General features: G+C 43.6%; 1 pseudogene; it reads left to right on the top strand.

The window, feature by feature from the left end:
* Positions 1-22,354: 22,354 nt before the first annotated feature.
* LOC149469236 (uncharacterized) lies at positions 22,355-55,629 on the top strand (annotated as a pseudogene).
* Positions 55,630-72,089: the final 16,460 nt, after the last annotated feature.

The following is a 72,089-nucleotide window of genomic DNA, read 5'->3' as shown; positions in this document are numbered from 1 at the left end:
TATCTGCAGAGAGCTCCGCTATTTCTGACAGTTCTCTGACAGTTCCTTCACATTTACAGCGGTTGAAACATTGTATCTATTTCCAAATAAAAACATCTGTATCCTAAATGGAAACAAATAGATACAATGTTTCAACCGCTGTACATGTGAAGGAACTGTCAGAGAACTGTCAGAAATAGCGGAGCTCTCTGCAGGGACACTTTTGCCGGCTGATCGGGAAAAATCCGATTCGCGCACCCGAAGTATGCTAATATTCGGATTCGCCGCGAATCAAATTTTTCCTGAAATTCGAAACGAATTCCACTTCGCCTGGTTCGATTCGCTCATCTCTATTCACATTAATAATTAAAATATTAATTCTAGCATCAATTTATATTATTCTTGACTAAGTATGAAAGGTATTTTAATATCATAATTTGCTGACGTGTGCAATTATTTTTATCTTATAGTGTCACCATTTTTATATTACGTGTTCCATTCAATCATACAAAATATGCTAATCTGTAAGAACATCTTCTAAAGGGCATCACCGTTAAATGACAGTTGAACTTACTGAAGTCTGCTCATAGCAAAATTTTAATGCCTGGTCTTCTTCTCCTCTGCATATGTTGCAAGCACCTCTTTATTATGTGCTGCAGAAATTTTCTCAAAAAAGATCCAAAAGGGAGTTTTGTTAGGGAAAATGCAGCCATTGATCTGTATCTTAAAATAAAACTACATACTCTATTATCTTTCAAAGACCGAAAAACGTATTAATCTTAATATATAACTGTGGCAATATCACAAAAAGTATATTATAGAAAAGAAGGACCTTACAAAGCTTTTTCTTGGCATTAGAGGAAACACGTTTTCTTCTGATCTGATGAAAAGTTGACTGTACAAAAGAGGTGAAAGAGATTTTAATAACCAAATTGATGCTCTGAAATGATTGCCATTTGAAAAATTAACAGTTTTCATTAAAATTGTTTGTAATTCTGATCATTCTGGTTAGTGATATTGCAGCTTTTACACACAGCTCATAGCAATTGAAAGGCCCACCAACCACAATATATAATTCCTCTTCACTGATAACATCTCTTGGTAATGTTAGTCTGCAGAAACAATTTTTCATAATGATGAAAATTAGGTCAGTTAGTTGATTGCATATAACAGTCATTTGGAATTGTTTTTGTTCACAAAACAACCAACAGTCTATCGAGCTTCTCAAAACTTGATTAGGTTAAACAAAAAATTCATCACACAGTCACTGAGATAACCTTCAATGTTTTGAAAAGCAGATTCAGATGTTTGCAGAAGACCTGATGTAATTTTATGTACTTTTAAACTAAAATGTAACTGGAACTATATCTTTAATTTCAGAGATTATATGAATGCAAGTAGATATACACTATATTGCCAAAAGTATTGGGAAGCCTGCCTTTACACACCCATTAACTTTAATGTCATCCCAGTCTTAAGGATCAATATTGAGTTGGCCCACCATTTGTAGCTATGACAGCTTCAACTCTTCTGGGAAGGCTGTCCACAAGGTTTAAGAGTGTGTCCATGGGAATGTTTGACCATTCTTCCAGAAGCGCACTTGTGAGGTCAGGCACTGATGTCGAATAAGAAGGCCTGTCTTGCAGTCTTCGCTCTAATTCATCCCAAAGGTGTTCGGGTTGAGGTCAGGACTCTGTGCAGGACAGTCAAGTTCCTCCACCCCAAACTTGCTCATCCGTGTCTTTATGGACCTTGTCTTGTGCACTGGTGCGCAGTCATGTTGTAAAAGGAAGGGGCCATCCCCAAACTGTTCCTACAAAGTTGTAAGCATGAAATTGTCCAAAATGTCTTGGTATGCTGATGCCTTAAGAGTTCCCTTCACTGGAACTAAGGGGCCAAGCCCAACCCCTGCAAAACAACCCCACACCATAATCCCCCCCTCCACCAAACTTTATACTTGGCACAATGCAGTCAGGCAAGTCCTGTTCTCCTGGCAACTGCCAAACCCAGACACGCCCATTGGATTGCCATTCAGAGAAGCATGATTGGTCACTCCGGAGAACACATCTCCACTGCTCTAAAGTCCAGTGAGGGTGTGCTTTACACCACTGCATCCAACGCTTTGCATTGCACTTGGTGACGTAAGGCTTGGATGCAGCTGCTCAGCCATGGAAACCCATTCCATGAAGCTTTCTATGCACTATTGTGCTAATCTCAAAGCCACATGAAGTTTGGAGGTTTTTAGCTATTGACTCTGTAGACAGTTGGTGACTTCTGCGCTCTGACCCCGCTCTGTCATTTTACGTGACCTACCACTTTGTGGCTGAGTTGTTGTTGTTCCCAGTTGCTTCCACTTTGTTATAACACCACTAACAGTTGACTGTGGAATATTTAGTAGCAAGGAAATTTCATGGATGGACTTATTGCACAGGTGGCAACCTATCACGGTACCGCACTTCAATTCACTAAGCTCCTGAAAGTGACCCATTCTTTCACAAATGTTTGTAGAAGCAGTCTGCATGCCTAGGTGCTTGATTTTATACATCTGTGGCCATGGAGGTGATTGGAACACCTGAATCCAATGATTTGGAGGGGTGCCCCAATACTTTTGGCAATATAGTGTATGTCAGAAATAATGAGTTGATCATCAGGATCATTGACTTATGTTGATTTACAAATACATTAGGCACACAATGTCATTCATGTAGGTTAAAGCTGAATTGCAGAAACAAATCAAAATCACTCCCTAGCAGAGCATCCTCACACAAGTTAGACTTCCATATTATTACTTTTAAAAAGTTGGTTTCAATAACCTCACAGTGGGTAGATTTACTTAAACTGGTGCACTCAGAATCTGGTGCAGCTGTGCATTGTAGCCTATTAGCTTCTAACTTCAGCTTATTAAATTAAGCCTTGGAAATAAAACCTGGAAGCTGATTGGTTTCTATGCACAACTGCACCAGATTTTGCACTCTCCAGGCTTAGTAAATAACCCCCCAGTGAGCCAGACCTGTGATGCCTTGCTTTTAACATTTTCTTTTAACATTTTCTGTGACTGATGAAGGTTATAGTAGAAAATCTTCCTCAGCAAAATTATCACTAACGTGATGCAAAACTACTGCTGGGTATTCAGTGAACATATTGGATGCTTCTTTAAATGACCATTTCCAATTTTTTTAATTTAATCAACAGAAGGGCAAGGATTGTGACCAACAGCCTATTCCACATGCATAGACTGTAACATTAAATTTAATTGCCTTTTTTATGGTGTCACCCACCAGATGGCTACACAAAGATAACTTATCTGAAAAATTAGAAGCAGGCTATGAAAATTGTGGAACCAACCATAGATTAATGTAATAGTGACATAGAAAAAATACAAGGACCTAACAATTGCGTACACTGTAGATCATCTGTATAAGTTATCACACATAAATGTTTACACTAGAAGTAACCATTAATAAGCCAATAATCCAGGAAAATGCTTTTCTTTATTCCAGATGCAATGAAATTGTACGTGGAACACAAGCTCACAGGTTTTGTTTCAGTTTCAAACACTCTTGCTTTTAGAGTGAAGAGGTGTTGGAACCTATGCCAAATTTGTATTGCTCTCTCACCCTTGGGTGGATTTCTCTTCATTTTTTGTCCTGTGGCCACTACCACCAGAGAGAGATGTTAACCTAACCTTACTAAAATTTTGAAAGAGTGTCTTTATTGCTGATTGTGCTGCTGTTGAAGCACTGGCTTCCTGTTCCACTAACGGGAATCATCATGTCATAGGTATTTCATTTATAGGTCACACCAGATACATAACCTAAGACTGATTGGGCCCTGATTAGTAATATAGTATTCCAGACATCCATGATAGTAAAAGCTTCAATATGAGCACTTGTTTTGAGAGATAAGTAAATATATTGTCGCATTTGAAAGCACATATGTTAATTAAAAGAAATGTCACTATATGTCCGTCATATCAAATCTTTGTGTGGGTAGGAAATTAAATGTCACAACATTAGTGTCCTACAGAACAAGATTGGTGCTTGTATTTATAGAATGTCAAATGATACGTGACCAGGTAAAATAATCAAATAAGACTTTATCTGTGGCCCTCTCCAATTTAGTTTTTACATAGATTACCAGGGCCTTCTTTTTTATTACTTCATCTCTGAGTTCCACCAATTGCCACCATTTTGCTACCAAATATATGATAATTCCACCACCTGGTCTAATATTAGGGGAATATATAAAACCATTATTTCTTCCTTCCTCTTCCTTTACTTTTCACATCATTTCCTATTGTAAACCCTTTTTCATTATACATTGAGGTACTGATAATATAAGCATAGAAACATTGGTATCAGTGTAGAGCAGTTAGAATGATAAATATGCTGCTGGTTTGGTCACTGTAGTTAAAGCGCATTGTTTATTGCTCTTAGAAGCAGAAAATGGAAAGTTGATTTGGTTTAGAAAAGGATAATCTTTTCTCTGTTCTCTAACATATAGGACTCTTGCTCACAGTTGCTAAATTCAGAAACTGGGACAAAAGAGGCACCTTCACCAACACATTTTATGTTCCAGGTTTACAGGTACTGCTGTCTGCCCTCCATAAAAGGGTACACCTTGTTCCCCACTTTTTAGTCATGTACAGTTATCAGGTGTCAGGTGGTACAGCAGCAATGAGTATACTGTCTGGCTCATATTTCTTGTCAAATACAGCTTTTAGACAGAAATGTACACATACTTACACACATACATAAAAATATATGCTGCTTCTAATACAATTATTATTGATGGGTGGAGTGGTGCCCTGCAAGTATCACCCAGCTCAATAAAAGTCAATTTTAAAATACAAAAGTCAACTTATAAGTTGACTGAGCTGGGTGGAAAATTCTCAAGCAAACAGTAACTGTATCCTATAAGATTCAGTCACTGTTCTACAGTGCCATTGTATTTAGGCAGCTGTGGGTGCCACAGCTGCTTGAATGCAATAGCCATAGCAATTTCTTCATCCATGTTGCTAGCTTGGATAAGAGGAGTGACTGATTTTCTCCTGTTCAGCCCACAGACTGAATGAGAAAAAGTTGAGCCATGCATGGTGGCCTTTACTTTTCATGAGTTTAGAGCAGGAAGATGACTGCTGATTAGTTACAATAGGTTAGAGTGCCATACCTATTGCAAAGAATGTAGTCTGGATTCAGTTCCGAAGAGGGTAATCCTGTTTCTGTTTCCTAATAACATGGGATCTGTCTTGTCCACCATTGGTAAATTTAGAAACTTTGCACCTATTGGATTTAGGAAGAGGAATCCCCATATAATATATTTTATAGGGCTGACCATACCCATCCCAAACTCTAAGCTTCCTGTTGCAAACCAAAAAAGCTAAGCCACTGCCTCTGAATTAATAGAAGCATGGTTCGTCATCCATGTGTTCCTTCACTTGACTATTGGGTTGCCTATCAGGTCTGCGGCTGAATGGTCAACTGAAGGAGCATGGACGGCAGGCTGACAAGGCAGCTACTAATTTGTACTTAGTGGCTTAGTGTTGACAGCTTGCAAAAAGAAGTTCTGTCACTGGTAAAATTCCTATGTAACAAACTTTGCAACAGATTCAAAATAAATTATTTGCCCCGTCAATATGGTATGCTTTTTTTATATACCCTTTTTTATACACGTTTCTTACATGCAGAGTGTCATTCTCAGAAGATGAGGACATCTTGTGGCAAAATGACAGCCTAGTACAACAATCTGTTCACATACAGATACCCCAGAAGGTAATAAAGAACTCTCCTTACACTGGAACTTTAATTATCACATACAGGTCTTTAGGAACATTTCTGTGCAACAATGCAAGTCCTTTATTCTGGGAGGAATTTGTTAACTGCACTTGCAGGCAAATTCCAGCATCAGCGAAAAATGTATCACTCACTGTTCTCAGAGACATCTGTCCATCTGTGACCAGTTTCATGAGAAAAAATGACTAGTGGTGTGGGATTTTTGTTTGATCTCATGGATATTAATTTCCCAAGATACGGCAAAGTGCAAGCATTTCTCTAACACACATGCTTAATTAATACAAATGTATATTTCTATATAACAATTTGTTGTGTGGAGTGTTGTAGACCCTGGCATCCAGGCCACATGCCTCAAGTTTTCTCTATCGAGTGTCCTTTCCAATAATTGTTGCAGTCATTCAAGAATAATCTTCACACAATTTTCAAATACACTGTCTATATGAATTGTTATCTTTTACTTTGTTATCTTTTTATTGTCATAAGCATCACTTTGCAAGTTTATGCAGGGCCTATAGTCTATTACATTTTGTAAGCCCAAACAAAGAATAATTTATAAAATTCTTAGACTTATCAGTTCAGTGTTTTGAGTCTTTTGATTATTATATTATATATTATAACTGTTATTATCATTATAAACACTGTAAATCTATCCAAATAAATTTTATAAAAATAACGCAGCCTAAGCTTTTGTGGGTTTATTTGACTTAGAAGTGATCTGAATGCTCAAATAAAAATTATAGAAATCACATCAGATTGAACAGAACAGACGCTACTTGACTATATTACACTGTTCTTCGCTCTGCGGTATCTTCTGAGTCTTAAATTGGCCGATGTACTTAAAAATGATGGCTGGAAAAAATTAAAAGAGATAAAGTGTGAAACTTTTCACTTGCTTAACAGCTTTTTCAAAATGCAAACATCTATGAAGATAAAACACTATGTGAGTCTAAACTCATACCAGTAGATAGATATGTGGAGAACAAAAAAATTCATTTTGTTTTGTATGTGATTAATTTGTTATGTTACTAATTTTGTTTTGTCGTAAATAGAAAATGCAGCACATAACGTGTGTGTGTATATATATATATATATATATATATATATATACACACACACAAATACACTGAATATGCCTTTACATGACTTAACAGTGACAGTGTTATGTAAAACAATAATCCACAAATTCACTGAACGAGCACTTACAAACCTTAAAAGTGATAGTGTAATATATATATATATATATATATATATATATATGTCTGTGGGTGTGATTTTGCAGTTCTGCCTCACCTGTCAATCACCAGTCCTGGGGAGTGTTTTCCTGCTGGCATCCGGCAATCGCCGTGTATCACCGACGTGGGAGAGACCTGTGTGTAAACAATACAGATCTCTCCCCTGTCAGCTCCTGTACATTGCTTTGTATTGTTCTACATAGCAGAGCAATGTGCTTACACAGTAAAGCACACACACAGTACACAGTAAAACAGCACACAGTTAACCCTTTGATCTCCCCAGATGTTAACCTCTTCCTGCCCAGTGTTATTAGCGCAGTTTCAGTGCTCTTTATTAGCACTGATCACTGTATTGGTGTCACTGGGGATGTCAGTGACAGTCAGTCCCCCCCCCCCCCAGTGTCAGAATGCCAGCCGCAGTCCTGCAGTCTCGCTATAAGCCTCTGATCACAACCATTAATAGTATACAAAAGAAATTCCAGTATCTATATGGCCATTTGTAAATGCTATAACTTTCACATAAACCAATTATTTACACGTATTGTTATTTTTTTTTTTAGAAAAGACATGTAGCAGAATACATTTTGTCCTAAATTTATAACGTAATTTGCTTTATTTAAATTTTTTTTACTGGACATGTTTAATAGAAAAAGTCAAAAATATACTTTTTTCTCAAAATTGTCGATCTTTTGTTTTTTTATAGCGCAAAAAATAAAAAACCGCAGAGGTGAGCAAATACCACCAAAAGAAAGCTGTATTTGTGGGGAAAAAGGACACAAATTTCATTTGGTTGCAGCGTTGCATGACAGCGCTGGTCAGGAAGGGGGGTAAATCCTCTGTAGGGTAAGTGGTTAATGTTCAAGATTCAGCCTATGCAGAATTTTGATTTTGGCACATACTCCTTACTGAGTTCAAATCGGGAAATGTTTGTATTTACTGTATCTGTTGTTGTGAATGTTGCATATGCCAACTAACTTTTCTGATCTGGTCTGCAAGACTTCTCTGCATGTTGCCATAAGAGAAGAAGCTAATGACTGCTATCAGGCTGGATGTAATCAGTGGCTTGGAGGGTGGTTTTGACACTGACTGGCCAAGTAATTGTGTTGTATTAACTTTAAATGAATTTCTGTTATACTTTTTGTGCAAAATATATTTCTGTTTTTTAACATCTCTAGTAATGACTCCAAGCCCAATCCAGCATAGTCATACATCTTTCTTTTCACAGAGAATGGCTCTCCTGATGTATTTTGCAAGCTTTTTTTTATTTAGAAACGGTATATTCTCTCGATGGCAAGGTATCATATGTGATTGTTTCTAAATCGTGCTTCCTGTTTCTCAAACTATACATATAATTTTCTTTTCATATATATACTGTATATATATATATATATGTGTGTGTGTGCCTAGAGTAAACATCATCACAGTCATCCTCCTTGCTAGCATAGATGCAAGCTATAAGCATGATCTGCCTCTTGCAGGGTGGACAGGATTTATTTTTATCCTACATCTCAACTACAAGCAGTAACAAACGACTAAGAATAATAAGTAGTAAGGCATATTCTATGTTTTTTTTACAAGCAAGGCTGTGTACTCTTTAGGTAGGTCAAAACATATTTAATCAAACATCACCACCCAAAGCATTATTTTGTTAAACAAGGTTTGCAGCTGTTGCTTCTAGCACTGTGAGAGAAACAATCTTTTTATGAACAAGACCCAGTACTATACCTTGTTTAATTTGCTGTCTTAAATGTGAGGCAGTAAGGGTAGGATATCTTTGTTTTGTGGTTACAGCAATTGTATACCAGTAGGCATGAGGTTCGAATTTGTAGCAACACAGGGTTAGCTGCAAATACTGGCCACTTACCAAGTGAGCAAACTAAATGGCCTGTTCATCGACATGCCAAACTAAACCAGCTCTGCAACAAGTAATTCATCATGACAGTTTTCTACTTAGGGCCCTTGGTGATTGATAGGATGCGGACAGCATCTGCATCCTAGTAACCACTGAGGTATCCTTTGTGAATGAGCAACCAGGGATATTATGTACTCATTTATGCAGGGGAAAGGACTGTATAGAAGGGGGCTCTCTCATCATAAAGGGGGCTTCCAAATTCTGATAGATCCCACCTCCAAAGACTCCCATATCCACCCAGACAGGGATGTGGGGAAGGGACTCCTATCCTCATCAACATGGGAACATGGTGTCTTGCCAGGCATTCCCGAAACTAGATAAAAAGTAATGTTTTCTAAGGGATCGGACAGAGAGATGTCCAGCATCTCAGGTGACACAGTCAGATGGGCTTCTGTCACATGCAACAGTTCAGATCCAGATCTTGACATGATCAGAGGAAGCATTGTATCCATTGGTGGAGAAGCATTCATTCCAACAGTAGACATGAAGTAGGCTAATGCTATTACAGTATACTACAGCAATCACATAGTTATATAAAGGAAATAATTTGTTTGGGCAGTTTAGCCCAAACAAACTATTCAAAGTCATTGTAAAGCTGGGATTCCACTTTAAAGAAAAAATGGAATGGTGGGTTTATAGATTTGTTGCCATTACTCGCTTCCTCTATAGAGTTTTTAAGTAAAACTGATTTGAAAAAAAAAAAAGGTGAACATTCTGATAAAGATAGATGCCTGCCTGTATGTAGATCTTTTCACAACCAATTTTAATTCTTTTTTAATAATTCCAGTATCTTAGTTAAAACATTTCAAGAGAGGAACAATGGCCTTTTCCAACATATTTATAACATTTTAAAGGCAGAATTGTTCTTGTCTCTCTTGGACCTCTATCACCAAGCCCTTTAAAGGAAACATGTTAGAGGGATGGTGCTAGGGGATCATGTGCTGAAGCTTGTTGGTAGATTAAAATTATGCTCATGACGACATCACTGCTATTCAGCTTTTCCTTTTAATTATAATAAGATATGTGTGGAGGAAAAGTGAACTCCAAACCAGCACGTATTTCCAGCATATGAAGGGACTGCTTGGAGGGTTGAAGTTGTGCAGTTTTCTTTGACTCTACAAACTGTTAGTGTGTCATCAGTATCTGTTTCTTCTGTTTATAAGAAAGGTTTATGTTGCCTTTAATGATGGGATGTAAGTGGAATTCATTCTGTAAGTATAAACATGAATGTACAATCTCCAAATGTTTTAAAAAAGGTGAATAGTTAAAAAACTTGGAAAGAGCTTTTTCTTAAAATCTTCTGTGCTAGTGAAACTTTGAAGCATAGTGTCTTTGCTGTCAACCTACCCAGACAGTAAGATAGGGTGTTTGGTAAATAATGGTTTTTACTTAATTACTGTAATTACTTTTATGGACTGAATAAACAGAGTGGTATTAAATATATAAAATATTAAAAATAATAATCATGTAATGATAGTGATGGGGGTTTTATAATAGAATATATTGAGAACCCTAAGTTACCACTTAGATGATGCTATGTACTTCAAGGTCCTCATTAAGGCCATTTAGTACCATAGACCCAAATTTATAGATCCAAAAGGTTTCCCTTTTACATAGGAGGGCTAACCTCTCATTATCAGTAAGGGTTCCTTTAGAAATGTGTTCTATGGCCATTACTTCTAGGACACTAAAATTCTTGTTGTGATGGCAAAGAAAATGCCTTGGGACACTGTGTTTGTCTCATCCATCTTTTATGAGCCTTCTATGTTCTCCAAGGCGTTTACGTAGAGGACATATTGTGCGGCCCACATATATCAGTTTACAGGGACATGTGAGCACATAAACCACATGATCTGTGGCACAAGTAATACAATGGCGAATGTCATAAGAGATCCCTTTAGAATCAATAATTTGTGATTTACCATGGGTGATAAATTGGTATGTCTAGCAATCTTTCTTTTTACATTTGTAAATACCAACTCTGTTATCAAAAAAAGAACAAATGTCCTGTTTATTCTGAGAGGACGTGGAGAGTTTACTGGGAGCTAGAATGTTTTTGAGTGTACGGGCTTTTCTGAATGTGACCTAGGGAGCAGATGGAAGACTAGGTGCCAAACAGGGATCAGCTCGCAAAATGTGCTAATGTTTTTGTATAATCTTGGTAATCTTGCGATATGCCATATTATAACAAGTTACAAACCTAATAGAGTTTGACTTGTCATGGGCACGTATTTTTGTAGTGGCGATGTTTTTGCCATGTTTGGTGAAAGCCTCATTAATGAGTGTAGAGGGGTATCCTTTTTCACAGAATTTGGCAGACAATTCGGTGCCCAATTCCTTATAATCATTGGATTTAGTACAATTTCTTTTCAGTCGTTGGAATTGGCCACTCGGAATGTTATTTTTCCACGCAGGGTGGTGACAGCTTGAATAGTGAAGATATGAGTTACCAATGGTGGGTTTGGTGTGATTTGTGGTATGAATAGTGTCACCTTCAAATGATAAAACTAAGTCTAAAACAATAATACTAATAGGATCAAACATGTGAGTGAATGATAAACCAAACATGTTAGAATTACAATGCACTACGAAAGGTAAAAATGTGTCAAGAGCACCATCCCAGAATAAAATAATGTCATCAATATACCTTCCAAAGAAGACAATATGTCGGGCAAAGGGGTTGTTTGACCATATAAATTCTTTCTCCCAGAGGCTCATAGTTAGATTAGTGCAGTGTTTCTCAACTCCAGTCCTCATGGACCCCCAACAGGTCATGTTTTCAGGATTTCCCTCAGATGAAACAGCTGTGGTAATTACTAAGGCAGTGAAACTGACCAAATCACTGACCAAATCACCTGTGCAAAATAATGGAAATCCTGAAAACATGACCTGTTGGGGGTCCATGAGGACTGGAATTGAGAAACACTGGATTAGTGTAACAAGGAGCAAAATTTTCCCCCATGGCCGTGCCGTTTATTTGCAAGTAAAACTGATTTAAAAAGGTAAAATATGTTGTAAACAGAATTCTGTGCAATCAATAATAAAACCAGCCTGAATGGAGTTCATGTGGGCATCTGATGATAAAAAGTTCTGAAGGGCATACAAACCTACTCTGTGGGGGATGGACGTGTAGAGTGACGACACATCCAGTGAAGCCGAATGGAATCCTGATTGCTCTATATTTACTTAAAACATTTATAATGTGACTAGAGTCCCTGATGAAAGATGGCAATTCCATGACTATTGGTTGAAGGAAAAAGTCAATGTATTTAGACAGGCCATTAATAAAACTATTTGTGCTGGCTACTATGGGACGCCCAGGTGGATTGGTAATGGACTTATGGATCTTGGGAAGGTGATAAAAATAAGGTGTACTACACACTGTAGGAAATAAAAATGATGTTTCTCTTTTATTGATTACTCCGTTGTTGAAAGCAGTGTCAATCAATATTTTAAGTGCTTTCTGGTACTCAGGTAAAGGGTCTTCTTTCAGTTTCTGATACATGCTAGAGTCAAACAGGAGACGGATGGATTCTTTTATGTAGTCTGAGGTGTATTGTATTACTAGGCTACCACCCTTGTTCGCTTATCTGATAGTAAGATTTTTGTTGAGTTCCAAATTTTTCAGGGCTTTTAGTTCTGAGTTTGTCAGGTTTTGGCTGTTTGCCGTAACATCTCATAGAGTCAATAGATCTCTATAGACCACTTGGTAGAAAGTTTCAATGTAGGGCCCTTTTGATTGTACTGCAAAAAATGTGGATTTTGGTCTAAAATGAGTATGTGTAATGTCAGGGCCAAGAGAATTGGGGGGATCTTGAAATGTTGAAAATGGCTCTCAGACCATAGTTCCTCTAAAATTTTAATAAGTTCTGTATCATCATCTTGAATGGAAGAATTTATGGGTGGAGTGTGTAGTACAGTGGATGGTTGGGGATCATTCGAAAAATGGTGTTTTATAGTAAGAGATCGAATAAACCGATTTAGATCCTGAAATAATTTAAATTTATTCGGGCCTATAGCTGGTGAAAAGCTTAAGCCCTTTTGAAGTAAGGATATTTTATTGTGCTGTGAAATTTGGTTGTTCTATTCTCTCTTTCTTTTTTAGCCTGATGTCTTTTTCCGCTTCGTCTGCCTCGTCTAGTTTTCGTTTTTCTTTTGGGGTCCCTATTGGGAGAGTCTCTAAAAAAACATCTAAGTCTTTGGAGAGCGGGCTATGTCGATTATGAGTAGGTTTGGAAAAAAGATTACCTGATGGATCTGTGTTGTTCTGAGTAGTAAAAGGTATGTCAAGGGGCTAGGAGGAGGGTATGTTGGTTTCTATCTCTATAGTAGGGAGAAGGGTGGTGGAAAGATTCACTGAATTAGCAGAGACTAAATGAGGAGGTGTAGTGGGTTTCTGTTGAGCAATTGATGTGGACAGGTTGTCAGGCATGTGGTGAGATGTCTGAACTAATGAATGTAATTTATTTATTTATTTAATTTATTTATTTATACTGTATTATATATATATTTATATACAGGTATATTTATATATAATGATAAATATATTTTATATATCCAGTATTATATTTTATACATGCCAGTTTGGATTATATTATTATATTATTTTGGTTGGTTTGGATTATTTTGTCTTGAATCCTGGTGACTCAGTATCAGTGTGTCTTTTCCTATGCTTGATGTTTTACTACACTTGTAAAGTAATACAGAATCTTATTAGTTTAATGATTTATTATGACTATTAAACCATTTATAAAGACCATGGGCAACTAAAGTTCAGTTTTGTTTTTGCTGTTTATTTATTGCATATTTGTTTTTTCGGCTATAACCCCATGAAATGGAATGGAAGCAGAAGCATGTTCAATGCTTCTGCATTGCATCTGTTTCTGCTTTCTCCTCCCCCCCCCTTTTTTTTATTTTGAATAGCAGTTGTTGTCTATGTTGTCCATCAATGGTCTTGACATGCAGCTCTAGGTACCTTTTAAAAGAAGAACAGATGAACCATTAACACACAGTTGATAGAAGACCTCTCAATCAGCTCTGCTCCCTCCTTCCTCATAAGAGCCTTATAGTTGTCTGGTTAAGGTCTCTTCCCATGGATAAAAAGACTTGTTTTTTTGTAAGTGTAATTATTACAGCAGCAAAATTGCTTAAAGCATGGGAATCTATATAATAATTTATACCAGAAACATCAACAGTATAAAAGAAAAGAATGATATAATACATATAAATGCAAGTGTGATAAAAATGCCACGTGAAAACCTTCATGAGTTGATTTATTTTTTTTTTTAAATCACAAATACTCTCCAGTGGTAAAATCAGAACACACAATTGTTTAGTGAACTGAACCTTAAGCGTAAAAAAAAGATATCTATCAAAATATGTTACTTTTACTAGCAGCTAGATCCAACATAACTAGAAATTGGAAAAACTCACAAACACTTAACCCTTCTGAGACTATACAGATTCTAAAATTAAACTTTGAATATGAACGTCTCTTGGCTATAAGAAACAACAAGGTTTCTAGATTCATGTAACAATGGAAGCCCTGGTTAAGTTTATAAATGTGATACATGATCCTTATTTTTCTCTCGTAGCAACGTACTCTGCTGGAAACGTTCACTGTAAGTGACGCTGTAACTTTTATTTTTGACCTTAGCTCCTCATTTATTTACAGAGTCACTGAACTCTTCAACAAGTTCCAATATTCCTATTATTAATAAAGGAAAGGTTCATTACTTCATATATTATTGGGTTCTATAGTTTCTAGCTTGTATAAGCACTGTATGGTAAATGATTCTAGAATTGTCAGCTATGGTCAGGCTTATAAAACAAGTTGCTGTTTAATTCAAATACTGCATACATATACAGAGTATTTCTAAAACATATATCTTGCTGTGCACAAAACAGTAACATTGGCAATGGAATACCTCAGGCAATTAACATGTTTTGGTTTTGCAATTCTGAAGCAATGTGCATCTTAAAAGGAAAATTGTATTCTTTACATTCAGATATGTACAGTATGTAAGTAAGATCAGGGTCGTGTGTGTATATAATCCTAATAATTAGTTTTAAAGCACAACTGCATTTTCACTACTTAAAAACAGTATGCATTTGTACTTTTTCTGGAAACCTATGAATATTGCTGGTGAAGCATCCTGCTTTTTGCTTACACCAAACGTTGCTGTAAGCTATCTGCTCCTGGCCACCGATAGATGGCACTGATTGAACTTTAAAGACCTTCTATGTACTGAGATGAATGAGCACTCAATCCTTCGGGAGGAGCACAGTGGGAAGTACTCACAAATAGGACTTTTCTTTTGAAAAGTAACCCATAATATCAGCATTTTTCAAATAGTACTGGGACAAATAGAAAAGTCCTGATTTGCTTTGATGTTTATGAAATTTACTTTTAGTCATAGTATTTTCTTAGATATTTATGACTGTGATTGAAGATATATTTGCTTATTATTAATGCAATACACTTTGTATCCTTTTCTTCTGTCTTTGCAAGTACGTGAGTCAAGTTGTACCTGATTAAGGTGTCCTTTTATGAAACTGAGATCAGCGGCAATCCTAAGGATCTTTGCTGATCTCAGATCATTAGTGGTTTAGGAAACAGATGATCAGCAAAGAACATGTTCTCCGCTGATCATTTCAGCACACAGAGAATCTGTCAGAAATGGCCAGTGTATGAAGGAGCGATGTCAGCTTTTCACTGGCGATCTATGTGAAAATTCTCTCTCCAGATTCTCCAGCCCAGAGGTGGAGAATCGGGGGATCTGCAAATGAGGCAGCGGTAATTTACCGCTGCTTAGTAAACTGTGTGTTTGACTGATCTCTTACTGTAATCTCGCGAGATTACAGTAACAGCAGACATTTGCTAGAGTTCAAAGCGTTTATAGATCCCTTCTCTCCTCATTAGGAGAAACAATGTACATCGCTTCATGAACAGGCATTCAGAGGAGAACTGTCTGAGAATGCCAGAGAACTGAGCAGCAGTCATTTTCCGCTGCATGATAAAAGGACACCTAAAAACAAAATATTCAAAACCATAAGGGTTAGCATTATACTGTAAATTTAGGCTTTTTGTAAACATTAATGCAATATCTGTGTCAGGAATGGACTCAGCACTGGTGGTGGGACTCACCTGCCGTGTGGGCTGCAGTACCAGAGCTGACCAGCGGGTGCTCTCAGCAGCCAGAAGCTCACACGTGCAATCAGCCAAACCTGGGGCTGATTGCAGAAACGTGTATTTAAGGCATGACCAGGCCTGTGCTCTGGGCCTTGGTGTATGTTTTCCCATGAGCCTCTGTACCTGGTATCTTGTGTTCCTGCTTCGTTGCTGACCCGGCTTGATCCTGACCTCTGCTGACCGTCTCCTGTTGAACCCCTGGCTTGCCTGACCATCCTTCTGCCTGATCCCCTGTACCGCACTGCCCGTGAGTTACTGAACCCGGTTTGTGACCTTGACCATTCTCTGCCTGCTCCTTTGGTACCTTGCTGCCTGCACATTGCTGACTTGGCCCGTCTGACCACGCTAACTACTCTGCCATCCATCCATCCTGCATGGATCCAGCCGTACCTGCACATACCTCTGGCGGATCCCTCTACCACTAGCAGGTGTACTCAGGGGCCGCGACCTGGTTCCTGTCTGCTCCATGTCCATCCTCACCATCAGGGGCCCTGGTGAATAAGCAGACTGGGACTTAGACTCCGCGCCCTGGGGAATCCTGTCCTGGGGACCACTAGAGGTACCACCAAACGGTCATTACAGAACCCTACGGCCGGCCTGACCGTTCCACCTCTCCAGCCCTGACTACGCCTGTGTTCCTGCACCTACTAAGATTAGTGGAAGGTTGGTTTGTTCACTGTGCGTTTATATATATATATCTGGGTGGCTAATAATAAACTGTATTATTATACTATACCTGAAACCTGCGTTTCCCTGTGTCAGTCCACACCTTTCTGGTCATTCCTAGATTCCTGACAATCTGGAAGTGAGCATGCAGGATGTAGTAGCTTTTGAGTTTGATTGAAAATGTACTTCTAATTTAAAGATTGCTATAGATTTTAAAGCAGGGTTTATGTTTGGGCATGAGTCAGTGAGAACAAGGGGTTTTTTTTTTCGGCAGTCTTATAAACATGTATGCTGAGATCATCCAAGAATGCATTACAGTAACTGAGAGTACACAGGACCTTTTTAGGTCTTGCTTACCTCAGAAGAACACAATATTGAATGCCTCAAAATATTCAACAAGGCTTAAGAGTTTACAGCCTCGGCTTTTATCAAAAGGCAATTACTGTATTTAACATAACATATTTATTTTCCCTGCGAGACAAAGAAAGTGTACATTGCAGCCATTATCAGACAAGCTATCAGATTGTAAATGAGCATCTCAAGTTCAAAGAACATCGGGCTAAATGTGTCCATTCTTAACACATGTAAATGTGAAATCAATATTTTGCAATTAAGATCCAAGTTAAAAAAAAACACTGATTGGGTTTACTTGATAAATCTAGCTAGCATGTATAAAGGTACACTAGCTAATATATCTGCAAACATATATACTTGCCAAGGCTACTCCATCTTTTCTTTTTTTGATTTGTGCTCTTTAATGCCAACATATGTATAATTGATCATATGTGTTATAGCTGTTGCAGTTAATGTGACTCAGTAATACAAGAAATGTAAAGCCCAGTCCTTCATAATACACTTCTGATAAAGCAATAGGGACATCACTTAAATGATACGTTCACCTTTGGGGGTATATTACAGGTTATACTTATACTTGGGGTCAGGGGCGGACTGACAACTCATGGGGACCCCGGTTAATAGGGGATCATGGGGCCCCTGTGTCCTTGCCCAAACTCAAAAAAGCCTATGAAAAAGGTACCAGGGGCATCTCATGGGGCCCCCTACTGACCCCGGGCCCTCGGGCAGTGCCCGAGTTTCCAAATGGTCAGTCCGCCCCTGCTTGGGTTATAACGTGCAACATGCTCCAGCAGTCCTCCCTCCAATCTTCCCCCTGAGACAGCGAGGGGGGGTTCTCCCCACACCCACTGTTACAATTTAAAAATAACAGCTTTGCAGGACTTCATAGGCCTGTAGCTCTAAAAAAACTGCAAGGGTGTTGGTGAACACTCTTGCAGTTAATTGATCTTCCTGCTCTTCGGTAACTGTCTGCCCATACCGGCAGTACAGGCAAACAACCATACTGAGAGTCTGCAGGAGCCTGGCATTGATCTACTGATCATGAGTGCAATGCTTTTCAGGCTCAGGGCTGCAAGAAAAAATAATAAATGCACATTTTTTCCTGCAGAAATATGTGGATTATATTATTTTTCCCAAAAAGTGAACTTATTCTTTTAAAAATACCAGCGTGGCAACCTGAAATAGCTGGTAGTAAGCTACAAGATGGAAAGCAAGCGCCTTTCTCTATTTAGCAGTGGTGTAACTATATTTGACAGGGCTGCATAGCAAAATCATTAAAGGCCCCCTTTGTTCATCAACCTCTATTTAATAATCCATCGCCCTACTGTCATTTTAAATTAAATCCCTATACCACATTCTGACAGGAGTGGTTGAAGAGTATGTATGTTCATTTCATCTAAAATTATTTGTTAAATGCTGCTGCTGTTTGGGTCAATTACTAGGCAGACAAAATATACTGGATTCTACTTTACACCAAATGTTTTGCTCTGGATACAGATATGGAAGATATAGAATTTGACCCTATGAAATCTATTTCTGTATGTGGGTAATTTTAATTTTGCTTTAAGGGAAAGAGAAGTACATTTTCACTACTTGCTAATAAAGTTGCTAATACATATAAATGTGTATAAATGAGTGTGTTCTATCAGCTGTTGTGAAAATATCTAAATTCCTTATTGTAAAAAGAGACATTAGAACATTTTCATCCAATTCTAGAGATTTTGGCTGAACTGGATAATTATTAGAGTGTCTATGAGGTATTTGCAACCTCTGCAGATACTCTTTGCACAGCCTGGGAAATGTTTGGGGTAAAAGTACTGCAATAACTTTTTGTCAATAAATTACTGCATACTAAAGAAATTGTAAGGAATTATGTTTGTATAAACTTTTCTTTAGTTTGTTTTCACTTCTTTTAATGCTGGCTGTGCTTTAAAGATTTCTGTGATTTGATAAAAAGTAACATCTAGTTATTGTGTTTGTTAGAGGTTGTGTGTACCCTGTGTCTTCCTCAGCTTCATGAACTAGGCATGTATTCTACGCAGCTGAAAAGGCAGATTACATACTGCAGTTGCATGCCTTGGCTATAGACCCATGCTCCAGGCATCTTGTAAGGGAAACCAATTCCTGAATCACATATATGACTCAGCACAGAGGAACGTTTCTCAATGTTAAACGTTTGCCTACTTTTAAAGGCTGAATAGTCGATATTGGTGGATATTTACATCTGAGCAAGCTCTAAACAAGCTCTAAACAATGTAATTTTATATCATATTGTTATAAACTAATGATTTCATTGAAACAACTATCTTGTTGCAACAGCACCTGTAAGTAATTAAATCAATGCTCAACAAAAATGTGAATATGTTTGTAAACTGTATCTTATATACTGCTAAGTGTATGTCTTCTTTAAACACGACAAATGGAAATGCGATATTTGGTCACTGTGGGTTTTGGTCATTGTGTCTAAGCAAACAATTACTGAATGCTGTACAGTGTATTCTCTCTGGGGTTTCCTGTGAATACAGGTTCTGAACTTGCTGGGAACAAAGATTCACTACATAGTCAAGGGTAGCTTTATCCTTGCTCATATACAGATACAAATCGATACAAATGGCAAAGAAGCACAGCGGTGAACAAGCAACTGGCTTGCCCTGCTGGCATTTACAATATTACTTTAATATCAGAAAATAAAAAATAGGCAAAAGAATGAAATGAACTCTAATCTTAAAATGTATAAACATAGAGCACCAGGCAGCACACTCTATATTTCAGCATTATAATTTTATATACACATCACTGCTTGACAATATGTTTTGCATCTCATATCATTTTTAAACATTACTCTTCTATAAGTATCACAGTCGGGCAGCCTCCTATCATCCCTGAGATTTATAGCTTTAATATGATTGTGTGCACCGCTGAATTTTATAGTTGATGCAGCATGAGTCATGATAATTGGATTATTGCTGTCCCTATTATAGATAACATGTCTCTAACTCGTGTTTCGGGCCTCAGAGGTCAAAAGAAAAAAGGGAATTAAGATTAACTCTTTCAAATGCAAAGAAATATTTAGATGTTGACAAAATCTAGATAATAATGAGTGGATTAGTCCTTTTTTTAAGTGCTTATATTTGAGACTTTCATCAACATAATGTTTAAAATGCAACTATTTGTTGAAGTATATTTGGAGTTGAAAAATTGCTAGTAGACATAGTTTTGGTTAAAAAAAAAAAGCTAATTTTGCCATCTTTAAAATGCTGAAGAACTAAGTGCCATTTGTATAATGCCAAGGAGTTGAGTCTTGCCTATGATAATGCAACTCTATGGAACCTGAGCAGGAATTGCACTGGCTGCCTAGTGGTCAAAAAGGAAGATTTTGAACGTGGGAGATTTGTGGGAGTGGTGTTGGAGAAGATAGCAACTGTGGAGAGTGGCAACAGATAGCACGACCTGAAGAAGGACTAAAAGAGGACAAACTCCAAAAAGGTTTACCATAATGTGCAGGTGATCTGCACCCCCTGTCTCTCAGTCTCCGCTTTTCAGTGTGTATTGGTTATCACTTTTATGATTGGATGCTCCTTTAGTTCCAGATGTCGGATAAAGTACATGACACTGGACAGGATAGTGGGGCTAAAAAAAATAGAGGGGTACCCAGAGTTAATTGTTATTTACATCCCACCCTTACCTCCACCCTAATTGGTTAAAATAGTGTGTTCCATATAATTAATTCTAAATCTTAATATTAAAAAAATTCTGTATTTTTTTGCTAGAAAATTACTTAAAACCTCCAAACATTATATTTGTTTTAAGCAGCGGCCCTAGAAAATAAAATGGTGGGTTTTGCCATTTTTATGTTACACAGCATTTGCGCAGCTGTTTGTCAAACACAGTGTTTTTGGGATAAAATACACTTTAATGAATTTTTTTTTTGTAATAACAATTTTATTGGTTTTCATGCAAGTACAAACAGTACAGAAAAAGAGTATATGGGAAAGAAAATAAACATAACAGAGATATACATCGATGGCAAAACTACAAAGGGTCAGGATCAGTTGAATCATATAATAACAGTGTGGAAATTATCAGGGCCTTTTATTTTAGGTCGGCATAGAGGAAGTGAAGGAATCCCACGGGCACCAAATCATCTCAAACACAGCAAACGAACAACCATGTAATGCAGTCAAATATTCCATCTGTCTTACATCAGCAATAATTTTGTACAAAGTCTGCAATGAAGGGGGAGTAGAAGATAACCAACACATAGGAATGCTTCTCCTGGCTGCGGTCAGAACATGTACAGCAAGTTTTCTGGATGGTTTAGGTAGACCCGGGAATGGTAAACCCAGCAAAAAATGTAATGGGTCAAGTGGGAGAGAGATATGTAACAACGATTGCAACAAGGAGCGGACCTCTTCCCAAAAAGGAATAATGGAGCTGCATGTCCAAAAAATATGATAGAGAGAACCCAGGTCTCTACTACAGCGCCAGCAGACAGGAGAAGCACTCGGATTATAAGCATGGAGAACTTCAGGTGTTTTGTACCATAACATCATGATCTTGTATATATTTTCCTTAAAAAACACACAGACAGAAGATCTAGATGCATTTTCCCAAATTTTCTTCCACGTTAATAAATCAATATCACATTGTACAAATTGAGACCACCTACGCATGTAGAGGTGAGTGTCATTGGCTAAAGGGGGGGCATCCATAAGAAGCTTATGAATATTAGAGATAATACCCCTTTGATGGGGACCCTGAATACATAAACGTTCGAAGGGAGTAGGCTTCCCCAGAATCAATAAGGGTGATAAGGTAGAAAAAAAATGGCGTATTTGAAGGTAAATATAAAAATGTTGGGGAGGTAAAAGAGCTTTTTTCTGAAGATCCGGGAATGAGCATAACTTACGAGTCACCGGGTGAATCAAGTGACGCAGTTGAAAAAGGTCAGCTACTGCCCAGAGGGACATCCGGGATATGGCCATATTGTCTGGAAGGTTAGGATTATAGAGAATATTTGTCAGTGGGGAGCAGTCAGAGGCCAGTGAAAATTTAGCCTTACATTTCTGCCAAACAGTCATAGAAAAGTGCATGGGACCAAGGAATAGGTGGCGGAAGGATGAGACATCCACTGCTGAGGTCGACCAAAGGAGGGAGCATGGATGAGTTGGGGACAGTTGCAAGGATTCGATCTCAGTCCAAGTGTTGGGAGGATGATGGGTAGACCATGACAAGAGAAAACGAAGGTGAGTTGCATAATAGTATGTTATTATATCCGGCGCCCCCAATCCCCCCCTAGTGCGCGGAGAGAGCAAAACAGAACGTGCAATCCTGTGCCGCTTGTTATGCCAAATGAAATGCAAGAAAGATTTTTGAAGGGAGTGCAGTTTGGACATAGGAACGGGGATGGGGAGGGTTGCAAACAAATATAAGAGTTTTGGTAACACGGTCATTTTTAATACGTTAATGCGTCCGAGAAAAGAGATGGGCAGGGCATCCCAGTGTTTCAGAGAGCGAGAAATTTCTATAAATAGTGGAGGGAAATTGGCTTCATATATGGATTGGTAAGAGGAAGTAAGATTAGTACCTAAATATTTTAAAGAATGGGTGCACCACCGGTAGGGAAAGGCTTCCTGAAGTGAAGATAAAACGGCAGGTGGGACATGTATTGGGAGTGCCTCAGTTTTGGACGTGTTGACTTTGTAGCCTGATATAGCCCCAAATTGTTTCAGGGTCTTATGCAAAATTGGTAAGGAGGTATGGGGACACGTAAGTGTAAGGAGGATGTCATCAGCAAACAACGATAATTTGTACTCATGGGAATGGGATTGTATCCCGCGAATATCTGGATTCGACCTGATGGCGATAGCTAGTGGTTCCAGACAAAGAATGAACAGCAAAGGAGAGAGTGGGCAACCCTGACGTGTGCCATTTGACATCCGAAAGGGGAGTGAAAGAAAAGAAGCTAATCTGACCTGCGAAAAGGGGGACGAATAAAGGGCCTTCAAGGCTGCTACAAATGGGCCCCTAAAACCAAATTTCTCCAAGACCCTGAACATGTAAGGCCAACTTAAACGGTCGAAAGCTTTTTGAGCATCTAAGCTCAATAACACAGTAGGGGTGGAGGATCGATTAACCAAGTCAATCAGATCAATGGATCTCCTGGTGTTATCTGCAGCATGTCTGGCAGGTACAAAGCCCACTTGGTCCCTATGTATGAGTTTGGAAATAATTCTGGACAATCGATTGGCCAAAATTTTAGTGAAAATCTTGTAGTCGGAATTGAGTAGGGCAATGGGGCGGTAGTTGTCCACAATAGAATGATCTTTATCGGGTTTAGGGATAACCGAGATATATGCCCGGGAGAAATCAGTCTGGGGTGTGATCCCCTTGAAAAGATCTCGATAAAAAGAGAGGAGATGAGGGGCCAGGATACCAATAAAGGATTTATAGTAGGAGTAAGGCAGTCCGTCCGGACCCGGGGCTTTACGAGAGGGGAGATGTTTAATTGTGTCCAATAATTCCTCTAGCGTAATATCAGCATTAAGGGTAGCAATGTCTGAGGATGATAGTCTCGGAAGTGACAGGGGGTCAAAAAAACGATCAAACGATGACTGTGTGAGGGGTGGATGAAGATCTGGGGACAGAAAATTATACAGTTTCTCATAAAATGAGCCAAAAAGGGTTGCCATGACCCGGGGGTCATAGGTAGGGTTTCCATTTGGTTGCATTAAAAGATCAGGTAACGCAGAACACGACTGAGCTTTGAGTCGATTGACCAACATATGATGGGGCTTGTTAGAAAATTCGTAAAATTTCTGCTTAATCCACAAGAGGGATTGTGCAGTCTTATTGGAGTCGAGAACTTTAATTCGGTCCCGTAGAGATGTTACCCTCCGGAGTCCAGAAATGGACGGCTTGGCCAACAACCGTCGCTCCGCCAAAACCAGTTGATGTATGAGAGAGGCTCTAGCACTCGCCAAAGACTTTTTTAAACGAGAACCCATAGAAATACAGAGTCCTCGAAAGACTGCCTTGTGGGCCTCCCACAGAGTTGAGGAAGAGCTTACGGAGCCAACATTGTGGGCAAAATAGGTGTCAAGTCCCTGGGACAACTCATCTCTAAGATGATCTGTGGAAAGAAAAGTCTCATTAAGGCGCCAATGACATGGTTTGAGAATGACCGGAGGAAATAAAAGGTTTAAAGTCAGAGAGGCATGGTCAGACCGAGTGATGGGATTGATTTCGGAAGAAACCAGGAGCGGAAGCAGTGGGGCAGAGATAAAAAAGTGATCTAGGCGGGAGAAACTACGGTGAGGGGTGGAGTAGAAAGTGAATTGTTTATGGAGGGGATGTTTAATCCGCCAAGCGTCAAAGAGACGATGTTCCCTTATCAATCTACGAAAAGATTTTGAAGAGGAGCATTGCCGCTTCGAGGGGGTGGACTCAAAAAGGGACTTCCTGTCTTTATGGGGGGAAAAAATCAAATTGAAATCCCCTCCAACAATCACCTGCGAAGTGGAGATGGAATCTAGGTTAGCGAGTGTTTGGGAAAGGAATTGCAATTGACCCGTATTTGGGGCGTATAAATTCAACAAAACAAGGGGAGTGTCACCAAGCATACAGTTCAAAATAATGAAGCGACCCTGGTGGTCAACCTTGGAGGAAACAACCCGAAGGGAGCAGTGTGACCCAATCAAAATTGCCACCCCGGCCTTCCCGGAGGGATCAAAGGCTGAATAAGCTTGGGAAAAAAATCTCGAGGCAAAACGAAAAGAGCCAGTTGATTTGAAATGGGTCTCTTGTACAAAAATAATGTCTGCTCCTGAGGATCGAAATTCCCTCAAAGCCATCCACCGTTTTTGAATGGAGTTAAGGCCCTTGACATTGTATGACAAAAACCTCAAAGCCATTATAAAATAACAACGATTGAAGTACTTGTAGTAGAATGAAAAATGATTGAAATACCATTGATGTAGAAGAATAAAACACAAAAATCATAAAACAATCAGATAACACAAAAAAAAGAAAAACATAATAAAAAACAGATATCCACAAGGATATAAACTTGGGAACATCAACTAAGCCCAAGTCGTCTAGGCCAGTGGCTAGACAAAATCGGGGGCAGCACGACATCCGACTCAACAGGGGGGTCACCCAACCCGGCCAGAAGAAACAAAAGCAAAAAGAGCACCCAGCAAGGGTTTGGCCAGTCAGGAGAACAAAACCGGTATAGAACCCATGTATAGAGCAGGGGAGAGGGATCAACACCATATTCACCACAGATGATCACCCCAGAGAATCATCAGGCAGGCGGATCTCCTGGTCGAGAGGAACGTGGACGTTGCGGGGTGCGCAAGAGTCTCTTCCGATCTCTGCGGACCGGTGTCCAGATCTTGTTGGGAGTGATGGAGGGACGAGAAGGAGTAGGAGGCAATGAGGACACATCATCCGACAGAGGAGGAAGACCCAGCTGTTTCAGAAAAAAGTCCGCCTCATGAAGATCCCGGAGAACAACTTGGGTATTATCCTTAGAGACAACCAGCTTGAAGGGAAACCCCCAACGATACAGGACTCGGTGTTGCTGGAGGTGTGTGGTGATCGGCTTCAGAGCACGCCGTTTGGCAAGAGTAAGCGGAGAAAGGTCGCAGAAGAGCTGGAGTCTGTCACCTTTGAATTCCAAAGAAGATGTTTGTCGAGCCGCTAATAGTAAGGCTTCTTTACTTTGAAAGTAGTGTAAGCGTACTATAACGTCTCGTGGTCTGGTGCCCTCAACAGGTTTAGGGCCCAGAGAGCGATGAGCCCTATCCATTCGCCAATCTGTCTCTGGAACCTTTGGTGCAGTTGCGGTGAAGAAGGACAGTAGGTGGCGGTGTAGTTGTGCGTCATTGATAGATTCGGACATACCGCGAATACGGATATTTTGGCGCCGTTCCCTGTTTTCCAGGTCCTCTTGTTGGAGCTGCATCTGGGACATGGAGTGTTTCAGATATGCGTTATCTTCCTCAAGGACATGAACGTATTGCACCAATTCATCAAATTTGTTTTCCAATTTATCCGTGCGGTCTCCAATTTGGGTTATTTCCCCTCTGAGATCTATAGCCAATTTACCAACTTCAGCGGCAATAGAGGCGGTAATGTTGCGCAAAAAGACCTGCAGCTTATCGTCCAATGCGGAGACTGTGAGTGCAGATGATGTAGCCTGCTGAGAATTTTGGCTGGGGGCTGGAAGATACCCTGGTGTAGGGTGGTTCATGTCCCCTCCTTCTGTGGCTTGTGAGTCAGAATCCTCCATATGAGGAGGAATCAGAGCAGAGGCTGTCAGTTGCTCTGATTTGGAGCAAGGTGCAGTACCTTCTGCGGCCACTGGGGGTCCGGGATCGCTCCTCGGACTCCTGTCACAACTTGAGGCCGGGGATTGCGGCCTAGAGAGAAACCGCCGAAGCGGCGAGGGCCGCGGGTCCTGTGGGCGCGGGGAGGGGGGCTTCCAGCGCCCTATTTTCCCCATGGACACCTCACCTTAATGCCGTGCCGGGTGCTTTGACTATGTGACTCACCCGAAGCGGCGGGATCGCCGTGGAGCGGAGCGGGTGAGTCACTATTTGGCCGGGGATGAGCGGAGCTCAGCAAGCAGCGTCCACCATCATCCCTGGTCACGCATGCGCCCTCTTTAATGAATTTTAATGTACAAAATCACAATTTAATACCCAATTATTTTGTAAGATATAAAATATGATGTTATGCTGAGCATATAGGGACCTAACATGTAATTCTTTAAAATTGTGCACACTTGTGGAATGGTGCCACACGGTACTTACAAATCTCCATAGGCAATGCTTTAAAAGCCTCTACAGGTTACCAGTTTAGAGCTACAAAGGAGGTATAGTGCCAGAATTATTGCTCTCACTATCTGCAGTGATACCTCAAATGTGTAGTGCAAACACTGATTGCATATGGTTGCATGACCCATATATGGGTTCACCTTTGCATGCAAGCACAGGGGGATAGAGGCACTTTAAAAACGTTTTTTATTTTATTTATTTATTTATTTATTTATTTTTACACTGTTTCTTACATTTGTTTTCAGCACTTTTATGGCTATCACAAGGAAAGTAAACATCCCTTGTGATAGCAATAATCAGTTACAGGTCTTCTTTACTGAGACATCTGGTGTCTATTAGATCTGTCCTCTGTCCTTGACTGCTTCGGTTCAAACCTGCATCAGTTCAATATGAAACTTTCCCAAGCCAGTAAACAAATGACTAAAACTGGAAAATGACAAAATAGCCATTGTTTCCGGTTTGGTATACCATAGAGAAGATTGGGGACGTTCCAGTCCTTGATCATCTCTGTGTTAAGCCCAGACAAGCACCAGAGGGCAGTGGGAGGAGCGACTCCCATCCACCACCTGTAAAAGCAATCCAGAGGCTAAATAACTGCTAGAATTGCTGTGACATGAAATCTGGTCCCTGGCTGAAAAAAACAATACCGGGATGATGCCTTTAGCTGCTATATCCATTTAGACCTGGTGACGTACATGTACAGTATGTTACCAGCTCTTCAAGTGGTTAATGAAGTCTGGGGTAATAAAGTTGAATTCCATTGAAAAAGATATTACACTGCTGAAGTATACAGTATGCATGTTTAACCGCTTCACAACTGTCCTATAGCAGATATATTTCTACAGGGCAGCACAGGTGTGCAAAATCACGTATATATACACGATTTTGCATTTCTGGGTAGTCATTCACTGCCGTAGGTGTCAATCACTGGGTCTCGGCCAGTGATTACTTGCCTGGCCCAGTGATTGCCGAGCATCTCTGACAGGGAGGAGAACTGTTCATAAACAAAACAGTTCTCCTCTGAGTCAGCTCGTGCACACTGCTTTGGATGGCTGTGCACACATTTCGAATACAAGGCATTCGAATAGATTAGAATAGAGTAAAAAATAATAGAACAGAAAAAAATAGAAAATAAGAGATTATAATATAATAAAATAGAATATAAAAAAAATAATAAAATAGAATAGCATAAAATAGAAAGAAAATAACTATCTTCTGAAATTTTAATTTGAATGCCGATTCGAATTTGAATGCCGATTCAAATTTTCCGAATTCAGTCACATTGCATTTGGATACAATCAAACCAAAATTGAAAACAAAATGGATTCTGAAAATAAATTAAACGAATTAACCACATTTATTTAAATATTGAATCATAACAAAACACATTTTTTCGTTCTGCACATATCTAGCTGATGTCATTGGTTGGTAAAGAGGACATCAGGCACATGCACAACATCCTTGTTTGACTCTAAAATGTCAGGACAGTACAAATGCCCTCTTTTTTTGCATACTGTCATCAAAGTAGTGACACTGTACTACTCTGGGGAGGAGATCAGGATTTTTTTACACTGTTGTTGCTTAAAATAATAGTTAACTATCCTAAGTGGATTGCACCAAGACAGGCTGGAGGCAGGCTACCTCACCTGTTATTAAACATTTTTTATGGTAATGCACTAGGCCTGTGTGCCCTCTGTTTTTTCTTTCCTCATTCAGTATATTTGGATTCCCCCAATCTATTTGAGGGCAGCAAGGTGTGCATGTTCCAGGACATTCTTAATGTGGTTGTAGCCTGCATCGAGTCCATCCCCAAGTGCAGGAGCATTTGTGTTTGCTGGTTCATTTTACCTCACCTGGCACCTGCTGCCATGCGGCCTCAGGTAGGTCGACCTGAGGACCTGAAGTTAGAGAGAATAAACCTGATCCTACAGTATGCTGACTGAGGGGAGCTATCTGCCAAAGATCTGTCTGGTATCACTGGAGAGAGCCTCTTGGAATATTGGAAGAAGGCAACCAAAATGTTCCTTAGACTTCTGAGTACAGACACTAAAAGATCTTGGGGACTCTGTATGCTTTGCTACCCCTCTAGTGCTTGATAGTCGGCATGGGTCTGAGAAAGAGGGAACACTGTTCTGAAGAGCTTGTCCAACTGTTGCTACTGCAAAGGACTTTGCTCAGTTCTATCATTTCTGGCCTACCACAGTCTACCGTAACAAACCTACTTGAGGAGCTCAGCCCTGCAACTACTAATATTGATAAAGGGACATTTCTCTTTGGATTGTAACAAGTATCCTAGGAGTGAGCAGTCTGCTATTTGCTTTCAGTCAAGACTTCAACAGTGCTCAACTAAGAGATCAGCTAGATTTTTAGGGACTGGATTAGCGTAAGGCCAATGTGGTGCCTATATTTAAAAAAGGGTTAAAATCTTTACCAAGTAATTATAGACCTGTTAGTTTAACTTCTATAGTTAGGAAGATATTGGAGAGTTTATTAAAAGACCACATAGATGAGCTCTTGCTGCAGAAAAATATTTTAAACAACAGATAGCATGAATTCATAAAAGACAGAAGTTGTCACACAAATCTGATTTCTTTTTATGAGGAGGTGAGCAAAACCTTGGACAGAGGGGTAGCGGTGGACGTGGTATACTTGGATTTTGCAAAAGCATTTGACACAGTTCCCCACACATGGCTAATGTGTAAGGTAAAGTCTACAGGCTTGGAAAAATCTGTATGTAAATGGATAGAAAACTGGCTAAAAGATCATATTCAGAGAGTAGTGGTTAATTATTCATACTCTGAATGGTCTAGGGCAGGGGTAGGCAACCTGCGGCTCTCCAGCTGTTGCAGGACTACAAGTTCCATCATGCCTCTGCAAGTCATAGCTGTAACTGTCAGTTTTGTAATGTTGCAATGCCTCATAAACTGTTGTGGAACTAAATGTAGTTCCACAACAGTTAGAGAGCCACAGGTTTCCTACCCCTGGTCTAGAGTTTTTAGTGGTGTACCCCAAGGTTCAGTGTTGGGACCCTTACTTTTTAATATATTTATAAACTATATAGGGTCTGGGATTAAAAATACCATTTCAGTGTTTGCAGATAACACCAAGCTGTGCAGTGGAATAACGTCCTTACAGGATGTCTCCAATTTACAACCTCAATGCACTGTTTAATTGAGCCACTATGTGGCAAATGAGGTTTAATGTTGATAAATGTGATGCATTTGGGGGCTAAGAATATGCATGCATCATACATACTAGGGGGGTATAACTGGGGGAATCAATGGTGGAGAAGGATCTTGGAGTTCTGGTAGATCACAAGCATAATAATGGCATGCAATGCCAAGCTGCAGTTTCTAAAGCAAGCAAAATCCTCTCTTGTATTAAAAGAGGTATAGACTCCTGAGAAAGAGAGATATCATTTTACCCCTGTACAAATCATTAAGAATACCTCACCTGGAATATGCAGTTCAGTTTTGGGCACCAATTCACAAAAAGAACACTGTGGAACTGGAGAAAGTACAGAGAAGGGCAACCAAACTGATAAGAGGCATGGAGGAGATCAGCTATGAGGAAAGATTAGAGGAACTTAATTTATTGTCTCTTGAGAAGAGGAGATTAAGGGGGGATATGATCAACATGTATAAATACATAAGTGGTTCATATAGTATACTCGATGTAGAGTTATTCGCCTTGAGGTTATCGCAGAGGACAAGGGGGCATTCTTTATGTCTAGAGCAGGGGTAGGCAACCTGCGGCTCTCTAGCTGTTGTGGAACTACATTTCCCATGAGGCATTGCAACATTACAAAACTGACAGTTACAGCTATGACTTGCAGAGGCATGATGGAACTTGTAGTCCTGCAACAGCTGGAGAGCCGCAGGTTACCTACCCCTGGTCTAGAGGAAAAGAAATTTAATCTCCAAATACGGAAAGGTTTCTTCACAGCAAGAGCTGTGAAAATGTGGAATAGACTCCCTCAAGAGTTGGTTCTGACCAACTCAGTGGATTGCTTTAAAAAAGGCCTGGATTCTTTCTTGGATACACAGAATATAACTGGATACTAACATTTACAGGTAAAGTTGATCCAGGGAATATCCGATTGCCTCTCAGGTGATCAGGAAGGAATTTGTGCAGGAACAAATTGGATCATGCTTTGTTGGGTTTTTTTGCCATCCTCTGGATCAACTGTGGGTGTAGGATTATAATTTTTTTTTTTAATGATTGAACTGGATGGTCTTTTGTCTTTTTTCAGCCACACTATTAAACTATGTCCTCAGTGTGAATAGTTCTAATTTTTGAGTATCCTACTACAATTCCCTATCCCTATCCCAAGTTCTACAATAAACTCCAATGAACAAACATCCCCTAGACTAGTCATTGAATACAACAAGCGGAAGTGTGTGTGTGTATTTGCTTGAAGAAATACACTGTGCAAAATAAGGGGAAGCGCTACATGCAGTTATTTGTATGTAAAAATTATATATATATTGGTTGTATATCTTTTTATTCTTTTTCTTATGCAGATACTTCTACTACCCTTGCAGGAAAAGAACTGTAGGCGGGCAATTAGTGGTTAATGATCACCAGGTCAAGCAAGAGTATAGAGATTTTCAAAATCTTTGTTAATTTAACCACTTGTCCTCCAGAGGATGTTGTTGGGAAATCACTTTAACCCCCCCCCCCCCCACCCCCCAAGCATTTCTAATTGTGGAAAGGCAGATGATGCATGTAGCATTTGCTTCCTGATATCCATCTGCCCTTCACTCAAGCATCAGAAAGATTAACCAGGCCATTTTTTGCGATACAGCGCTGAATTACATTAACTGACAATTGCGTGGTCATGCAACGCTGCACCCAAATGAAATTTATGTCCTTTTTTTCCCACAAATAGAGCTTTCTTTCTTGCTATTTTATCGCCTGTGTGGTTTTTATTAAACATGTCCGGTAACAAAATTAAAAAAAATCAAATTTTGTCATAAATGTAGGCCAAAATGTATTCTGCTACATGTCTTTGCTAAAAAAAAGTTATAGTGTTCATAAATGGCAATATTTATACTGGAATTTTTTTTTTTTAATTCTAGCAATGGCAGCGATCAGTGACTTATAGTGGGACTGTGGAGGGCATTCTGACATCCCCAGTGACACCAATACAGTGATCAGTGCTAATAAAAAGCACTGACACTGTACTAATGGCACTGGGCAGGAAGGGGTTAACTTGTGGGGCAATCAAAGGGTTAACTGTGTGCTGTGTGATGTTTTGCTGTGTGCTGTGTATGTTTTACTATGGGGGCTATGTGTGTGTTTAATTGTAAGCACACTGCTTTGTATGGCTCTGCTATGTGTGTGCAGGAGCTGATGGGAGAGATCTTTATTGTTTACATACAGGTCTCTCCCCTGTCGGAAATCCTCAGAGATCACCGGGTGCCAGCAGGAAATCACTGGCCAGGACCCGGTGATTGACCGCCGAGGCCGCAAATGGCAGCACAGGTAGGGCGCAAGTGCGCCCCCTACCCAGATCTGCAAAATCACATATATATAAATATGTCATTTTGTGCACCCATGCTGTCCTGTAGCAGTATTTCTGCTATAGGGTGGCACAGAGGCAGTTAATGACAAAATAATGTTACATATCATTGTAGTTTTAAAGCTTTAAAAGTGAACTTTTTTAATGCTATTTTAGTATGCAATAAAATTAGTGACCATTAGTGGTGAAATTTCAGCAAACATCAAAATTAAGTTTGCTTAACTCACTCTGCTAATCTCTACTGGAGAAGTTCTGCTTTAAGGCTTTGTCCCCCGCACCCCGTTAAGGCTCCATTCACATCTGAGTGTAGCAATTTTGCATTTTTTTCTTGTGCATTTTATGCGCGTTTGTGTGCGTTTGTGTGCGTTTTGTTCAAGTGTTTTCTGGGGTTTTTTTACGTTTGGCTTTTTATATTAGCCAATGGAGAAAATTGTCATTTGTGACATCATGTGTTGCCATGTGTACCTGTTTTTCCTCTTCCGAAGTCAATTTCATTTCTTTCCTGTTTAAGTCAGCATTCCAGCCTTGCTTTGTTCTCTGTAAGCATGGATAACGAAATGATGTGCTTCATGGCAACAGCTGCTGTAACTTCATATTTTTTTCATGAATAAAAGAGAAAGAGGAGGAGACGCAGATACTTGGTCCATCCTGTCATTTCTGAGTGAGAACAGAGGGGTCAGTTTTGATTCCTGTACAATGACTTACGTTCACATGAGGAAACATTTTTTGTGTATATACAGATGTCAACTAAAAGGTAAGGTAATTTGCGCAAGCTGAGTTTTGAAGCTTTTTGGCTACTATGCCCATGTCTGCAAGATTCTGAGCGCACCAGCTAAATCTCTCTCTATGTAAATGTTGTTTAGTCATAACAGCTCCCACTATCTAATAGTAAGATTTTTGTATATGTAAAAATCAAACACAAAAACGTGTCAGGTAATTACATTTTTTTCCTTTTTATTTTATTTTTTTTAGTAAATGAGCTGCAAAAGCTCAATTTTATGCAACAGAGTTGTGGTCACAACAAATATTTTTAAGTATAAATAAAGTTTTCTATAAAAACAACTTTTTTAAAGTAGCAAAAACTACTTTTTTTTTTACAATTGTGGCTGCACCCCCTAGTGGCAAGCACACATGCAACTTGAGGGATGACAATGTACACAATGATTTTAACCTAATGTGGAACATTTTAGATACACATACATCACCGGTAGAGATGAGCGAAGAAATGAAAAATTCGATTCGACTGATTCGGCGAATTCGTGGACAATATTCGATTCGAGTCGAATAAATTCGCTGTGAATTTAACTTAAAAAAGGGTGTTTCTAGGCTTCAGAGAGACTTAATATTAGTGCAGAACACTGTACCTTTAATTTAAATGCCCTTGGAGTCTGCTGGGGAAGAGAAATAATACTGTCTGTCAGTATGACATGCAGATGAGTGCCGTCGATCTTAGAATCACTGCACACTTCACTCCTTTGGCCAGTCACGGGGCCAAAACCAGTGTTTGGAGCCACAGTGTGGCGGTGGAGGCAGCAGCAATGGGAGGCCATACAGCAACCTATGACAAAATGGAAACCAGCAGGAGCGTGAGGAGACCTGAAAGTGGCACATGGCAGAGTGGGAGCAATGGGAGGCGGTACAGGGACCCAGGTCACACTATGGGCCCAGCAGCAGCGTGACCAGGCGGTACGGGGGCCCATGGCCGATATGGGGCTTGGTGGCACCTATGGAAGGCCTGTAATCTGCCAGCAACCTATGACAAAATGGACAACCGCAGGAGTGTGAGGAGATTTCAAAGTGGCACATGGCAGAGTGGAAGCAATGGAAGGCCGTACAGGGACCCAGGTCACACTGTGGGACCAGCATCAGCGTGAACAGGCGGTACGGGGGCCCATGGCCGATTTGACCTCATTCATCCCATAGTCCTGCCGACTCACGAATAGCGTGGCCTCCTCAAAGGGCCTGAGCAAGCGCAGGTGTCACACATGAGCTGCCAATGGCTGACATCTAAGTTACACAGGGAGTACCTTTATCCGCTTTTAACATCAGGAAATCTGTGATGGCCTTTAGCTGTTCGTAAAGGCGGTCTAACATATGTAGGGTTGAATTCCACCTTGTTGCAACGTCACAGCATGAGGAGTCGGTACGGGGGCCCATGGCAGATTACATGTCTGGCAGCAGCTATGTGAGGCCCGTAATCTGCCTGCACCCTATGTCAAAAAATTTAACACACCAGCAGTGTGAAGAGACCTGAAAGTGGCACATGGCAGCAGAGTGTGGCGATGGAGACAGCAGCAATGGGAGGCCGTACAGGGACCCATGAGAGACTCTGGACTTGGCAGCAGCATGAGGAGGCGGTATATAGGGGCCCATGGCAGATTAGGGGCCTGGCAGCAGCTATGTGAGGCCCGTAATCTGCCTGCACCCTATGTCAAAAAATGTAACACACCAGCAGTGTGTGAGGAGACCTGAAAGTGGCACATGGCAGAGTGTGGCGATGGAGACAGCAGCAATGGGAGGCCGTACAGGGACCCATGAGAGACTCTGGACCTGGCAGCAGCATGAGGAGGCGGTATATAGGGGCCTATGGCAGATTAGGGGCCTGGCAGCAGCTATAGGAGGCCCATAATCTGCCAGCACCCTATGTCAAAAAATTCTACACACCAGCAGTGTGAGGAGACCTGAAAGTGGCACATGGCAGCAGAGTGTGGCGATGGAGACAGCAGCAATGGGAGGCCGTACAGGGACCCATGACAGACTCTAGACTTGGCAGCAGCATGAGGAGGCGGTATATAGGGGCCCATGGCAGATTAGGGGCCTGGCAGCAGCTATGTGAGGCCCGTAATCTGCCTGCACCCTATGTCAAAAAATTTAACACACCAGCAGTGTGAAGAGACCTGAAAGTGGCACATGGCAGCAGAGTGTGGCGATGGAGACAGCAGCAATGGGAGGCCATACAGGGACCCATGACAGACTCTGGACTTGGCAGCAGCATGAGGAGGCGGTATATAGGGGCCCATGGCAGATTAGGGGCCTGGCAGCAGCTATGTGAGGCCCGTAATCTGCCTGCACCCTATGTCAAAAAATGTAACACACCAGCAGTGTGTGAGGAGACCTGAAAGTGGCACATGGCAGAGTGTGGCGATGGAGACAGCAGCAATGGGAGGCCGTACAGGGACCCATGAGAGACTCTGGACCTGGCAGCAGCATGAGGAAGCGGTATATAGGGGCCTATGGCAGATTAGGGGCCTGGCAGCAGCTATAGGAGGCCCATAATCTGCCAGCACCCTATGTCAAAAAATTCTACACACCAGCAGTGTGTGAGGAGACCTGAAAGTGGCACATGGCAGAGTGTGGCGATGGAGACAGCAGCAATGGGAGGCCGTACAGGGACCCATGAGAGACTCTGGACCTGGCAGCAGCATGAGGAGGCGGTATATAGGGGCCTATGGCAGATTAGGGGCCTGGCAGCAGCTATAGGAGGCCCATAATCTGCCAGCACCCTATGTCAAAAAATTCTACACACCAGCAGTGTGAGGAGACCTGAAAGTGGCACATGGCAGCAGAGTGTGGCGATGGAGACAGCAGCAATGGGAGGCCGTACAGGGACCCATGACAGACTCTAGACTTGGCAGCAGCATGAGGAGGCGGTATATAGGGGCCCATGGCAGATTAGGGGCCTGGCAGGAGCTATGTGAGGCCCGTAATCTGCCTGCACCCTATGTCAAAAAATTTAACACACCAGCAGTGTGAAGAGACCTGAAAGTGGCACATGGCAGCAGAGTGTGGCGATGGAGACAGCAGCAATGGGAGGCCATACAGGGACCCATGACAGACTCTGGACTTGGCAGCAGCATGAGGAGGCGGTATATAGGGGCCCATGGCAGATTAGGGGCCTGGCAGCAGCTATGTGAGGCCCGTAATCTGCCTGCACCCTATGTCAAAAAATTTAACACACCAGCAGTGTGAAGAGACCTGAAAGTGGCACATGGCAGCAGAGTGTGGCGATGGAGACAGCAGCAATGGGAGGCCGTACAGGGACCCATGAGAGACTCTGGACTTGGCAGCAGCATGAGGAGGCGGTATATAGGGGCCCATGGCAGATTAGGGGCCTGGCAGCAGCTATGTGAGGCCCGTAATCTGCCTGCACCCTATGTCAAAAAATTTAACACACCAGCAGTGTGAAGAGACCTGAAAGTGGCACATGGCAGCAGAGTGTGGCGATGGAGACAGCAGCAATGGGAGGCCATACAGGGACCCATGACAGACTCTGGACTTGGCAGCAGCATGAGGAGGCGGTATATAGGGGCCCATGGCAGATTAGGGGCCTGGCAGCAGCTATGTGAGGCCCGTAATCTGCCTGCACCCTATGTCAAAAAATTTAACACACCAGCAGTGTGAAGAGACCTGAAAGTGGCACATGGCAGCAGAGTGTGGCGATGGAGACAGCAGCAATGGGAGGCCGTACAGGGACCCATGAGAGACTCTGGACTTGGCAGCAGCATGAGGAGGCGGTATATAGGGGCCCATGGCAGATTAGGGGCCTGGCAGCAGCTATGTGAGGCCCGTAATCTGCCTGCACCCTATGTCAAAAAATGTAACACACCAGCAGTGTGTGAGGAGACCTGAAAGTGGCACATGGCAGAGTGTGGCGATGGAGACAGCAGCAATGGGAGGCCGTACAGGGACCCATGAGAGACTCTGGACCTGGCAGCAGCATGAGGAGGCGGTATATAGGGGCCTATGGCAGATTAGGGGCCTGGCAGCAGCTATAGGAGGCCCATAATCTGCCAGCACCCTATGTCAAAAAATTCTACACACCAGCAGTGTGAGGAGACCTGAAAGTGGCACATGGCAGCAGAGTGTGGCGATGGAGACAGCAGCAATGGGAGGCCGTACAGGGACCCATGACAGACTCTAGACTTGGCAGCAGCATGAGGAGGCGGTATATAGGGGCCCATGGCAGATTAGGGGCCTGGCAGGAGCTATGTGAGGCCCGTAATCTGCCTGCACCCTATGTCAAAAAATTTAACACACCAGCAGTGTGAAGAGACCTGAAAGTGGCACATGGCAGCAGAGTGTGGCGATGGAGACAGCAGCAATGGGAGGCCATACAGGGACCCATGACAGACTCTGGACTTGGCAGCAGCATGAGGAGGCGGTATATAGGGGCCCATGGCAGATTAGGGGCCTGGCAGCAGCTATGTGAGGCCCGTAATCTGCCTGCACCCTATGTCAAAAAATGTAACACACCAGCAGTGTGTGAGGAGACCTGAAAGTGGCACATGGCAGAGTGGGAGCAATGGGAGGCGGTACAGGGACCCAGGTCACACTATGGGCCCAGCAGCAGCGTGACCAGGCGGTACGGGGGCCCATGGCCGATATGGGGCTTGGTGGCACCTATGGAAGGCCTGTAATCTGCCAGCAACCTATGACAAAATGGACAACCGCAGGAGTGTGAGGAGATTTCAAAGTGGCACATGGCAGAGTGGAAGCAATGGAAGGCCGTACAGGGACCCAGGTCACACTGTGGGACCAGCATCAGCGTGAACAGGCGGTACGGGGGCCCATGGCCGATTTGACCTCATTCATCCCATAGTCCTGCCGACTCACGAATAGCGTGGCCTCCTCAAAGGGCCTGAGCAAGCGCAGGTGTCACACATGAGCTGCCAATGGCTGACATCTAAGTTACACAGGGAGTACCTTTATCCGCTTTTAACATCAGGAAATCTGTGATGGCCTTTAGCTGTTCGTAAAGGCGGTCTAACATATGTAGGGTTGAATTCCACCTTGTTGCAACGTCACAGCATGAGGAGTCGGTACGGGGGCCCATGGCAGATTACATGTCTGGCAGCAGCTATGTGAGGCCCGTAATCTGCCTGCACCCTATGTCAAAAAATTTAACACACCAGCAGTGTGAAGAGACCTGAAAGTGGCACATGGCAGCAGAGTGTGGCGATGGAGACAGCAGCAATGGGAGGCCGTACAGGGACCCATGAGAGACTCTGGACTTGGCAGCAGCATGAGGAGGCGGTATATAGGGGCCCATGGCAGATTAGGGGCCTGGCAGCAGCTATGTGAGGCCCGTAATCTGCCTGCACCCTATGTCAAAAAATGTAACACACCAGCAGTGTGTGAGGAGACCTGAAAGTGGCACATGGCAGAGTGTGGCGATGGAGACAGCAGCAATGGGAGGCCGTACAGGGACCCATGAGAGACTCTGGACCTGGCAGCAGCATGAGGAGGCGGTATATAGGGGCCTATGGCAGATTAGGGGCCTGGCAGCAGCTATAGGAGGCCCATAATCTGCCAGCACCCTATGTCAAAAAATTCTACACACCAGCAGTGTGAGGAGACCTGAAAGTGGCACATGGCAGCAGAGTGTGGCGATGGAGACAGCAGCAATGGGAGGCCGTACAGGGACCCATGACAGACTCTAGACTTGGCAGCAGCATGAGGAGGCGGTATATAGGGGCCCATGGCAGATTAGGGGCCTGGCAGCAGCTATGTGAGGCCCGTAATCTGCCTGCACCCTATGTCAAAAAATTTAACACACCAGCAGTGTGAAGAGACCTGAAAGTGGCACATGGCAGCAGAGTGTGGCGATGGAGACAGCAGCAATGGGAGGCCATACAGGGACCCATGACAGACTCTGGACTTGGCAGCAGCATGAGGAGGCGGTATATAGGGGCCCATGGCAGATTAGGGGCCTGGCAGCAGCTATGTGAGGCCCGTAATCTGCCTGCACCCTATGTCAAAAAATGTAACACACCAGCAGTGTGTGAGGAGACCTGAAAGTGGCACATGGCAGAGTGTGGCGATGGAGACAGCAGCAATGGGAGGCCGTACAGGGACCCATGAGAGACTCTGGACCTGGCAGCAGCATGAGGAAGCGGTATATAGGGGCCTATGGCAGATTAGGGGCCTGGCAGCAGCTATAGGAGGCCCATAATCTGCCAGCACCCTATGTCAAAAAATTCTACACACCAGCAGTGTGTGAGGAGACCTGAAAGTGGCACATGGCAGAGTGTGGCGATGGAGACAGCAGCAATGGGAGGCCGTACAGGGACCCATGAGAGACTCTGGACCTGGCAGCAGCATGAGGAGGCGGTATATAGGGGCCTATGGCAGATTAGGGGCCTGGCAGCAGCTATAGGAGGCCCATAATCTGCCAGCACCCTATGTCAAAAAATTCTACACACCAGCAGTGTGAGGAGACCTGAAAGTGGCACATGGCAGCAGAGTGTGGCGATGGAGACAGCAGCAATGGGAGGCCGTACAGGGACCCATGAGAGACTCTGGACTTGGCAGCAGCATGAGGAGGCGGTATATAGGGGCCTATGGCAGATTAGGGGCCTGGCAGCAGCTATAGGAGGCCCATAATCTGCCAGCACCCTATGTCAAAAAATTCTACACACCAGCAGTGTGAGGAGACCTGAAAGTGGCACATGGCAGCAGAGTGTGGCGATGGAGACAGCAGCAATGGGAGGCCGTACAGGGACCCATGAGAGACTCTGGACTTGGCAGCAGCATGAGGAGGCGGTATATAGGGGCCCATGGCAGATTAGGGGCCTGGCAGCAGCTATGTGAGGCCCGTAATCTGCCTGCACCCTATGTCAAAAAATTTAACACACCAGCAGTGTGAAGAGACCTGAAAGTGGCACATGGCAGCAGAGTGTGGCGATGGAGACAGCAGCAATGGGAGGCCGTACAGGGACCCATGAGAGACTCTGGACTTGGCAGCAGCATGAGGAGGCGGTATATAGGGGCCCATGGCAGATTAGGGGCCTGGCAGCAGCTATGTGAGGCCCGTAATCTGCCTGCACCCTATGTCAAAAAATTTAACACACCAGCAGTGTGAAGAGACCTGAAAGTGGCACATGGCAGCAGAGTGTGGCGATGGAGACAGCAGCAATGGGAGGCCGTACAGGGACCCATGAGAGACTCTGGACTTGGCAGCAGCATGAGGAGGCGGTATATAGGGGCCCATGGCAGATTAGGGGCCTGGCAGCAGCTATGTGAGGCCCGTAATCTGCCTGCACCCTATGTCAAAAAATTTAACACACCAGCAGTGTGAAGAGACCTGAAAGTGGCACATGGCAGCAGAGTGTGGCGATGGAGACAGCAGCAATGGGAGGCCGTACAGGGACCCATGACAGACTCTAGACTTGGCAGCAGCATGAGGAGGCGGTATATAGGGGCCCATGGCAGATTAGGGGCCTGGCAGCAGCTATGTGAGGCCCGTAATCTGCCTGCACCCTATGTCAAAAAATTTAACACACCAGCAGTGTGAAGAGACCTGAAAGTGGCACATGGCAGCAGAGTGTGGCGATGGAGACAGCAGCAATGGGAGGCCATACAGGGACCCATGACAGACTCTGGACTTGGCAGCAGCATGAGGAGGCGGTATATAGGGGCCCATGGCAGATTAGGGGCCTGGCAGCAGCTATGTGAGGCCCGTAATCTGCCTGCACCCTATGTCAAAAAATTTAACACACCAGCAGTGTGAAGAGACCTGAAAGTGGCACATGGCAGCAGAGTGTGGCGATGGAGACAGCAGCAATGGGAGGCCGTACAGGGACCCATGAGAGACTCTGGACTTGGCAGCAGCATGAGGAGGCGGTATATAGGGGCCCATGGCAGATTAGGGGCCTGGCAGCAGCTATGTGAGGCCCGTAATCTGCCTGCACCCTATGTCAAAAAATTTAACACACCAGCAGTGTGAAGAGACCTGAAAGTGGCACATGGCAGCAGAGTGTGGCGATGGAGACAGCAGCAATGGGAGGCCGTACAGGGACCCATGACAGACTCTAGACTTGGCAGCAGCATGAGGAGGCGGTATATAGGGGCCCATGGCAGATTAGGGGCCTGGCAGCAGCTATGTGAGGCCCGTAATCTGCCTGCACCCTATGTCAAAAAATTTAACACACCAGCAGTGTGAAGAGACCTGAAAGTGGCACATGGCAGCAGAGTGTGGCGATGGAGACAGCAGCAATGGGAGGCCATACAGGGACCCATGACAGACTCTGGACTTGGCAGCAGCATGAGGAGGCGGTATATAGGGGCCCATGGCAGATTAGGGGCCTGGCAGCAGCTATGTGAGGCCCGTAATCTGCCTGCACCCTATGTCAAAAAATTTAACACACCAGCAGTGTGAAGAGACCTGAAAGTGGCACATGGCAGCAGAGTGTGGCGATGGAGACAGCAGCAATGGGAGGCCGTACAGGGACCCATGAGAGACTCTGGACTTGGCAGCAGCATGAGGAGGCGGTATATAGGGGCCCATGGCAGATTAGGGGCCTGGCAGCAGCTATGTGAGGCCCGTAATCTGCCTGCACCCTATGTCAAAAAATGTAACACACCAGCAGTGTGTGAGGAGACCTGAAAGTGGCACATGTTTGAGGCATGATTCATGGCGGATTTAGTCAGTTGTGTCAGGAACTGGTGGTTTGAAATCCAGACTAATCCACGCCTGATTCATTTTCACAAACGTGAGTCTCTCCACACTTTGGGTGGACAGTCGTGTCCTCCGCGGAGTTACAATACCTCCTGCCGCACTAAACACGCGCTCCGATGCCACGCTACTGGCCGGGCATGACAGCCTTTCAAGGGCAAATTCAGCTAGTTGGGGCCAAAGGTCAAGTTTCGTTGCCCAGTAGTCAAGGGGATTGTCTACCTCGGTTGGCAGGGTGCTGTCCAAGTAGGCCCAAGCCTGTTGTTTGAGCTCCTGCTCCAGGTCCACCTGATGCTGCTGCTGCTGCTGCGGCTGGTTAGTAGTTTCCTCACTGCGCTGGTGAAGAAAGCTACTCATCATCGACTGCAGACTGAGGCAGCCGCTGCTGGTGGAGCTGCCACTGCTCCTACCACCCCACCCCTCCCCTGCTGCCATGGCAGCGGAACGCGAGCGCACAGGGCCCACAGTGTCTGAGGATGGACGTTGGCGCACAAAGGCAGAGACCAACTGACTACATAGGTGGTTTTTATAGTACGTAATTTTGGCCTCCCTCTCAGCAGGTGTGAAAAAGGCCACCATTTTGGACCGGTAGCGAGGGTCCAACAAGGTGGACAGCCAAAAGTCATCCCTCTGTCTGATGGTTATTATTCGGCTGTCGCTACGCAAGCAACCGAGCATGCTATGGGCCATTTGTGCCAAGGAATGCGAGGGACTCCCTGCCTCCATCTCCACAGCATACTGCCACGGTGCGTCTGGGTCCTCTGTCTCCTCCTCCTCCTCCTCTACCAGATGCTCCTGCTCCTCCACTCCTGTCCGCTGAGTGGAAAAACCACCCATTTCACTCAATAATTCCTGAGCACAAATGTCCTCCTCTACCTCCTCCTCTTCTTCCTGTCCTGCCCCCACAGGGGTCATGTGGCGTTGAGATCTGTGCGCCACGTCTACCGCACCCTGACCAGCCATTGTTAACAGCATTTGTTCCAGGACGTGCAACAGAGGAATGACGTCGTTCATCCCATAGTCCTGCCGACTCACGAATAGCGTGGCCTCCTCAAAGGGCCTGAGCAAGCGGCAGGTGTCACGCATGAGCTGCCAATGGCTGACATCTAAGTTACACAGGGGAGTACCTTTATCCGCTTGTAACATCAGGAAATCGGTGATGGCCTTTCGCTGCTCGTAAAGGCGGTCTAACATGTGTAGGGTTGAATTCCACCTTGTTGCAACGTCGCAGATCAGGCGATGCTGTGGAATTCCGTTCTGACGCTGCAGCTCAATGAGGGTGTTCTTTGCGGTGTAGGAATGGCTGAAATGCATGCACAGTTTACGTGACATTTTAAGGATGTCTTGCAGTGGGATGGTGGATTTTAGGAACCGCTTGACAACCAGATTGAACACGTGAGCCATGCATGGCGCATGGCACAACCTTCCTTGACGCAGAGCAGACACCATGTTCTTTCCGTTGTCAGTCAACATGGTTCCGATTTTTAGTTTGCGCGGAGACAGCCATCTGTCGATTTCTCTGTTCATTACACTCAGCAGTTCCTCCCCTGTGTGACTACGTTCGCCAAGGCATACCAGGTGCAGCACAGCGTGACACCGTTGCGCCCTGCACATGTGATATGCCGGTCGGGTAATGGGACTTGGCACGGGGGTGGCGGCTGAGGACACGGCGGAAAAAGAGGTGGTAGAGGCGGACATGCTTGCTGGACCAAGGACGTGCAAACGTGGAGGCAAAAGCGTCGTGACCTGTCCAAGTTGCTGGTGCGGCTGTGCCGGCACCACGTTCACCCAGTGGGCCGTAAATGACATGTACTGTCCCTGACCGTAGTTACAGCTCCACACGTCGGCGCTGCCGTGCACTTTGGCAGAGACCGACATGCTCAAAGACTGGCCCACCATCTCTTCTACATGTGAATGCAGGGCTGGCACTGCCTTTTGGGCAAAGAAATGACGGCTTGGCACTCTCCACCGCGGCGCGGCACAAGCCATCATTTCTCGGAAAGGTGCTGAGTCCACCAGTTGGAAAGGGAGGGACTGCAGCACCAGCAACTTGGACAGGAGGACGTTCAGCTTTTGCACCGTCGGGTGCGTGCTCGCAAACTGTTGTCTCTTGGATACGGATTCCAAGAAAGACTGTTGACGGAATCCGAGAAGAGGAGTAGCAGGAGAAGGAGCATCTGAACGAGCGGAAGATGCCAATGAGCGACAACTCCCCTCAGCAGAGGTGTTGGAGCCTTGACTGGCTGATAGAGGGCGATTGACGACGTCGGGTGACGGAGCAAGTAACGGAGCGGGTGATGGAGCGGGGGCTGGGGCAGGCAGAACCGCCGTATGTTTATCACGGTTTTCCCAGGCCACCGAATGGTGACGCTGCATATGCTGACGCAACGCTGTAGTCCCAACATGGGCCCCCTGGCCACGCTTGCATTTCTGGCCACATAGTCGACATACGGCTACGTTTACTTCCTCGGGCGGCTTGAGGAAAAATTGCCACACCACCGAGTAGGAAACTTTGCCCCCGCTACTCTTCACTGGCTGACTGCTACTTCCTCCGTGCGCAACGGCACCACTACTGGCCGTGGTGGTAGGCTGCAGTGGAGCTGGTGCTCTACTCCGTGGACGTTTGGCTCCACTGACACTGATGCGACCCTGCTGCTGTCTCCTGGGCAACCCACCGACTGTTTTGCTCGCTGCCAAGCTGCCACCCTCTTCTCCTGATGATGCGGAAGAAATTGCCTGATGACGACGAGGCTGCCAAGTGCGATCAACCTCCTCATCATCAAGTAGGGTCTCCGCCTCACTACTAGCCCCCTCGGCTGCGTCTGGGTCAGGAGACAGACCTGTCTCTAGACCGGCTACCGAGCCACTCTCCTCGCCAGTACTTGTTCGCTTGGCTGCTGAAAAGGCCGATGTCTCCCCCCGTTCCTGACCGCCCTCTGTTAGCTCTTCCTCACTGTACAGTGGGGCTGAGCCCACAGCATGCGATACTTCGCTTGGTGAGGGAACAGCAAAGGACAGGGGCAGGTAGAGGACACGTGATTTCAGTGGGCTTGGTCCCGGGCCATGCCAACTAACGGTTGTGTCTGACGTACCCACCGACCGTTGGCTGTAGGTGTCAGAGGTGACCTGGGAAGAGGAAGACGACCGAGCCAACCAATCAATGACGGCAGGGTTGTCGGTGGAGACACGACCGCTGGATGACACCGGGAGCACTGGCCTCTGGCTGCGAATACTGCTGCCTCGACCCCTTCCTCTGCTGCCACGTCTGCTCGCTCCTAAAACATTGCCTCCTCTGCCACTCCTCTGCATGTTGTCTGACATACTATTTAATTCAACGATTAGGTGTCCCTGAGTAACAATTCTCTGGCACTCAGTAACAATTCTGTCTGTCCCTGAGTATGAATTCTGTGGCCCTGAGTAACAATTCTGTGTCTGTGCGAGTAACAATTCTGTGTCTGTGCAAGTAACAATTTTGTGTCTGTGCGAGTAACAAATCTCTGGCACTCAGTAACAATTCTGTCTGTCCCTGAGTAACAATTCTCTGGCACTCAGTAACAATTCTGTCTGTCCCTGAGTAACAATTCTCTGGCACTCAGTAACAATTCTGTCTGTCCCTGAGTAACAATTCTCTGGCACTCAGTAACAATTCTGTCTGTCCCTGAGTAACAATTCTCTGGCACTCAGTAACAATTCTGTCTGTCCCTGAGTATGAATTCTGTGGCCCTGAGTAACAATTCTGTGTCTGTGCGAGTAACAATTCTGTGTCTGTGCAAGTAACAATTTTGTGTCTGTGCGAGTAACAAATCTCTGGCACTCAGTAACAATTCTGTCTGTCCCTGAGTAACAATTCTCTGGCACTCAGTAACAATTCTGTCTGTCCCTGAGTAACAATTCTCTGGCACTCAGTAACAATTCTGTCTGTCCCTGAGTATGAATTCTGTGGCCCTGAGTAACAATTCTGTGTCTGTGCGAGTAACAATTCTGTGTCTGTGCAAGTAACAATTTTGTGTCTGTGCGAGTAACAATTCTCTGGCACTCAGTAACAATTCTGTCTGTCCCTGAGTAACAATTCTCTGGCACTCTAACAATTCTGTCTGTCCCTGAGTAACAATTCTCTGGCACTCAGTAACAATTCTGTCTGTCCCTGAGTAACAATTCTCTGGCACTCAGTAACAATTCTGTCTGTCCCTGAGTAACAATTCTCTGGCACTCAGTAACAATTCTGTCTGTCCCTGAGTAACAATTCTCTGGCACTCAGTAACAATTCTGTCTGTCCCTGAGTAACAATTCTCTGGCACTCAGTAACAATTCTGTCTGTCCCTGAGTATGAATTCTGTGGCCCTGAGTAACAATTCTGTGTCTGTGCGAGTAACAATTCTGTGTCTGTGCAAGTAACAATTTTGTGTCTGTGCGAGTAACAATTCTCTGGCACTCAGTAACAATTCTGTCTGTCCCTGAGTAACAATTCTCTGGCACTCAGTAACAATTCTGTCTGTCCCTGAGTAACAATTCTCTGGCACTCAGTAACAATTCTGTCTGTCCCTGAGTATGAATTCTGTGGCCCTGAGTAACAATTCTGTGTCTGTGCGAGTAACAATTCTGTGTCTGTGCAAGTAACAATTTTGTGTCTGTGCGAGTAACAATTCTCTGGCACTCAGTAACAATTCTGTCTGTCCCTGAGTAACAATTCTCTGGCACTCAGTAACAATTCTGTCTGTCCCTGAGTAACAATTCTCTGGCACTCAGTAACAATTCTGTCTGTCCCTGAGTAACAATTCTCTGGCACTCAGTAACAATTCTGTCTGTCCCTGAGTAACAATTCTCTGGCACTCAGTAACAATTCTGTCTGTCCCTGAGTATGAATTCTGTGGCCCTGAGTAACAATTCTGTGTCTGTGCGAGTAACAATTCTGTGTCTGTGCAAGTAACAATTTTGTGTCTGTGCGAGTAACAAATCTCTGGCACTCAGTAACAATTCTGTCTGTCCCTGAGTAACAATTCTCTGGCACTCAGTAACAATTCTGTCTGTCCCTGAGTAACAATTCTCTGGCACTCAGTAACAATTCTGTCTGTCCCTGAGTATGAATTCTGTGGCCCTGAGTAACAATTCTGTGTCTGTGCGAGTAACAATTCTGTGTCTGTGCAAGTAACAATTTTGTGTCTGTGCGAGTAACAAATCTCTGGCACTCAGTAACAATTCTGTCTGTCCCTGAGTAACAATTCTCTGGCACTCAGTAACAATTCTGTCTGTCCCTGAGTAACAATTCTCTGGCACTCAGTAACAATTCTGTCTGTCCCTGAGTATGAATTCTGTGGCCCTGAGTAACAATTCTGTGTCTGTGCGAGTAACAATTCTGTGTCTGTGCAAGTAACAATTTTGTGTCTGTGCGAGTAACAATTCTCTGGCACTCAGTAACAATTCTGTCTGTCCCTGAGTAACAATTCTCTGGCACTCTAACAATTCTGTCTGTCCCTGAGTAACAATTCTCTGGCACTCAGTAACAATTCTGTCTGTCCCTGAGTAACAATTCTCTGGCACTCAGTAACAATTCTGTCTGTCCCTGAGTATGAATTCTGTGGCCCTGAGTAACAATTCTGTGTCTGTGCGAGTAACAATTCTGTGTCTGTGCAAGTAACAATTTTGTGTCTGTGCGAGTAACAATTCTCTGGCACTCAGTAACAATTCTGTCTGTCCCTGAGTAACAATTCTCTGGCACTCAGTAACAATTCTGTCTGTCCCTGAGTAACAATTCTCTGGCACTCAGTAACAATTCTGTCTGTCCCTGAGTATGAATTCTGTGGCCCTGAGTAACAATTCTGTGTCTGTGCGAGTAACAATTCTGTGTCTGTGCAAGTAACAATTTTGTGTCTGTGCGAGTAACAATTCTCTGGCACTCAGTAACAATTCTGTCTGTCCCTGAGTAACAATTCTCTGGCACTCAGTAACAATTCTGTCTGTCCCTGAGTAACAATTCTCTGGCACTCAGTAACAATTCTGTCTATCCCTGAGTATGAATTCTGTGGCCCTGAGTAACAATTCTGTGTCTGTGCGAGTAACAATTCTGTGTCTGTGCAAGTAACAATTTTGTGTCTGTGCGAGTAACAATTCTCTGGCACTCAGTAACAATTCTGTCTGTCCCTGAGTAACAATTCTCTGGCACTCAGTAACAATTCTGTCTGTCCCTGAGTAACAATTCTCTGGCACTCAGTAACAATTCTGTCTGTCCCTGAGTATGAATTCTGTGGCCCTGAGTAACAATTCTGTGTCTGTGCGAGTAACAATTCTGTGTCTGTGCAAGTAACAATTTTGTGTCTGTGCGAGTAACAATTCTCTGGCACTCAGTAACAATTCTGTCTGTCCCTGAGTAACAATTCTCTGGCACTCAGTAACAATTCTGTCTGTCCCTGAGTAACAATTCTCTGGCACTCAGTAACAATTCTGTCTATCCCTGAGTATGAATTCTGTGGCCCTGAGTAACAATTCTGTGTCTGTGCGAGTAACAATTCTGTGTCTGTGCAAGTAACAATTTTGTGTCTGTGCGAGTAACAATTCTCTGGCACTCAGTAACAATTCTGTCTGTCCCTGAGTAACAATTCTCTGGCACTCAGTAACAATTCTGTCTGTCCCTGAGTAACAATTCTCTGGCACTCAGTAACAATTCTGTCTGTCCCTGAGTAACAATTCTCTGGCACTCAGTAACAATTCTGTCTGTCCCTGAGTAACAATTCTCTGGCACTCAGTAACAATTCTGTCTGTCCCTGAGTAACAATTCTGTCTGTCCCTGAGAATGAATTCTGTGGCCCTAAGAATTCTCTGGCACTCAGTAACAATTCTGTCTGTCCCTGAGTAACAATTCTCTGGCACTCAGTAACAATTCTGTCTGTCCCTGAGTAAAAATTCTGTGGCCCTAATAACGTTTCTGTGGCCCTAAGTAACAATTCTCTGGCACTGAGTAACAATTCTGTCTGTCCCTGAGTATGAATTCTGTGGCCCTAACTAGCGTTTCTTTGTCCCTAAATAACGATTCTGTGGCCCTCATTAACAAGTCTGTGTCCCTGAGTAATGGTTCTCTGTCCCTAAGTAACTTCTCTCTGTCCCCAATTCTCGTTTCTGTGGCCCTAACTCTGTCCCTGTCCCTAGTACAGAGCGGTCTGCCTCTGTTCAATGACTGCAGGCAAATGAAGATTTCCAAAATGGCCGCTATATATACCTCGACCATTACACAGTGCTGGCTGGCTGGCTGCTGATTGGCTGATGCGATCACATGTCGTTGAGGAATGCATTATGGGGCAGCGCGCCTTGTCTGCGCGCCTTCCCCGACATCCCCGCTCCGTCGCCGCACATGTCAGCCGCCATTTTCGGAAAAATTTCGATTCGCGCGTCCGAATTAGGCTGTTTTTCGGATTCGGCACGAATCGAAATTTTTCCGATATTCGACTCGAATTCCACTTCGGATGCTTCGATTCGCTCATCTCTAATCACCGGTGTCTAGAAGTGATGGTAGGTTGTTGGCAGGGTTATTAAATGCAAGCACATTCATGGCCTGTGTATAGTGGTGATGTGGCAAGGGTGTGGTGGAACTGGTGGTATGTCTTGTCTGTGTCATGTCTGTGTGCATAGTGGGTGGAAATTAAAGCATGGATCGGTATGGTGTAGGTGGTTGTATCTTTGAATATGTCTGGGTGTATGGTATTGGCTGAGAGGTTGGTGGTGATGAATGTGTTTAGGCATATGGACCATATGGTGATGGACCTTCAGAATGCATGAATGAAGTGTTTTGGCTAAATGGGGGCATGAATGTACTTATGTATCTAATGACACCTGTGCACATCGCAACTTTGAGTTCAAGAGGAACTCGTCCTATAATCCCCTCTAGACATTGGGGAAAATACTGCTCTTCCGGCTGGTTTCCCATCATCCAGTCAGCCATATTGGCCAAAATGTCCAACATCCGGTTAAAATCCAGCACAGTTGTTCTCCCCCTCGTTGCACATGTCGTTGAATGTGAAGGTGCATGTGGTCTTGGAGTTGGGGTCAGAATGTTTTGATTAGAGTCCACATCAGGAATAGGTGTCACTGATGATGATGTGGATGGTTCAATGGCTTCTGCCAGGGTGCTGTCATCCAAAATGTTTTAAGTGTTTTCTGTTTTCTGTGGAGCAGAATCCTCCCAGCTTGTTTATGTGCTGTAAATAAAAATTTCATGTTAAGTCATCCCAAACAAATATTTCTGTAAGGATGCATGATTGCAGATGCTAGCTTACTTTGTTATAGCCAAAATTGGCCTGAGGAATTCCAGCTCCTTTGCATGCAGGTAGTCAGCAGGTTGGCATGCAGCAGAGCCACTTCTGAATTTGCGATGAACTCTTAGGTGATAAGCATAGGCATCCCTTATTATTATTATTATACAGGATTTATATAGCGCCAACAGTTTGCGCAGAGCTTTACAATATAAGGGAGACAGTACAATTACAGTACATTTTAGTACAGAAGGAATAGGAGGGCCCTGCTCATGGAGCTTACAATCTAAAGGAAGGGGGAGGTGATACAAAAGGTGATAGCTGTGGGGGATGATCTGGCGGAGGTGATTCAAGTACAGTTCTTAGGTGGAGGTGGGGTAGGCTTCCCTGAAGAAGTGAGTTTTCAAAGATCGCCTAAAGGCAGACAGGGTGGGGGCTGACTGGACATGCTGTGGTAGGGAGTTCCAGAGGATGGGAGAGGCTCTGGAGAAGTCCTGGAGGCGAGCGTGGGAGGAGGTGATGAGGGAGCTAGAGAGGAGGATATCATGGGAGGAGCGGAGTGGGCGATTTGGGCGGTATCTGTGGATGAGTTTGGTGATGTAGCTGGGGGCAGTGTTGTGGATGGCTTTGGAAGCGGTGGTTAGTATTTTGAATTTTATACGTTGGGTTAGTGGAAGGCAGTGAAGGGATTGGCAGAGAAGGGCAGCAGTCGCTGATCGGTTGGTAAGGTGTATGAGTCTAGCAGCAGCATTCATAATAGACTGAAGGGGGGATATCCTGTGCAACGGTAGCCCAGTGGGGAGGTAGTTGCAGCAATAGAGACGGGATATAACCAAGGCGTGGATAAGTTGTTTTGTGGTGTCATGGGTCAGGAAGGGACGGATTTTGGAAATGTCTCTTAAACTTTTCCACTTTGTCTTTAGTACTTTAATTGTAAAGGAAAAAAAAAGTTTTTGTTTTTCAGGTATCTGGTAGCAAGACAATCATTGGTTAGTCTTCACTACTCAATTTTGATTGGAAAATCAACGGTAAGCTACATAGTACATGACACATGCTCAGTCATATGGGATGTATTGAAAGATGTTGTTATGAAAAAACTAACAACAGATGAATGGTCACAGATATCTGATGTTTTCTGGACATGATGCAATTTTCCAAATTGTATGGGAGCTATTGATGCAAACATATCCGGACCATCAATCCAGTTGGCAGTGAAAGTAAATACTTTAATTATGAAAAAATATTTTTCATTTGTTCTACTTGCGGTGGCTGATGCAAATTTCTGCTTTCGCTACATTGATATCGCGTCATATGGCAGCAGCTCTGATTCATCTATTTTTAGCCACTCTTTATTTGGACAGATGCTGCATACAGACAAGCTTGACCTTCCTAAAAACATTCCACAGGAAAAATGGCCCAAATCTACCAAGTGTTTTTGTGGGAGATGAGACATTTGCCATGGGTGAACATCTGCTAAGGCCCTATTCTAGTCACAACTTAACTGTACAGAAGAGGGTTTTTAACTATCACCTCACCAGAGCACCCAGGGTTGTAGAGTGTGCTTTTGGCATACTTTCAAATAAGTGGCATTTTTTGCACACTCCCATTGTGTTAAACATGCAAAATGCTATCACTGCTGTTAAAGCCGCATGTGCCCTGCACAACTTTATTTGTCAGTGTGATGATTTTCTTTTTGAAAACTCTATTATGCACAACATGGAAAAGAACCCAGTGGTCTGGGAGTCGGGCAAACAGGCAAGGAGCACATGTCAGGGATAATTTTGCATCCTACTTTATGACTCCAGCCAGAGGCATATTTGCTGCGAGGCAAACAAGGCATTTGCCTAGAGCGGCACTTTTTAGGGAGTGCTGTCTCCCCCGCCCTTTCCCACGGAAGGGACACTTAGTACAGGGGTGGGCTGCTGTGTCTTACCTGGGCCCGCGACTCCGTGTCCCAGTCCCACGTTGATCCGGTCCATGAGGCGCTGCTGGAGGAGGGGTAGAGAGGTTGTCCGGTCACCGGGTCCGGTGTCTTCGATTCCCTGGACCGCGATGTGTGGGCGGGATGACATGCTGCCCCTGTCATCTGGCCACACCCCGGGAACACTCAACAGCTCCGCCTCCTCGCCGGTGATTGGCCGACAGAACTGTAGCTCAGGAGAGGCACACAGGCGGCCAATCACCGGTGAGTAGGTGGAGCTTGGAGAACAGGAGCCGAGAGGCAGCGCAAAGGTCAAAGAAGATCAAGTGAGGGAGCTGCCGGAGCAAGTGAAGAGGAGGAGAGCGGCCGGAAAAGGAAGACAGCAGACCGGTAAGTGTCTGTACCGTACAAATGGTGCTGCTGCAGCCAGGTTTGCTGGCTATAGATGGGAGAGGGAGGGAGCAAGCCCAGGCAGGAGCAGGGGTCAGCAAGGTAAGTATCATTGGTGTCAGTAGGAGGAATAGTGCCCCATCATTGGTGTCACTAATACCAATGATGGGGCACTATTCCTCCTACTGACACCAATGATGGGGCACTATTTCCTGCCCCCCACTGACACCAACGATGGGGCACTATTCCTCCCCTTACTGACACCAATGATGGGGCACTATTCCTCCCCCCACTGACATCAACGATGGGGCACTATTTCTCCCCCCACTGACACCATCGATGGGGCACTATTCCTCCCCCCACTGACACCAATGATGGGGCACTATCCCCCCCACTGACACCAATGATGGGGAACTATTCTCCCCCACTATTCCCCCCCACTGACACCAATGATGGGGCACTATTCCCCCCACACTGACACCAATGATGAGGCACTATTCCCCCCCACTGACACCAATGATGGGGCACTATTCCCCCCCCACTGACACCAATGATGGGGCACTATTCCCCCCCACTGACACCAATGATGGGGCACTATTCCCCTCCCCCCCACTGACACCAATGATGGGGCACTATCCCCCCCCCCCCACACTGACATCAATGATGGGGCACTATTCCCCCCCCCCACTGACACCAATGGTAGGGCACTATTCCTCCCACACTGACACCAATGATGGGGCACTATTCCTCCCAGTGATACCAATGATGAGGCACTATTCCTCCCACTGACACCAACAATGTGGCACTGTTCCTCCCACTGATACCAATGATGGGACACTATTCCTCCCACTGACATCAGTGATGTGGCACTATTCCTCCCACTGATACCAATGATGGGGCACTATTCCTCCCACTGACACCAATGATGTGGCACTACTCTTCCCACTGACACCACGATGGGACACTATTCCTCCCACTAACACCAATCCAATGATGGACATTATTCCTCCCACACTGACACTAATGATGGGGCACCATCATTGGTGTCAGTGGGAGGAATAGTGTCCCATCATTAGTGCCAGTGTGGGAGGAATAGTGCCCCATCATTGGTGTCAGTGGTAGGAATAGTGCCCCATCATTAGTGCCAGTGTGGGAGGAATAGTGCAACATCATTGGTGCCAGTGTGGGAGGAATAGTGCCCCATCATTGGTGTCAGTGGGAGGAATAGTGCCCCATCATTAGTGCCAGTGTGGGAGGAATAGTGCAACATCATTGGTGTCGGTGTGGGAGGAATAGTGCCCCATCATTAGTGCCAGTGTGGAAGGAATAGTGCCCCATCATTGGTGTCAGTGTGGAAGTAATAGTACCCATCTTTGGTGTCAGTGGAAGGAATAGTGCCCCATTGTTGATGTCAGTGGGAGGAATAGTGCCCCATCATTGGTGTCAGTGGGAGGAATAGCGTCCCATCTGTGTCAGTGGGCGGAGCTGTAATAGGAAGATGTGGAGCCTAAATAGGAAAGGGTGGAGTTTACAGATGAAGGGTGGGTCTTAAATATAGGTTTGCTGGCTATAGATGGGAGAGGGAGGGAGCAAGCCCAGGCAGGAGCAGGGATCAGCAAGGTAAGTATCATTGGTGTCAGTAGGAGGAATAGTGCCCCATCATTGGTGTCACTAATACCAATGATGGGGCACTATTCCTCCTACTGACACCAATGATGGGGCACTATTTCCTGCCCCCCACTGACACCAACGATGGGGCACTATTCCTCCCCTTACTGACACCAATGATGGGGCACTATTCCTCCCCCCACTGACATCAACGATGGGGCACTATTTCTCCCCCCACTGACACCATCGATGGGGCACTATTCCTCCCCCCACTGACACCAATGATGGGGCACTATCCCCCCCACTGACACCAATGATGGGGAACTATTCTCCCCCACTATTCCCCCCCACTGACACCAATGATGGGGCACTATTCCCCCCACACTGACACCAATGATGAGGCACTATTCCCCCCCACTGACACCAATGATGGGGCACTATTCCCCCCCCACTGACACCAATGATGGGGCACTATTCCCCCCCACTGACACCAATGATGGGGCACTATTCCCCTCCCCCCCACTGACACCAATGATGGGGCACTATCCCCCCCCCCACACTGACATCAATGATGGGGCACTATTCCCCCCCCCCCACTGACACCAATGGTAGGGCACTATTCCTCCCACACTGACACCAATGATGGGGCACTATTCCTCCCAGTGATACCAATGATGAGGCACTATTCCTCCCACTGACACCAACAATGTGGCACTGTTCCTCCCACTGATACCAATGATGGGACACTATTCCTCCCACTGACATCAGTGATGTGGCACTATTCCTCCCACTGATACCAATGATGGGGCACTATTCCTCCCACTGACACCAATGATGTGGCACTACTCTTCCCACTGACACCACGATGGGACACTATTCCTCCCACTAACACCAATCCAATGATGGACATTATTCCTCCCACACTGACACTAATGATGGGGCACCATCATTGGTGTCAGTGGGAGGAATAGTGTCCCATCATTAGTGCCAGTGTGGGAGGAATAGTGCCCCATCATTGGTGTCAGTGGTAGGAATAGTGCCCCATCATTAGTGCCAGTGTGGGAGGAATAGTGCAACATCATTGGTGCCAGTGTGGGAGGAATAGTGCCCCATCATTGGTGTCAGTGGGAGGAATAGTGCCCCATCATTAGTGCCAGTGTGGGAGGAATAGTGCCCCATCATTGGTGTCAGTGTGGAAGTAATAGTACCCATCTTTGGTGTCAGTGGAAGGAATAGTGCCCCATTGTTGATGTCAGTGGGAGGAATAGTGCCCCATCATTGGTGTCAGTGGGAGGAATAGCGTCCCATCTGTGTCAGTGGGCGGAGCTGTAATAGGAAGATGTGGAGCCTAAATAGGAAAGGGTGGAGTTTACAGATGAAGGGTGGGTCTTAAACAGGAAGGGGTGGGACAAATTTAGATGTGGGGGTGCCCGATTTTAGTCTTGCTTAGGGCAGCACAAAACCAAAATACACCACTGACTCCAGCAGGACAGGTCCCATGGCAGCTTGAGGCAATTGATTAAATTTTCATTGTAAAATTTGTTTTCAGTTGTAACCCTGAATTATTGTTAAGACATGTATCTGCTCTGTATATGGAGTTAAATAATAAACTGGCAATATTATTTATTTGTGATCTTTTTTTGATAATCAAATTTTTCTTATTAATAAAAAAATAATTGTATATCTAGATAACTTTGCACGTCCACAAGCAGCCCTGTATTTTATAAAATAAACAGGTTGAAACAGTGAAGCTGGTGGATACATAGCATGCATGGGGTACAAACATTCCTACAAGAAGTTTGGTATGCTACTCTGAATAAACAGGTTGAAATAGGTTAATACATAGCATGTATGGGGTACACCAAACACTCCTACAAGCAGCCCTGTATGCTAATGAATAAACAAAGTAAACACAGCAGATACATAGCATTCAGCCCTATAAACAAAAGCAGATAGTCAAACTTACTTTTCTTATCGTTAACATCTCCTGCATACCCTTCCCAGTCAGGAAAAATGTGGTGGGTGACATCCTCCCAGGCCCTCCTCTTCCTTGCACGGCCCTTATATTGTGTGTCCTGGGAGTCATATAGGCAGGGGTATTCTCTGACTAAGCGGATAAACCCCTCAGGATCAAATAAACTTACTGTGTCATCCATATTTCCTGGTTAAAATGGCTGCTTTGTTATTTCCTGTAAAAATGTTGTCATCTACTTTTAGGAGGTAACTTTTCATTTTGGGCACAAAAAAACGCTCTTAACCTCCCTGGAGGTAGTCCTGAGTGCAGCTCGGGGTAAAGTTTCAGCACCACAAGCGGTATCCCTGAGCTACACTCAGGAATACCCTGCAGCGCTCCTCTGGGATCTCTTCTTCACTTACCTTCTTGTCCTGCGCTCCCGCAATGTCCCTACTGCAGTGTCCCCGGCGATGTCCTCCGGCCGATGGTGGCATCTGTCTTCTAGGTTCCGTTTCTTGCGACGTCAGGACGTACGGGGATGGTACGGCGAAAAATTTAAAAATGTGAAAAAGTGACATTCACTAAAATCACATAGTATAACATTACTGTATCAAACCATTTCACATACATTTTGTCCCTAGTGCTTTGTCCTGTGCCCTGCCTACATTTCTACTGTTTTTTCTGCCTTGAAACTGAGAAATATCCATGGCGTCCAAAAAGCATCCCTTTCGATAAAAAGCGGTTTTAGACCAGCTAGAAAACAGCGATAGTAAATCAGAAATACTTGCAGAACTGAGTGATAATGATTCGTGGGGAAATTCGTAATCAGACACTGAAAACGATTTTGCGACTTTGCTCAGTGAAGTGCGAACATGGCGCTTTATTTCAAATTTCAGTGTTTTTGGTTTGATTATATTATTAAATTAAATTTATTATTATTATATTATTGTTTTTTATTATTATTTATTAAATTATAATTGATGATTTCGTGTTTCAAATTTTAACATACCCGGGATGTTTACTAGACTCTTGTTCGGACAGATTTCAGTGAGTTATTCCTAAAAATTACAGGCCTACAATAAAAAAAATACATATTTCCATGCAAAAAAATGTACCGCTTTGAGCACAGAAATACTGACATAATCATACCGCTAGGGAGGCTACACAAAATGCGCATACGCGCCAAAAAATTCACAATTTGCGCATTCCTATGTATTTCAATGGGAATAAAAATGCACCAAAAATGCTTCAATCTGCGCAAATGGAGTTACAAAAGTAGCTCCAAAACTTTTTGAGCTTCAGACATTCTGCATCTCCATAGAATAATATTGATTTTTTTTCTCCTCGGGCGTTTTGGAGCTTTGGGCTTCCAATTTTGCACTTCAAAATGCTCAGGTGTGAATGGGGCCTTAGGATTGGCACCTTTGGGGAGCAGGGGGGGGACGGGTACCTGAATTTGACAGTTTCCCACTTCCATTTCCAATGCGGTCAACTAAGATGATCGGAAGCGGAAGTTGTCCTCCCCACAATCATATAAAAAAAAACGTTTTTGGACACCGTTTTTTGTCAATGTGTTTTTGTCATTATTAAAATAGTGTTTTTTAAGAAGTACTGCACCATGAGCTTCTTTTTTTATTCCGAGTGGCCATTCCAATACCTCTTAAAACTAGATGGGATGTGATCAGGGGCGGACTGACTACTCATGGGGCCCCCGGGCAATAGGGGATCATGGGACTCTGCAGGAGACTCTAAAGATCCACTTTAATCACATCCAGGGACATCACATCCATTTGGAAACTCGGACACTGCCTGGGGTCAGTAGGGGGCCCCATGAGATGCCCCTTGCCCAAACTCAAAAAAGGCTATGAAAAAGGTACCAGAGGCATCTCATGGGGCCCCCTACTGACCCCAGGCAGTGCCCGAGTTTCCAAATGGTCAGTCCGCCCCTGGATGTGATTAAAGTGGATCTTCAGAGTCTCCTGCAGAGTATTGCTCTAGGAAATCATCTCTTCAAAGCCTAAGCTGTGCCTCAGCTGTCTGCAGATCGTTGCTCCCAGAGCAAAAAAGCGCTCATGCTGGTTTATAATATTATCAGCATATTGCTCTGGTGAGTTTATTCAGTTCATTTGGTGGTGGATTCACTTGGTGGATTTTACTTTGTGCATTTTTATTTGTCACTACCACATTTTGTTGGGGACTTTTAATATATATTTTTGAGACTTTATATATATTTTTCTTCTGGGATTGATATGATTTATAATTTTTCTTGTGTTTGTGTTATGGTATATATTGTGTTTTGACCTGTTACTAGCGCAGTCTTATTTATTCATATTGTGTGCACCTTTGCAAAGGGTAGACCAGCAATGGGCAAACTACGGCCCGGCGGACCTTTTAATCCGGCCCGCGGATGTGGCTGTCAGGATGTGTGTAGGCGGGGCAGCGTGACGAACATGAGGGGAGGGGAGCTAGGCTCCTCTCACAGTCCGCCCTGAAGACCGGAACGGCGCGGGAACACGGCGAGAGGAACGCGCGGAGCAAAGGTAAGTGAATTGACACAGGGGGGACTTGGTTTACTACTTGGGGGGGAATAGTACTGTGAGGGATGAATTAATATGGGGGATGAATTAATATGGGGAATGAATTACTATAGGGGGGATGAATTACTATATGGGGGATGAATTACTATGGGGGATGAATTACTATATGGGGGATGAATTACTATATGGGGGATGAATTACTATGGGGGATGAATTACTATATGGGGGATGAATTACTATGAGGGATGAATTACTATAGGGGGGATGAATTACTATGAGGGATGAATTACTATAGGGGGGATGAATTACTATGGGGGATGAATTACTATATGGGGGATGAATTACTATGGGGGATGAATTACTATATGGGGGATGTATTACTATGGGGGATGAATTACTATATGGGGGATGAATTACTATATGGGGGATGAATTACTATGGGGGATGAATTACTATATGGGGGATTAATTACTATGCTTACTATGGGGGAATATTACTATACTTACTATGGATGACACATACACATCATTCATCTACTCTTGGTCCGGCCCCCGGGTCCAATATATGAACCCATTGCGGCCCTCAAGTCAAAATGTTTGCCCACCCCTGGGGTAGACCTTGCGGCTGGGTTATTGATTAATTTGGGTTGATATTGTTATTTATCATATTTTGTTGTCTGGTGCTGTCTATATTTATTCAGTAAGCCCCAATCTTTGCCAAGGAACCTGGACCTACCCCTTTGGGCAGTTGCATGTTGTTGCCCTATAATTGTGCTCCCTGGTCCCGAGGTTGTACACAGATTTCTTTCTGGTAAATTCACCATTGCCCAACTCTACTTCTGTCAAACCCCTCAATAAAGAAACCCTTGCATAAAGCATTCTCAAACTACTCCATCTCTCTCTGTGTGTTCTGTTCCTCTTACACCTTCATCACAGGCACTTTAGCTGAACTTTGCATTCTGTCCAACAATAGCAACTAGTAAACTATTGCAAGAGTAAATTCTACATGCATCGTTATCTTACAAACAGATTTTCTGTAGGGTAGCCTAGCCCATAGTGGTTGGTCTCTCTTGCTCATCTGGCTTTTCACAGCAGATTCTCATAATGTCTCTATAATGCAGCTTCTACCAATGTTCTGATTATGCAAAAAATGATATAGGTTTTCTTTTTTATTAATTAGAGTATTATAATCCCAGCATGCATTATGTTCTTGGTTAGTGCACTTGAAACCTACATGGAAAATGAGAGATAAAATAAAACAAATCAGATTAGAAGGAATAGATGAAAGCACATGAAACTGGCCAGAATCTTAAAAAAGGCAATTGAATTGATACTTTTTTATTTCTTTTGAAAAGAAGCTCTGGGGTGCTTGCTGTGTAAGCTGAATCATTTGGAAAGAGGAAATTATGAAGAAGCTATGCCCTCAATTCATTTCAGTTTAATGCAGACTGCTTTGCACTTTTACGGCTGCCTATCTGTGACTCCTCACATTATAGAACCCGCATTGTATTCTCTCAGAGAAATATCCATGACAGAAGTCAAAGCTTAGAATGAGAACATCCATGGTGCTCTGTCTCCGCAAATCAATGAGAAAACCCTCTTAGGGCATTTTGCAGGCCAATTTAGAACAAATACAATTCATTTATACAACAGTGTGCGTCCATTTGAACGGGGCAGACTGCCAGCATGGAGAAGAAATTCCGACTGAACTGGAGCTCACATCCCATGTTCGGCAAAACCAATTTCATCTGATAAATGTGTGTCTCTTAGAATCAGAATAGAGGCCAGCAAGCTAGAGGAGTAATTCTAGGTGAAAGGGAAGCAATGTTTTTCTTTGGAACGTAGATGCTATGAACCCAGTTAAAGTGACTTTTTATTATTTGCTTACTATAGACAGGGCAGCACTATTATATTACAAACTTAATGGAAAGAAAGTATTTCATACAAATGAAACTCAGCCTTGTCTTTATAAATATAGGAGAATGCATTAGGTTGTTACTATTAGTTTTGTCATGCTTGTATGAAATTCACTGCTGGCTTTTATTTCATTTGAGAGACTACTATCATAAAACATACCGATAACTGTATGGTGTTAATTCATACCATGACAGAATTCAGTATATGAATTTCTTTTTTAATTTCATGTGCCATATGTGAACAATGTGAACAGTAAAATTGAAAGTGAAAGTGTCAGTAACATTGAAAAACTGCATTATAGAAAATTGAATAATAGTATAAATTCAGCACATGGCAGCACTTTTGAAAATGCTTTATTGAAATCAAGCAAATGTACTTAGAGAAAGCACTCACTCAAATGGAGCGTATAAGTCTGTGTCCCATGTGAGGGCCATGTATACCCATGTGTGAACGAGGCAAAAATAGAATTCTGTGCATCCAAGAAAGGATTAGACACTTTAAATGTGGGTAAACGCATGTAATCATGAGTAAATGCATCTAAACATGCATAAAAGTGGATAAACCTGTTATAAAACAGGAACATCTAAATGCAGGAAAAGTGATCTGCAAGGCATAAAGATGTTTATACCTCCTGGATCACTTCTCCTGCATTTAGAAAAGCCAACTGCAGGAATGCCCATGTGGATGAGACCTAAAACACTGAAAATGAAAGGTGACCATTGGAAGCACTCCAAGCTGTGCTACAGTGCTACAATTATATCAACATTGTCACTGTCACTTTTTTAACTCAACTTGAGATATATATATATATATATATATATATATATATATATATATATATAGGAGTTTATCTACTAAAACTGGTGCAATCAGAATCTGGTGCAGCTGTGCATGGTAGCCAATGAGCTTTTAATAAAGCATGAAAGTGCAGCGCTACTTAAAACAATGATTACACAATGTTAAATCACATAATTGTGGATCAGTAAAATGACTGCGTAAAGTTCCTTAGATGTGCTAAATATGCATACAGTCTCCAACGTGTAAGGAGCCAGAAATAGTGAATATCAGAAACGACAAAAAATAGCCAAGTAATGCACTAACCAGATAGCGCATGTTAAAGCGCATGGGACATTTAATACCTGTCCCTGGTACTCAGCCACTGTATCACTGGAACAAGAAGGTGTCATCTATAGGGTGACCACTAGATGTCATCTGTCCGGATGGAAGCCATATCCAGCCACTGTATTAATGGATCAGGCGGGTGTCATCTATAGAGTGACCACTAGATGTCATCGGTTCCAGGAGGAGCTGTAACACTGATCCAGGGATGTCACTTGCAGATGTGTTCTTGCTAGGCGCAGCCACAGGACTTTCTGGATTACAGGCTCCCCAGAAATAAAGAGCCCGTGGAAAAAGGCCTCAAATAGTGTGATAACGTTTATTAAGGTCAATAAGCAATCAAAAAAGAACTTACTAACAAAGGTTCAGCTGCTCATAAACGGCCAGACCGGAGGTACATGTACACAGGATAAACATAGCTTGGCACTTCCCTAACGCGTATCGTGTAAGTACACATCATCAGAGGGGACTGTGCCAGTGGTAAGTGTGGTGTTTTAAACCTAAAAAAGCGCCAAAAAACACTGCAATGCGGCGGCACCGTTAATGCCGGTTCGCGCATGCGCAGTAGCGATCGGCCGTTCGCACATGCGCAGTAGCGTCCGCGGCGGCCATTTTAAAGAAGCCCAATACACATTGTTCCATGTAATGTGAATACATGGACATACAAGTGTTGGCTCTGCAGCAATCTTAATGGGAGTAAGATGCTGCAATCATAAAAACGCACAGGGGCAGGCAATAAAGCTATAATAATGCATGGACCATACTGTATGCCCCATTGTAGTAGAAATGGCCTGGTAAAGAACAAAAATATAAATGAGTGGGATTACATCTATAAAACGATTCTGGCACTCTATTAAGATGCAGCCAAAAGCCAAATACATCAAATATGACAAACGTATGGATAAAAATGATCTGGTTAAAACAGCGATAACCATAAAATATTGAATATTTAAATTTTAAAACCAATGTACTGAGATTAAGGTTAATCTTTTACAGCTTTTACCTTTTAACTTCAACTTGTTCAATTAAGCTTTGCCAATAAAACCTAGAAACTGATTGGGTTCTATGCAGAGCTGCACTACATTTTGCAGCATATAGTTATATATGCACAGTGCATACAATCCACCACCCACTCCGACGGTAATATCCTTGATCTTGTCTTCTCCAGCCGCTGCGCTCCCCACAACCTCACTAACACCCCCTTCCCTCTCTCTGCCCACAACCTGATTACCTTCTCTATCTCCTTGTCCTCCAACACCTACCCCTCCAAATGTCACACTACTACCAGCCGTAACCTCCGCAACCTTAACCCTGCCCCCCTCCACTCTGAAGCTGATCAACTCCACGACAGCATCCTCCCCCTGTCCTGCCCCGACTTGGCTATCACTGCCTACAACAACGCGCTGTCAACAGCCCTTGACTCACTAGTGCCTTTAACCACATGCAACATCAGACCCCGACCGCTCCAGCCCTGGCAGACTGATCACACCAAAACCCTCAAACGACACAGTCGTGCCCTGGAGCGACTATGGCGCAAAACCAAATCCAACAAAACCGCAAAACCAAAAACAAGCCTTCACCTGCTACAAATCTGCTTTCCACACCTACACCTCCTCCCTCCACGCAGCCAAACAAGCCTACTTCCTGACCCTCATCAAGGCCCTCTCCTCCAATCCTCGCCGACTCTTCTCCACCTTCAGCTCTCTACTCTCGCCACCCCACCTCCACCCAGCACCTCACTCACTGCCCTTGAGATTGCCAATCACTTCAAAAACAAGATTGACACAATTCGCAAGGACATCGCCGCAACTCACACGCCCTCTCAACCCGTCCCCTCTCACACAGCTACCCCCTCATCCCCCCTCTCCCTCGACATAACCTGCAGGGACTTCGTCGCTGCTCAAACTCCCTCCAACCCTGTTCCCCCTCACTCAGCTACCCCCTCATCACCCCTCTCCCATGGCCCCACCACTGCTCTGACCTCCACTTCCACCCCACCCTACATTCCTCATACTGAAGCCCCCCCAGCACTTCACACCTTTGACCTTACTACCATCGAGGAAGTCTCCAAGATCCTCTCTGATGCCCGCCTCACCACCTACCCCCTCGACCCTATCCCTTCACAACTCCTACGACCTCCCTCCCCCTCCATCCTACGCTCCCTCACCCACATCTTTAATCTCTCCCTCTCCTCTGGCCCTTTCCCCTCCCCTCTGAAACATGCACACATCACCCCCATACTTAAAAAGCCCTCCCTGGACCCCAATGACCCGAACAACCTCAGACCCATCTCCCTGCTCCCATTTACATCCAAACTCCTCGAGCGCCTAGTCTACACCCGCCTAAGCTCTCACCTCAACGACAACAACCTCCTCGATCCCCTACAGTCCGGCTTCCGTCCCCTACACTCCACCAAATCTTCCTTACTCAAACTCTCCAACGACCTGCTAACCACCAAACCTAATGGCCACTATTCAGTGCTCCTACTCCTTGACCTCTCTGCGGCCTTTCGACACAGTCGACCACCCCCTCCTCCTCAAAAAACTACACTCCCTCGGCCTCAGAGATTCTGCTTTCTCCTGGATCTCATCCTACCTGTCACAACACTCTTTCAGCGTTACCTATAATGCTACCACCTCCCCCTCACTCCTACTCTCTGTTGGGGTCCCTCAAGGCTCTGTCCTCGGGCCCCTTCTCTTCTCCATCTACACCTCCTCCCTCCGCCAACTCATACACTCTCACGGCTTCAACTACCACCTATATGCCGACGACACACAAATCTATCTCTCAACCCCCCACCTCACCACCTCAGTCTCCGCCCGAATCACACACCTACTGAGCGACATATCTGACTGGATGTTGCTCCACTTCCTTAAACTGAACCTCTCCAAAACCGAGTTTCTTGTCTTCCCCCCAGCCCGGACACCACCCCCCATTGACTTCTCCATCACATTCAACAATGCCACCATCAAACCCGCCCCACAGGCCAGAGTACTTGGTGTCATTCTGGACTCCAACCTATCCTTCCAGCCCCCAGTCCAATCTTTAACAAACTCATGCAGACTCCACCTCCACAACATCGTCAAAATACGCACATTCCTAACCCCAGAAACCACTAAACAGCTCATCCACTCCCTCATCATAACACGACTCGACTACTGCAACTCCCTCCTTACTGGCCTGCCTCGCCGCTGGCTATCCCCGCTTCAGTCGATCCTGAATACGGCTGCCAGACTCATTCACCTTTCCAACCGCTCCATGTCCGCCACCCCCCTCTGCCAATCCCTCCACTGGCTTACAATTGCGCAACGGATCAAATTAAAAATCCTAACACTGACGTACAAAGCCGTCCACCACACTGCCCCGAACTACATCACCGACCTAATATCCAAGTACCACCCAGCACGCACACTCCGATCCTCACAAGACCTCCTTCTCTCTAGTTCCCTGGTCTCCTCCTCCCATGCCCGCCTCCAGGACTTCTCCAGGGTGTCACCCATCCTCTGGAACTCCCTGCCCCAACCCATAAGATTATCACCTACTCTCCTCTCCTTTAGGCGCACCCTGAAAACCCACCTCTTCAGGGAAGCCTACCCCACCCTCTGCTAACTTGCCGACCTCCTCCACTCTTCCTACCACTCCAACCCCCACAGCTATCTCCTCCTGTGCCACCATCCCCTCCCTCCTAGATTGTAAGCTCGAAAGAGCAGGGCCCTCAATCCCCTCATGTTTGCATTGTATTGTTATTGTACTGTCACATGTTCTGTCCCCCTTTGTAATGTACAGTGCTGAGCGAACTATTGGCGCTTTGTAAATACTGTATAATAATAATAATAATAATAATAAATATATATATATATATATATATATAGTGTTTATTATGTCTGTATTTTGCTGATAATAGTATAGCATTTCTGTTATGGAGACTCTTAGTTTTGTATTTTTTTTTAATCCTCTGTGTAGTAAGCAAAAGGCTGTAAAGTGACAAATCATCATCACCTCCCAGACTGGGAGCTGTAATTTTATATTCCCCTGCATTGCCACCTGATGGTGAGAACTGGCGTTGCAGGTTCCAAAATAAATGTAAACTATGCTGTTATTCCAGATTTGGATTACTTGTACTTTCTCAAAATGTGTAATTAACAACAGAATTAAGATCTCAAAGCTGTTTATATGGGAGATGGGGAAACCACATGCTGCCAAAAAAAGGGTGAAAAATTGCCTTCAGATTTTTAGTCAAAAGAATATTGGATGTCTTGTTGTAGATCTAAACACATCTGAAGTGAAACTAGGCTTTTTCCATGTTCTCTTTCTTTGCTTGAGCAGCATGGCATATTGTTTTACTGATCTAACAGATGGTTCCTCACATACATTAAAACAGATTATGGAAAATCATTAGTCATAGTATTTTACTGTGATCCTACATTCAGGATGCAGAAGCCACACAGACTATGTTCTTTAAAATTAGTTAACCAATAATATGATGCTATTTTCAGGGGTATAGTATTTTTATTCCAAACTCCATGATACTTTAAAACTAGCAGTCAGATGATACAGTAATGTATAACAGTTTTTTGTTTTTTGCTCCATTTAATGTTAAAGCTGAACTCCAGATGACTAAAAATGCACAAGTTAATGTAGCTCTGTAATCATTAATGCATTATTAAATGTATTTTTCCTAAATGCAAGAAATGTAAGTTCCTGAATTTCACTTAGTATTAAGTAGGCCATACATGGGTCAAATTCAGAATGAATTCCGAACGATTTTTCAAAAACGTCCGTTCTGTAATCCGATATGTGCCATTATTGATTTCTAAAATCGGTAGTTTTTCATGAATTTTTCAACATGCCCGATAAACGAAATGGGGAGGATCCATGAAAATTAGCCGGTGCCATTGCCCCAATACCAGAATGAAACTTGGTCGATTATTCTTATGTCCGATTTTCAAACAAAAAATTGTTGGCTGGCCTTAGTCACTTGCAGTCTACTCTTCACAGCAGAGCTCAGAGATGAGTGGGGGAGAAGTAGCAAGAGGAGTCACTCAAGTTTGCTGCAGTGCAAATAGACATGCTAAAAGAGGGGAGAAAGCAAAGTACCAGAGAGATGAGACATTAGTGTGCTGCTTCTCCAATCACAGGCTGGGGTACCTGAAAGTGCAAAGAAACTGCAGCAGAGTCAGATCAGGTCCCTTCTGCTACTCAGAACAGAGCTGTTTAAATGTCAGGATTGAATGGACAGAAATACAAATTGTTTGGCAGGTGAAACAACTCTCATGTACATTTAATGTATGTAGTTTGCTGTTTGTCTATAGTTCAGCTAAGGGGGATAATTAACTCAATACATTAAATAATTCAGTACACAAATGCATACAAACATACTGCAATTTTCATTTCATTATAATTATTTGCCAGATGTACTTGTTATCTAATGTAATTAATATTTAATCAGTCAGAAGTGTCCTTTAGATGCCTAATTTTGCCTGGTACCATGTCCTGTGTGCTGCTGGGTTCCAGAGCAGTAACATAATTATGCCATTATGAAATAGCACAAATGAAGAATGTGCTTTTTATTCTTCTGATCAGGCTAGGAGGGGATAAGGAATTTGGGTTTGTGCAGAGTAAAAAAAAAATAGCAAATTTAACTCCTGTACCTGCATGTCATTGAATCATTGCATTTAAAAATAGAAATACCAACATTATTGTTTGCATGATGAGACTTTCAGTGTCTGCATTGGACTTCCACACTTTGTGGTTCAGGATTCCACAAACGCCCTTCATACCTCATCAATATTGGGTCTTTGGGTGGGCAGATTATTATTGACCCCTTCATACCACCACGAAGAGGTTCTAAATGCTGGGAGGCGGAAGCAGACATTATGATCATGTGACCCCCTGTAATTGTCAATTGCAGCTGTCACAAGATTGGAAAGCTCCCGATCGCATTGGGAGCTTTACAGTACCTGCCGGTAACTGTGCTGGGAGTGCACAGGGTGCGTGCTCTCAGCACAGAAAGCTGTTTACATAGGGCCGCATATATGTGTCCTCGCATCGTTAAAGCCCACTCACCATATATATGCGTATCTCCAGCAGGAAGTGGTTATTATCTAGTATTAGCCACTTGCCCTCCAGAGGATTTACCCCCCTTCCTGACCAAGCCATTTTTTGCACTACGGCGCTGCGTTGCTTTAACTGACAATTGCGTGGTCATGCAACGCTGCACCCAAATTAAATTTACATCATTTTTTCCCACAAATACAGCTTTCTTTCAGTGGTATTTTATTGCCTGTGCACTTTTTATTTTTTGTGCTATAAACAAAAAAGTCTGACAATTCTGAGAAAAAAACAATATTTTTGACTTTTTGCTATTAAACATGTCCAATAAAAAAGTTTTTAAAATCGAATTTCATCATAAATTTAGGTCAAAACGTATTCTAATACATGTTTTTGCTAAAGAAAATGCCAATACATGTAAATTAATTGGTTTACTTAAAAGTTATAGCTTTTACAAATGACGGTATATATACTGGAATCGTTTTACTAGTAATGGCGGCAATCAGCAACTTATAGCGGGACAGTGGCAGGCATTCTGACACTGAGGGGAACTGACTGTCACTAACATCCCCAGTGACACCAATACAGTGATCAGTGCTAATAAAAAGCACTGAAACTGTAATAATGGCACTGGGCAGGAAGGGGTTAATGTGTGGGGCAATCAAAGGGTTAACTGTGTGCTGTTTCACACTATGCTTTGTGTGTGCTTTCAACTGTATGCAGAGCCTTACAAAGCAGTGTGCAGGAGCTGACAGAAGAGAGAACTGTATTGTTTACATACAGTTCTCTCCCCTGTTGGTAATACCCGGTGGTCACCGGGTTCCAGCGAGTAATCACAGGCCGGGACCCGGTGATTGACAGCTGACACAGTGAATGGCGGCGCTGGTAGGGTGCTGACGTGCACCACCTACCTGGAACTGCAAAATCACGTATATATAAGTGATTTTGTGCACCCGTGCCGCCCTGTAGCAGTATTTATGCTCTAGGGCGGACGGGAAGCGGTTAATATTGTATAGGCTTTACAAAATAAAGGAGACAGGGCAGTAACAATACAATTCAATACAAGAAGGATCAGATGGCCCTGGAAAAGAACTGGAAAAATGTAAATACTCCTGCAGCGCTAAGATAGATATTGCTATTAACAGATCTATACCAAAATGTTGTGATGGAAAAGTATATATAATCATTAAGCAAATGAAGATTGATCAATAGTTCAATACTCCATAAGTAGGTATGTGATATATGGGTGACAGTCTATATCAGACGAAGGCGGTAATAGTGACACTGGTGGTAGATATGAGTATAGATTGCACTAACCAGATAGCGCTATAGTAAGCGCATATTAATGATGAAAAACTACCCGGTCATCTGGATTGGGACATCTGGACTCAAACTATCTGACGGGCAGCGACAGGATTTACAGCGTGTCAGCCAGACTTCCGAATGACTGAACTCCGATCCTAGACCACCAGAGGGAGCCAGCAACCAAGATGTCATCAAACTTTCTCTAACCAGGTATCCAGTTGGGTGTAGTACGATCAAATACCACCAGAGGGAGACAATGCTTAGGAAGTCGTCTGACGATCCCCTTAGAAAAGGCAGGCTCAAAGGAAAATGAGCTTAAGCACAAAGAGTATCCTAGTGCAACACTGCTTTATTAAGGTGCAAAACAATAGAAGAATAAAACTTACACTTTGAGTGTAAATGGCCCTTGGCCGAGAATGGAATCCACATGGTAATGGTCACTGAGGGCAGCTTCCTGACATGTTTCGTGCTAAGGCACGTTTTCAAAGGAAGCTGGCTCCCTCTGGTGGTCTAGGATCGGAGTTCGGTCATTCGGAAGCCTGGCTGACACGCTGTAAATCCTGTCGCTGCCCGTCAGAGAATTTGAGTCCAGATGTCCCAATCCAGATGACCAGGTTATTTTTCATCATTAATATGCACTTACTATAGCGCTATCTGGTTAGTGCAATCTATACTCATATCTACCACCAGTGTCACTATTACCACCTTCGTCTGATATAGACTGTCACCCATATATCACATACCTACTTATGAAGTATTGAACTATTGATCAATCTTTTTTCGCTTAATGATTATATATCCTTTTCCATCACAACAATTTTGGTATAGATCTATTAATAGCAATATCTATCTTAGTGCTGCATGTTATTATATACACTGTACACAGAAGGTTCTGAGGTTATCGCCTTTCATGACAGCTGCTCGACGCAGACAGATCTAGCGCTCGTTTTTCCTATTATTTGTTGTAAATACTCCTGCGCTTAGAGAGTAGGTCCAGAAAGAGTTAGTGGACTGCAGTCAAATCCTGGCCCTCACAGGATGCACTCACCTTGCTGCCCTCACAAGACTGGAGTAGTTTAGAGGCACTGCAAAAATAGACTAACAGAGGACGCACTGGCCTACTGCATTATCCTTTAAAAATTAACTTTTATGTTAATAAAATGTATAAAATGGTAAGTATTATACTCACAAGTGGATAAAAGTACATGTTCCTCTCATGAAAGCTGCACAAAGCAATCTGCAAAACTTCAAGATGTAACAGAACAATGGAAACTCAACAGGCTGATGCGTTTCCAGGAGGAAAAGGATAAGTCCTGAAAATCAGCCTGTTCAGTTTCCATCGTTCTGTTACATCTTAATGTTTTGCGGATTGCATTGTGCTGCTTTCATGAGATGAACATGTAGTTTTATCTACTTTTGAGTATAATACTTACCATATTATACATTAAAGTTAATTTGTAAATGATAATGCACTAAGCCAGCGTGCCCACTATTTGTTTATAAGATGGCCCTGCTCATTAGATCTTACAATTTAAAGGATCATGCCCTTTCCAGACCTTGGACCTGTGCAGTATTGTATCTCATGTACCTATTAATGTTCTTTTTCTCACAGAAGAACGTTTTACAATGAAGGTGATACGAAGGTGATGTTTCACCTTTAGATAGATGCTATTGTTTTCCTTACATTTCTCCAAATACCTTCTCAAATGCTTTTACTGATTAACTGTGTTGTTTTTTTATGACAGTGGTTTTGATCTGGCAAATTTTTGCCCACATATAATACTTTAGGACTATTCTCCTTCAACATCTGATTATTTTTTAGTGATTTTGTCTCCTCCCTATTAATTACTTTTCAGGGGTGTAAACATGATAGTAAGGTGACTGATGGTAATTATACTTTGGACACCCACTACACCTGAGTTACCTATTTAAAGGTTTATTATACCCTTAATATGAAAACAGAAAACTACAACAGGCTTTATTGTGGGCAACAGTAGGCACTGACAATGGGAGGTTGTAACTTTGCAGAAAATTAGAAGCATATTTGGATTTGCATTTACCCTGGGCTTCACATGCAACATGGTGAAAAAACTCTGTTACTTTTCTTAGGGTCACAGCAGAGAACAAGGCACTTCTAACTTGGTGCCTGCCTGAAATAGTGAACCAAAAAAGAATTGTAGACCACAAGTGGCATTGCACAAGCCCAAGCCTTCTCATTCTGGCGGTCTCTCTGGAGTTCTTTGGACACATGCATACTTGCTGATGAGACTTGGGGCTTCACATCCTGACATTTGGATACATCTCCTTCCCCTTTCTCTGTTCTCACGTGGGATCCATTTCTGGAATCTATTTTGTCAGTTATTTTGGTGTCCCTTTTGTCAGTTATTTGGGTGTCCCTTTTGTCAATACCTGGTGACCTGTGGTCTTTGCTGATGCTCCACTCTGTCCTGTGGAGATGTTTGTTTCCACAGATTATTCTGTATAGATGATGGCCTATACAGACTGTTTTGAAGAAGTATGACCGATTATGTGGGTAATATATTTTGTTCACATGTGCTCCTGAAGACAGTGAATATTCAAAACACATTGAACTTACATGTGGACTGATCCATTTGACAACAGGAACCAAAAATATTAGATATGTGAACCCCTTGTTGCAATACATGGATATGGTCACATGTGTGTCTTTATCTTTTGTATAATAAAATGTAACTGTTTAACTGTATGAACTTGGTGTTACCACAATCTTTCATGAATATGAACATGAATATGAACTTAAACGTCCTTTTGCTACAGAAACATTTTTTTCTATCCCCATGCCTTCATTAGGAAAGGAGATGGACAAATAGGGTGCATTGTAGAGTCCCTTCTTACCCTGCTTTGAAGTCCACAACCACAGCAGTGAAGCAGGACTGAAATAATTGACCCTGCAAACCTTCATGTATTTATATTTTTTTTATTTAAACTCAGGGTGTTGTGCTTCTTTTACTGACAGATGTACTTTGAACAGATTCTCATTCTTTATGAGGATGGCATCTAAAAAAACAAGGCCATGAAGTTATTTGTGGTTTGGGTAACTACAGCTTATCATTAAACTAAAG

This window comes from Staurois parvus, unplaced genomic scaffold, assembly GCF_062004578.1.
Source record: "Staurois parvus isolate SC_StPar_1 unplaced genomic scaffold, SC_StPar_1.0 ptg000078l, whole genome shotgun sequence".
NCBI classification, from domain to species: domain Eukaryota; kingdom Metazoa; phylum Chordata; class Amphibia; order Anura; family Ranidae; genus Staurois; species Staurois parvus.
Note: the sequence above shows the minus strand (reverse complement) of the source record. Positions and strands in the feature narration are given on the sequence as shown.